At 41.7% G+C, this 60948-nt stretch overlaps 1 protein-coding gene across 2 annotated transcripts; it reads right to left on the bottom strand.

Annotated features, from left to right (window-relative positions):
• Nucleotides 1-289: 289 nt before the first annotated feature.
• CRB1 (crumbs cell polarity complex component 1) lies at nucleotides 290-56976 on the bottom strand. Of its 2 annotated transcripts, XM_075287405.1 has the most exons (13): nucleotides 56681-56976; nucleotides 45106-45639; nucleotides 41480-41675; nucleotides 41253-41392; nucleotides 39225-39374; nucleotides 36762-37676; nucleotides 34664-35211; nucleotides 33130-33295; nucleotides 14698-15598; nucleotides 14231-14275; nucleotides 9425-9553; nucleotides 8015-8141; nucleotides 290-679 (listed from the first exon to the last, which is right to left on the bottom strand). In XM_075287405.1, the coding sequence occupies exons 1-13, from the start codon at nucleotides 56748-56750 to the stop codon at nucleotides 464-466; spliced, it is 4137 nt and encodes a 1378-aa protein (XP_075143506.1). In that variant the 5' UTR covers nucleotides 56751-56976; the 3' UTR covers nucleotides 290-463. The 2 variants fall into 2 exon arrangements, with proteins under 2 accessions (XP_075143506.1, XP_075143507.1); XM_075287406.1 differs by lacking the exon at nucleotides 14231-14275.
• Between the last annotated feature and the right edge of the window lie 3972 nt (nucleotides 56977-60948).

The following is a 60948-nucleotide window of genomic DNA, read 5'->3' as shown; positions in this document are numbered from 1 at the left end:
GAGGCCCCACATTGCAGAAACGTGTTTTTTTTGTTGCAAATTTTGTTGAGGTTTTTTGAGCCAAAGCCAAGAATGGCTACAAAAGGAATGAGAAATACACAGGAATTTCTTATACTTCTCCCTTCAGCTCACTCCACTCCTGGCTTTGACTCAACCACAATCCGCAGCAAAATCTGCAACTACCAAATCTGCGTTTTCACAATGTGGGGCTTCAGCCTAAGATCAGGAGTGGGTTGAGAAGAAGGTAGAAGTAGATCCTTTATATTTCTCATTCCTTTTGTAGCCATTTGTGGCTTTTGCTCAAAAAACCACTGCAAAATCTGCAACAAAAAAGCTGCACAACATGGGGCCTTAACCTAATGATGTTTTATTAAAGCTGTTTTCCATGTGATTGATAACACGACGTGTAGTTGATTCCTGAGATGTATTGGCGTTCTCAAAGCTAGATAGGAAGTACTTAATATTAAATGAGTCTCTCCAGTGGCGGCGGCTGAACAATATTCCACATCTCTACCCGTGATCCTTCTTTCTCCTGCCTGCTTGGACTGTAGGTTCCTTGACTTGACCTCATGCCAGCAATTGCAATGAAGATACAAAGGCCTGCACACACAGCAAAAAACAACGCCAGGACGGCAGAGGCTACAGCGGTAAATACTCCCGGAGGCAGAAAGTCGGAGAGCTGAAAACATATAATGTTATACATCAGTATATATTATACTGGTCACACATAGAAATGGAATGATAATAACTCACATAATACAAAGACTTATGGGGAATTTTATAGCTCGATGGATTGTCCATCCAATCACAGGCCTTAGCGGTAACCCAGGGGTATGTGACATCATCCATGGGCCAGCAGAGGCCAGAAGAAGACCCCAGGGGACAGCTGGTCGCCCAGGAGAGGTGAGTATAGTTGTTTGGTATTTTCACTGACTTACCCTGAGCCTCCACTTATTATACTCTGGAGTCTCAGGAGACCCCAGAGTATAATAATGTTGCACATGGATGGACCATTGAAAATGGATGGACACTATGTTTGCAGCCATTATACTCCAATGTAAAAAGAATGGATTTATCACTTTTGGTTTGTACGAAACAAGTTTCACCTAAAACGAACCGGATGGGAGGGTGTAAAAGTGGAAATATTTGTATAGTTTTTACTAAAAAGATCCGTTAAAAGTATCTGCTGAACAGACCGCAAAAACATGATATGAATGGAATCTCAGTCTGATGCTGGAGCAAAACAGGAGCTTTCTATGACAACCAAAGTACTGTATTCACATCAGTACAGGTAAATACTTCTCTCTCCCTGGAGCAGTTTCTGTAAGAAAGAGTTAAATACATCTTCCTCTGCTTACTTTGTGCGGTGTATGGCAGCTAGTCTTCATCCACCAGCTTAGTGAGAAAAGCAAACTACAGATATAGCATGCAGAGGAGGAAACTGCTACAAACTGCAGACTATAAGGCCTATTATGACCATAGAGGTGTTACCCCTCATGTACACACACATAAGGCTGGGTTCACACCAGCGCTTCAATTCCGTTTGAGGTTTCCATCCCGAACCTATTTAAAAACTGCGATGAGAAAAGCGATGCAATGCAATGTCTTTCTCTCCAAATTTTCACCCTAGTCTGTGGGTACCAGAATCAACGTCAGTACAAAAAACTGCCTGCCTGAGGATTAAAATGGCCATGAATAATCCAGCTAAGGGAAATTCCTTAATTCCCCTCTTTATTACAAAAAAAAAAAATCCTCATTGTACCCTATGCCATCCCACATAGAAGACTGTCCTCCCAACAGTTGGGAATTTGATCTTTATATGTAGCAGTTTATGCTGCATATAAAAATCACATCTCTGACTGTCTTCTTAAAGGGGTTGTCCCATCACAAGGATCCTATCTATACTGCTAGTTTATGTGGATTTAAGACTTTTCCTAAATGCATTGCTTTATCAAAACTGCTTTGTTTGACCGCTATTTTAATTTATTTACTTCATTGTTTACACTCCGTTTCTATGGCCCTTGGGATAATCTGCTCATTTGTCAAGTGATGTAGCTGCCTGCTCTCAGAGAGGGGGGAAGGAGGGACTGGGAGCAGCTCTGACTGTTTGTGTCTGATAAGTAGCGGAGCTTCTCAGATAGGGGAGGTGAGAGCTCCAGGATTTCTGAGCTCTTATCAGTCGGTTTAATTGAATTTGGCTGATAAGGGCTGAGCTAGGGAGTCTGTTACCAGCCCGTTCCAGCTCTGCTACATCAGCTTCACACTGTGGTAATTCATTTACAACCAATCACGTGCAAGTGAAACCCCGCCCACCTATGTGCTGAGAGAAGCAGGAAGTGAAGAGAGCACAACAGCCTGCAGGTTAGTGAACAAGTGCCATGGGAATACACCTTTAACTTGTGATTTGATTATAGCTATAGCTACAGTCTTGGTATGTGACACCAGAACCAATTTCTAGGTGGTATAAAGCCGGAGATACAGCCATTTGAAGTGACCATACCCTTTAGCATATGCTACAGCTCTATATCTGCAATGAGTACTGGTGGACTGGATAGAATCACCCAGGCAATGCTAAGAGTATTGCTATTAGCAATTTTACAGCCTGTTTTCTATTAAAAGGAAGTTACATAGGTTACAAAAGTATATTACAAAAATGTTCACCAAACAACTCCCAACATAATAGCAAAAAAAAACAAGAGTTACACTTTAAGGACAAGGGTCTGACAGGTGAATGTGTGTGTGGCACTGGCTTGTGCTCCCCCTTTTCTCCTGGCTGACAGTGTCCTCTGCAACTGCAGGGATCGCACATGTCTAAGGCTGGCTGTACATTCATTAAACTGGTGGCAGATGGAGGGGGGACTGGACACGAGGAGAGGGACTTAGTACTGGGGAAGTTGGAGTAGAACATTATATTGTGGGGTCATATAATGATAGGGTGACTGTAGGAGCATTATACTATGTGGAGGCACATGGAAAATTTGATGAGAATGGGCGTAGTTAATGTAGAAGTGGGTGGACCTAATTTGCCATGGTGTGCATGGATAATGGGAATTAAATCAAAAAGTTCATTGGACTGCAAGTTTTACCCCTTTAGACATGTTTATTACTAACTCCCAGAATCCCCTCTACTTGTTCCTGTACACATTCTTACTATGCAGCTGTCATTATGTAGTTACCTTGGTTGAAAAGACCAGGACAGGACCAAGTTCTGCCGAAAACCTTCAGTGGCTTTAGAACAATTCACAATTTTCGATCTGTTTTGTTATTTTCTTTTATACCACTAGAGGGCAGCAATGGATACAGATATCTATTTTTTACCCAAAAAGATGACACAGATGCTACTGTGCTTGAGACAGTGGAGCTTAGTTTAGAAGAAACAAGTTAGGAAATTGTATCCTATACAATATAAAATGTTCCTGAACACTCCTACTGTAAAGTGAATAGAGTAAAACAAATTATATGTGGCTTCTCTGTACCCTTCCATTAATCTGATAATCCTTCCTCAGGGAATGTCATCAATAAATGGACTATTAGAGGGGGGGTCCATCACCCAGGATTCCCACTGATAAGCTATTTCAAGGGACCGTGGCGATTGTGTGAGCGTCATTACTAATTCATTATTCATACACACTTTCTGTTTTATAGCGGCCATGTGATTCAGTTTGCACCCTTGTGCTATAAATCTAATACACACAGATGGTGTGCGATGTAAACAGTAAAGAGGTCACAACACTTGCACAAGCGCCTTGATCCCTTTGAACAGCTGATCTGCAAGGGTCCCCAATGATAAACCCCCACTGATGTCTTGTTCATAACTTGTTTTAAGGATTGATGGTTACTAGCAGGGAACTGGAATACCCATTTAACACTTTATGGTGGATCTCAGGTATTTATGGCAATGTCCGCAATCAATGCCAACATTTTGGAGTGGATCGCCAGACCCTGAAATGAGATTTGGGGGCAGCGATCCATTCACATGACAGCCTATTGAAGGCATATGTTGTTTACATGTCAGGCACTGCTTCCATATTCTTGATAATGACAGTTGTGGGTACTATGGCTGTATCCCTTTCAAGCCTATGGGACACCGCTAAAGAACTTATAAAAACCGCACCTCAGAATAGAATATGGATGGGGTAGGGGCCCCTTTTGAAATCTGCATCATTGCCCACAGGACCATAGTTATGCAGGTAAGTTGCAGGAGAGCCCTGATCAGTGGAGGTGCTCTGAGTTGGAACCCACTGATCTGATATTGATCTGTATCCTACAGATAGGTCATCAATATCAAATGCCTAGAAAACCCCTTCAAGCATTTGCACTGAACAATACTGCCCTCCGCAGTGGAATCACATACTGTAAAGCTATGTCTGCAAGTTTGTGTATGCATTTTGTTGCAGTCACTGAGCACTAGTAAAAAAAAAACAAGTGTCCAGGATTCAACAAGTTATCCCTGCAATTTCTTGTATGAGTGAATCTTGCTGCACATTACATATTCTCTAGAACTCATCTCTGCAGATACTGACATATGAATAGATAGAAAAGACGAGGCCATAGAATTATGTGGCCCAAACAGGCAAACTGCCAAAACTTCTGCTTATATAGAGCTGGTCAAAATTATTGATGACAAGTTAACCAGGGACGTTGTTATTTTAGTTGTTACTTGTCTCCATGTTGTCTTTAATAGTTCTAATTGTGTAGGTCTCTTTGCTTGTGCCCTTTTTATGGCATAATGAATGTGTTTGTGTGTGTGTGTATATATATATATATATATATATATATATATATATATATATATTTATGTTTTGATTATATATGTTATGTTTTTCTATATTCTATTCACAATTTTAGTCACCACTATAGTACAAACATATTGGGGATGACCTTGACATCAACGCTGACAGTGACAGGACAGTGATGAGAATAGTGAACAAAGACAATGATAACCAGACTAAGCAACAGAAGGAAGAAAATGAAAATCTACCCTATTAAAGATGTTTTCTCATGAACATAGCCATATTAAAATTTGCAGACTATTAACAGTTAATTTTGCAAGTATAAATTATTAAAAAGTTAGCATTTTTATAGGTTCTCTCTAACCATCTTAGTGATGACGGTCTTTTATTGAATGCCAATAGATACAACCATTAATGCAGGAACTTTCTTTAGCAGAAGTGTCACACACAAGGCCTGTGAGGCAAATCTAGCCCGCCACCTTGTGTTTTGTGGCCCACCGGCAGGACTGCTTCTGCCAAGAGGCCCTGAGGGGTCAGCACTGGAAAGTGTTTGGGGTGCAGACAGTTATTACAAAGCCTGTAATTCTCCCCCCAGTGTCGTGTGTCAACCCCATAATGTTAGGGGTGTCTTTTGGTGCCCCCCCCCCTTTGTTCTCTGAACTGTACAATTATTGTACTTACAGAGCAGTAATATGGTGGACGGTACTTCCTCTTGTCCACTGCCCGTGCGCTTCTTCTGATTTCCTCCCAGCAGTACCATAGACTAGGGGTCGAGGTTCCGGGAGGAAAATACAAGATGCACACAGGCTGTGTGCCATAAGGGGTACATCCACCATATCACTGCTCTGTATATATAACATAATTATACAGTGCTACAGAGCATTGAATGGTATGTGGGGGGGGGATGACTACTACTTGTTGAGGCTGAGGTCTCACGTTGCGGAAACGCAGCTTTTTTTGTCGCAGATTTAACTGGTTTTTGTTGTTTGTTTTTAGTTAAAGCCAAGAGTGGATTGAGCAGAAGGTAAAACTATAAGGGCTCGTTCACACGGGGGCAAAAGGGCGGATTTTGACAGCAGATTTCGCTTCAAAATCCGCCCCTTTACAATGGTGGTCTATGCAGACCGCCAGGCTTCTTTTCTCCGCTAGCGGCGGGCTGCTGCTAGCGGAGAAAAGAAGCGACCTGCCCTATCTTCAGGCGGAAGCCGCACGGGTTGAGCCGCTCGGCTTCCGCCCCGGCAGCACCCTCCTATGTCGGCTCATTCATTTGAGCCGACAGCGGAGGGGAAAGCCGCGACCGCGATGGTCGTGGCAGGCAGGTTTTGACCAGAGACAGACGCGGCTCGCCGCGTCTCTCTCTGTGTCAAAACCCGCGCGGGCAGTTCACGTGTGAACTAGCCCTAACAAGTACCTATATATTTCCCATTTCTTCTATAGCTACTTTTGGCTTTGTCCGCAGCAAAATTTGGAACAAAAAATAGCTCCCTTTCTGCAACGTGGGGCCTCCGCCTAATACAGAAAGTATATTGGAAAATTGTAGAACTTTTCAAACTTTAATAGTGTAATTTGTATGTCAAGAGAGAAACAACTGGGAAACACGGTGGCTCAGTGGTTAGCACTGCAGTGCTGGAGACCTGGGTTTGAATCCTGCCAGGAACATCGGCAAGGAGTTTGTATGTTCTCCCCGTGTTTGCATGGATTTCCTCCTATTCTACAAAAGACATACTGATAGGGAAAAATGTACATTGTGATCCCTATATGGAGCTCACAATCTACATAAAAAAGAGAGAAAGAAATGAAGATCTAGATCTGTCTGCTCAAAAGCTGGAATTGATGATGTGATATGATGACAATGAAAAGAGATCAGAAAACACTGACAGGAAACAATGAGGATAGATTTTAATATACAGAGAATAAATAACAGAGAGACCACAATGACAATACAAACACATAGTACAAAAAGTGATGAAAATACAATGAAATGCACACAGAAGATTTGGTAATGAAACACATCACGCTACGAAATATTAGTTTATGCTATTTACCTTTATCTTTTTACCTTTTCTAGATTTCTGATATTTGGCATAGTGGCTAGCTTTGTATCTCACTGGTAAGATAGTTGGTAAGATCTTACTCCAAAAAAATTGAGACGCCTTAGATATTAGGCTGGCACTGTACATAAAAGATCAACCTCTACATCAGTGTAAAAAACTATGACATATAACAAACTGTATAACATCGAATTACTTTAACCCCTTCCTAATAAAGCTGTTTCTTATTGGGTTATTTAACAAGTCATGTTTAATTTGGTTACAGTCCATTAATTGGTGACTCTTACCCTTCATTCACATCTGCACTTGGTATTCCGTTTGGGGAGTCGGCATGGGAACCCCCCCAAATGGCATACCAAACGCAACTGCAAGCGGCATGCAGTAAAAGCACACGGACACCATAGACTATAATGGGGTCCATGTGCTTGCTGCACGCTGCCCGAACGAATCATGCGGACAGTTAAGTAGATAGTGAACTACTTTCCTGTTCGCATGATCCCTGTGGAGATCTGGCGGCAAGCACATGGACCCCATTATAGTCTATGAGGTCCATGTACTGTCACTGGTACAGCGCTTGCAATTGCGTTTGTTATTCCGGTCGGGGGTCTCCATGCAGACTCCCCCGGACGGAATACAAATGCAGATGTGAACCAACCCTTAATGGATTCTATAGCACAAGTACTTTCAGGTTCTGAGTGGTTCTGGCCCTCTACACCGCCAAAATCTGACAGCTGCAGCAGTTGATCAGTGAGGGTGCCGGGTGTGTAACCCGCACTGATATAGTATAGATGATTTATGCTAGGGATCCATCCTCAATAACAAGACTTGGACAACCCCTTTAAAGCAAAATGCCCCTTGTACTTTTACACAACAAACTAACATTATTTGGGAATATCAATTAGATATCCTAGAAACATCTGACCAGTTGGCGTTAGGTTGCTGGGGCTCCTGTTAATCCCAAGGACAGGGGCACCCATCAGAAAAGTAGATGGGCTTATGTGATAGAATTGTGCGACCCTCAGTTAACCATTTCTGGTCTCTGGTAGGTAGTATATAACATATTACAGTTCAGATCATGACTGCTTTGTGATTTGCAGTAGGTTAGTCGTCATAATCCTGCTCCCCCCACTCCACTGCTGGCTCATCCTCCATGCGCAGGATCAGGTAGGACAATAACTGGAAAAGATTTTGCCACAATAGCATAGACACATAGAATGACAGATCGCTTACATCAATCTCGCATATATCTCCAGCAAAGTTCAAATCACAAATACAATGGAAGCGATTGGGCAGGTTCTGGCAGATGCCCCCATTCAGACAGGGGTTTGATTCACATTCGTCAATGTCAATTTCACACCTGAAATGACAAAAATTGAAGTTATGGTTTTGTCACATCGAAGACTCCAAAGGAGTCCAAAGTTCTGTACACTACAAGTTACTATTCTACATGGTACCATAAAGTAATGGGTTATGTACCTGATCAGCTATCATGTTAAATCATAAATAATATTGTTGGGTGGGTGCCCAAAGTGGAGTATATAATACCGTGTGGAGGTGTCTACTGTGGAGCACATAATACTGTTTGAGAGCCACTGTGGAGCACATAATACTGTCTGGGGGACACTATGGAGCATATAATACTGTCTGGGGGACACTGTGGAGTACATTGTTCTGTGTGGGGGCCATTGTGGAGCACATTGTACTATTTGGGGGCACTGTGAAGTGCATTGTACTGTGTGAGGGACACTGTGGAGCATATGATACTGTGAGGGGGGCACTTTAGATCGCAATGTACTCTGTGGGGGCCACGGTGTAGCATATAATACTGCATGGGGGCCACTGTGGGGCAGATTGTACTGTATGGGGGCCCTTTCACTATTTGTCACACAGTATCTGTTTTATAACAGACGTGATATTAGTACAGGCTGTAATAACATTGCATGATCAGTATAAAATAGATCATGTGTGAACATTAATTGTTCCAAAGTACCATATGGAAACTATCACCTTTCAGTACAAATTTGTTTGCTCTGTAAAACCCCATTCGCAATTGTGGATCCACACAGTATTAAGGCTAAATTGCGGTGTTGGTACTTTGTGATAATTTAGTGGGTTGCAGTTTGGGCACTCGGTTTCTAAAAGGTTTGCCATCACTGCCTTGGGCACATTATTTATTTGGAAAGTAAATGGCAGTAAAGCACCACCACAGCTATATACAGAATGACTCCTCACAATCCAGCCTGCTCTGAACACTGAGTATTTGCTGAAATGGAAATAACCCTTTGGGTCCATTCACATGGACGAAAATGGTGAGGAATTTGGTGTGGAATTTCAGCGCTGAAAAAAAAGCCTCCCATTGCTATTGTATAAACATTGCTAGCAGAAAAAGGAACTCATTGAAATCAATGGGAGGCTTTTTTTTTCAGCACTGAAATTCCACACCAAATTCCTCACCATTTTCCTCCATGTGAATGGACCTTTGAGTAAATATTTGGGGTGTTTCCCACTCAGGATTTAGTGATCCACCACCAGGATAGCTCTCATCAGAGGCAGACCACAGGTTAGTGGGGAAAACAAATCTATTACAAAGAAATTCTAACCAAACATTTGCACAGAATGAGTGTCTATAGTGTATCTTACCTCTCCCCCACAAATCCAGGTTGGCAAGAGCAGCCCAGCACCCCATTCTCCTCAGTGCAGTTACTGTGGTTGTAGCAGGTTAGGTTTTTCTTTTCATTTCCACAGAATATAGAAGGCATTATATTAAATCTGAAATAATCAGAAAGAGACAGTTTCCAGTATGGAGGAAGTAATACAACACTTAGACCACAAGTTCTCATAGAATATACTGTATATACCGATCACAGATGTGAGTGACAAATATACGGCACAGGGCATGAGTCTTTGGCATAACTTTATTTTTTTATTTTTATTTTTTTAAATTTTTTTTAAGTTTTAGGCACACTAAATCAAAATAAAGCATACAACATATGAGCCATGTCTCATAACAATATGTACAAACATTTACTGCACAATAAAATGACAAACAAGTAGAACTACACAATGTAACGATGATCCCAAGTTGTAAGGGTGAACCTCTAGCTGAAATCCCACTAAAGAACAAAAACATGAAGGATCTCAAGTTGTAAGAGGAGATAGGGAAGAAAGGGACGGGTCTTATTGGCATAATTTTAAGTCAACCTCTAACTTCATGTTATGTCACTTTTGACTCTGAACAGACTGTAGAATGCAGTAGGTGCAGCCAAATGACCATCTAGAACTATATGGCACTGGTACCTGCAGCTACAATGTTGACACTTGTGAGCTATAGAGCAATTGAGAAATCAAATGCTTCTCATAAACTGTCTATAACTATAACTGGACTTTGATGGAATTGTTAAATAAGACCTTTCTCGTCCTTGGGGCACATTCGGTTTAATACAAGGTAGAAAGCCGACAGTGCGGGGAATTCAGCGCACTATTGGCTTTCCTGTTCTGTGCCCCCGGTGAAGAGCTATCGGTGTCGGTACTGAAGCTCCTCAGTGTCAGAGGGGCGCATCTAACAGTCTGTCAGGAACGCTCCTCCTCAAGGTGGCGTCTATTGTACTGTACTGTGAGAGGGGGTGTTGCTTACTGCCCAGCCATGACGATAAGCGGTAACACTTCCCTCCCCTCCTAATAGTACTTGTCCATAGACAAGTACTAGGGAGACGTTCCTCACCACTCATGGTTGGGTGGTAAGGAACGCCCCCTCTGACAGTACAGCGCAATAGATGCTACCTTGAGGAGGGTCGACTGTTAGAAACGCCCTTCTGACACTGAAGAGCTGCGGTAACGGCACCGATAGCTTCAATAGCTCTTCAACGGGAGCACAGAACGGGAAAGCCGATAGTGTGCTGAATTCAGCGCACTGTTGGCTTTCTGGCGGTATAATACACCGCATGTGCCCCAGGTGGTGAAAGGTCCTCTTTAACACACTAAGAGATAGACTATAACAGTAAGCTACGTTCACACGGAGATTTTTGGTCAGGAAACTGACTCAAATTCCTCCTCCTAAAAACGCCTCACCATAGGACTATAGTCCGTTTCCTGACCAAATTCCTGACCAAAAAACTCCATGGGAACGCAGCCTAAAAGGATTTCATCTAAAAGATTGAGCCTTGCCAAATGAGTACCTATAATATTTATATATAATGAACTTTGTCCCATAGTAAATAGTCAAGGTTCTTATTGGTCATAAGATGTCACCAAATTGTGTGTATAAGGGAAGAACATTATATTCTAAGGGAAGGCTTCATCTGATTTACATAGTTCTCTGTCTATACCACCATATGTTTTATGGACATGCTTAAATGGGTATTCCCATCAGCTATACTGCTAGCTTATGTAAATTCAAGAGTTTTCCTAAAAACATTGTTTTAAAATGCTGCTTTGTTTGCCTGCTGTGTTAGATTATTCCTCCCATTGTTTACACTGCATTCCCTAGGTGGACAACCTGTATCTGATTAGACAAGGTGGAGGGATGTGTCACTGCCCTCTGAGGGACTGAATGCTCTCACTGTTATGTAAAGCTCTGCAGTTAGAACAATTAGGGCGGCTTATTGCAGTTTTCGGAAAAAGGCTTCAGAACTGTGTCTGTCATTGGTCTATGTAAACACAAGAATAACACTGAGTCCGTTCTCTGTAGAAGCATGGTAAGTATTCTATAAAAACCTGCTTAATGTAATATTAGATTTTTAGTAATGATAATAAATAATCTCTCATAGCTCTATATCTATTGTGATACTTCATGGTGTCTTGTTCATCAAACAGTCTCTGTTGGCCAGAGTTCCAGATTGTTTATCAGCTGTAGCCTCCTTGTTCTCCTCCCGCTTTCTCAAACTCAACATGGAGAAAAAGGAGTTCATCATGTTCACCCCATCCCTACAGCACCTCTACCTGACCCATCTATCAAAGTTAACAGAACCACACTTACCCCTGTCCCACGGGCCCAATGCCTTGGGATAACCCTGGACTCCGACCTATCCTTCAAGTCGCATGTTCATGCCCTCAACACTTCCTGCCGCCTCCAACTCAAGAACATCCATCGAATACGCTCCTTCCTCACCCCAGAAACTACTAAGACACTAGTCCATGCCCTCATAATCTCCCGCTTAGATTACTGCAACACCCTTCTCCATGGACTCCCAGCTAACACCCTCGCCCCCCTCCAGTCCACCTTAAACTGCGCTGCTCGCTTAATACACCTCACCCCCCGATCTTCATCGGCTGCTCCCCTCTGCCAATCCCTTCACTGGCTATCCATTGCCCAACGTATTGAGTTCAAGCTACTAACATTAACATACAAAGCCATCCACAACCTGGCCCCTCCATATATCTCCGACCTAAACTCACACTACCTGCCCACACTTAACCTCAGATCCTCCAATGACCTCCTACTCCGCTCTTCTCTCATCCGCTCCTCACACAACCGTCTCCAAGATTTCTCCCGTGCATCCCCCATACTCTGGAACTCCTTACCACGACACATAAGACTGACCCCCACAATCACAGGCTTCAAGAAGGCCCTGAAGACTCACCTATTCAGGAAGGCCTACAACCTCCAATAACACTACTGTCACCATACTGCAATCTGAACAGTCTCTCCCCTCACCTTCTGTCTCTACCCCTCTCCCTCATAGACTGTAAGCCCTTGCAGGCAGGGCCCTCTATCCCACTGTGCCAGTCGGTCATTGTTAGAATTATATCTGTTTGTATATTTTATGTACTGTATGTAAACCCCTAAATGTAAAGCACCATGGAATTAATGGTGCTATATAAATAAACAATAATAATAATGAAAAGCCACCTCCCCCAGCTTGCTGTAAAATACAGGAAGTGAGAAGAAAAGACAGCAGGCATACCTGCTGAGATTGGGAGATGGGAAAACCCTTTTAAGGAGGTTGCACAGGATTACAACCGATATGTCTTCCTCCTGAAACAGCGGCACACCTGTCCATAAATTATTGGTAAATTGGTTGATACTGCAGCTCGGTTTCCATGAACAGATTGTAGCCGCAATACTGTAGATAGATTTAGCACTGTTTCTGGAAGAAAGTAGTTATGTTTCTCTAACTGTGGACAAGGCAGGGGCGTAACTACCGGGGTAGCAGTGGAAGCTGATATATATATTTTTTTTAAATAGGCCGTTACCTGCTGGAGTAACCCCAGTAGGTAATGGGTCCTATTTACTTACCGATCCCCATTCCTGCTCATGGCCGCCTGGCAAGCGGAGGTGGCTGTGAGCAGGATCGGGGATCGGTAAGTGAGGCCACGGTCCTGCGAAGCCAACAAACACTGCTATCATTATACTCTGGGGTCTCTAGAGACCCTTGAGTATAATGATAGAAGGGCCAAGTGAGGTAACATAAAAAAAACACTGTTACTTACCTCTCCTGTGCTCCCACAGGTTCTGGGCCTGTTTGGTCACGTCACAGACATCATGTGGCCCAGACCAGCGTCATTATGCGTTGCGACGCCGGCCTGGTTCAGGTAACATCTGGTCCAACATTGAAGATTGCTGAAATCAGAGGGGAGTGTACCGGAGCCAGGGGGAGGTAAATAACATTGTTTTTTTTATGTTTGTATCCTCCTGTGTGTCTCCGATCATTATACTCTGTGGTCTGAAAGGCCCCCAGAGTATAATAATTGTTAATGGGTGGTCCACGATGGGACATAATACTGTGTGCAGAGGCCACTATGGGGCATAATACTGTGTGCAGGGGCCACTATGGGGCATAATACTGTGTGCAGGAATATTGGTTTGTGCAGAAAGGGAGAGAGTCAGGGGGCTGGGAGGCCCCATGTCAAATGTTCGTCTTGGGGCCGCACCATTCCTAGTTACGCCACTGGGACAAGGGGTTGTCCATCCACGTTAAAGCTAAGACTAAACTGTGGTCTTGGCTCTGGGTTGCAATTCAATAATGGTACAACTTCACTAATGTTACGCCTTCACATCGCTGGTGTGCTGGGACCATGACTTTGAGTCTTGTTACCCTAACCAAAAGTTTTTTCAATGTGTTTGAAATAGAAATTGATGAACTTTTGTAACATACTTGACTTACAAATGCTGCCATGTTGTCCATATTTCAGTGCCAGTGCAATGGTTTAGTAAGTACCACTACTGCATTTGTCCTGACACAGGGAGGGAACCCTTCCCCCTTGATGTGTTGGCTTCATTACATTATCTTAAGGACAGGCCATAAAATCCATAATGGGGACAACTCCTTTAAGGTTAATCAGTTTCCATTTGAAACAAGCTTCTTAAGGGGATGGGTAACCTCTTTAAGCTCTGGGTATAAAAAGTAAATTGAAAGCTTAGAAATGCAGAGCGTTGCAGCTATGAGGCAGGGTTTATGAAGGAAGCACAGGGACATATAGACACCATTTAGAAATGATGATACATACACTCTTACCAAACTCAGAGATGATTTTTCAGATGGTAAAGACAAACTGTGAAGGACATAAAAATGAAGGTGCATTTATGTTAATACACTTAGATGGACAGACTCCACATTCTGTGACACGACACATGACAGTATGACCACAACATAGCACGACATAGAAAGGTATGACCACAACATACCACAACACATAACAGTATGACCACAACATAGCACGACATATAAAGGTATGAACACAGCATACCACGACAAATAACAGTATGACCACAACATAGCACGACATATAAAGGTATGAACACAGCATACCACGACAAATAACAGTATGACCACAACATAGCACGACACACAACAGTATGACTACAACATACTACGACACACAACAGTATGAACACAACATACCACGACACATATCAGTATGACCACAACATACCGTCTCTGAATACAAGAACATAGGCTTGGTAAAGTTCTCACCTGCAGTGCTGCCCGGTGACATTAGCTGGACAGAGACAGAAATATCCCTCTGATCCCACGATGCAGGTGGAGCCTTTAGCGCACAGACGACTATGGCAGCTAATGAAGTCACAGTTGGGTCCGGTGTAACCAGTCTCACACTCACATTTGTAACCATCAGCTTGAATAGTACAATTGCCATGTGCACAAGGGTTAGGCAGGCACTCTGTGGTTTTATTCTCACAGACATCTCCAGTTCTTCCTTTAGGACAAGTGCACACTGGATGGGTGAATACGTCATGACAGCTGCCGCCAAACAAACATGGGTTAGAGGCACAGGGATCAGACACAAGGCATCTGATGTCGACAATCTCGGGAGAAGTTTTCACAAACTGCTCTACTTGTGGTTTAACCATGAAATAATCCGTATCTGTAAAGTATGGTAAGTGTATTCCTTCAATGAGAACTGTGCCAAGACATCCAGTAAAGTTCTTCTTTGTTCCATCAACATCTATACCCAGGTAAATATCTGTGCCGTCCTTGAGAAAGTTCAGGTTTCCTGTTGCAAGTGAACTGATAGTTTTGTCTGACTTTCCATCTAGTTCCATCTGCCACGTGGAAGACTGGGATCCTGGTACTGTCATTGATAAGGTGACAATGTGCCATTGGCTGTCACTCACTGCTTCCTTGCTTGATAGACTCACTGCACTGAGGTCATTCCCACTTTGCAGGTAAAAATGTAGAGATTTGTTCTGTATGTTAATCCTAATGATTTCGGGTTCTCGTTGGGCATGTAGGAGCACAGATTCAGAGTCTATGGTGCGGAAGCCAATGGTTAGGTTGGTGAGGTCCCTCATTATCTTTCCATTACTCCTAAAACTGATGACTTGTCCATTACCACTGAATAGAGCATTGGACATACCTGTTATACCAATGAAAATAAAAGCTGGGAATTATCAGATCCATGATGTCCAGGAGTTATAGGACAAGAAAAATTAGAGTTGGTTCAGCCAGGGCTCTTTGTATATACAGATGTAGAAGAGGTAACCCAAACTTCTGACATTGGTTACATTTCTGCAGCATGGTAAATTGTCATAGAAGACAACAAAAACCAATGAAAAGTAATTCAAAAATATTTTGACATTGACTTTTCATTGTTTTTTTTGTCTTCTGTGATAAGATATCGCAAAGTAGCGATTTATCCAATTGCAGAAGTTTGGGTTAATTCAGTCACATCTGTATATGATGTCTTTTATGTATATTATGCATCAGCTTCATGAGACCATAAGTAGTAGTGGCAGCACGTAGTGCAATGTAGTAGTGGTAACAAGTAGTGCAATGTAGTAGTGGTATCACGTAGTCCCATGTAGTAGTGGTAGCAAATAGTGCAATGTAGTAGTGGTAACAAGTAGTGCAATGTAGTAGTGGAAGCAAGTAGTTCAATGTAGTAGTGGTAGCAAGTAGTCCCATGTAGTAGTGGTAACAAGTAGTGCAATGTAGTAGTGGTAGCAAGTAGTCCCATGTAGTAGTGGTAACAAGTAGTCCCATGTAGTAGTGGTAACAAGTAGTGCAATGTAGTAGTGGTAGCAAGTAGTCCCATGTAGTAGTGGTAACAAGTAGTGCAATGTAGTAGTGGTAACAAGTAGTCCCATGTACTAGTGGTAGCAATTAGTGCAATGTAGTAGTGGTAACAAGTAGTGCAATGTAGTAGTGGTAACAAGTAGTCCCATGTAGTAGTGGCAGCAAGTAGTGCAATGTAGTAGTGGTAGCAAGTAGTCCCATGTAGTAGTGGTAGCACATAATCCCATGTAGTAGTGGTAACAAGTAGTGCAATGTGGTAGTGGAAGCACGTACTGCAATGTAGTAGTGGTAGCAAGTAGTCCCATGTAGTAGTGGTAACAAGTAGTGCAATGTAGTAGTGGTAACAAGTAGTGCAATGTAGTAGTGGTAACAAGTAGTGCAATGTAGTAGTGGTAACAAGTAGTGCAATGTAGTAGTGGTAACAAGTAGTGCAATGTAGTAGTGGTAACAAGTAGTGCAATGTAGTAGTGGTAACAAGTAGTCCCATGTAGTAGTGGTAACAAGTAGTCCCATGTAGTAGTGGTAGCAAATAGTGCAATGTAGTAGTGGTAACAAGTAGTGCAATGTAGTAGTGGCAGCAAGTAGTGCAATGTAGTAGTGGTAGCAAGTAGTCCCATGTAGTAGTGGTAACAAGTAGTGCAATGTAGTAGTGGTAACAAGTAGTGCAATGCAGTAGTGGTAACAAGTAGTCCCATGTAGTAGTGGTAGCACGTAGTGCAATGTAGTAGTGGTAGCACGTAATCCCATGTAGTAGTGGTAACAAGTAGTGCAATGTAGTAGTGGTAACAAGTAGTGCAATGTAGTAGTGGTAACAAGTAGTCCCATGTAGTAGTGGTAGCAAGTAGTCCCATGTAGTAGTGGCAGCAAGTAGTGCAATGTAGTAGTGGTAGCAAGTAGTCCCATGTAGTAGTGGTAACAAGTAGTGCAATGTAGTAGGGGTAGCAAGTAGTTCAATGTAGTAGTGGTAGCAAGTAGTCCCATGTAGTAGTGGTAACAAGTAGTGCAATGTAGTAGTGGTAGCAAGTAGTCCCATGTAGTAGTGGTAACAAGTAGTCCCATGTAGTAGTGGTAACAAGTAGTGCAATGTAGTAGTGGTAGCAAGTAGTCCCATGTAGTAGTGGTAGCAAATAGTGCAATGTAGTAGTGGTAACAAGTAGTGCAATGTAGTAGTGGTAACAAGTAGTGCAATGTAGTAGTGGTAACAAGTAGTCCCTTGTAGTAGTGGTAGCAAGTAGTCCCATGTAGTAGTGGCAGCAAGTAGTGCAATGTAGTAGTGGTAGCAAGTAGTCCCATGTAGTAGTGGTAGCACATAATCCCATGTAGTAGTGGTAACAAGTAGTGCAATGTGGTAGTGGAAGCACGTACTGCAATGTAGTAGTGGTAGCAAGTAGTCCCATGTAGTAGTGGTAACAAGTAGTGCAATGTAGTAGTGGTAACAAGTAGTGCAATGTAGTAGTGGTAACAAGTAGTCCCATGTAGTAGTGGTAGCACGTAGTGCAATGTAGTAGTGGTAGCACATAATCCCATGTAGTAGTGGTAACAAGTAGTGCAATGTAGTAGTGGTAACAAGTAGTGCAATGTAGTAGTGGTAACAAGTAGTGCAATGTAGTAGTGGTAACAAGTAGTGCAATGTAGTAGTGGTAACAAGTAGTCCCATGTAGTAGTGGTAACAAGTAGTCCCATGTAGTAGTGGTAGCAAATAGTGCAATGTAGTAGTGGTAACAAGTAGTGCAATGTAGTAGTGGTAACAAGTAGTCCCATGTAGTAGTGGTAGCAAGTAGTCCCATGTAGTAGTGGCAGCAAGTAGTGCAATGTAGTAGTGGTAGCAAGTAGTCCCATGTAGTAGTGGTAACAAGTAGTGCAATGTAGTAGTGGTAACAAGTAGTCCCATGTAGTAGTGGTAGCACGTAGTGCAATGTAGTAGTGGTAGCACGTAATCCCATGTAGTAGTGGTAACAAGTAGTGCAATGTAGTAGTGGTAACAAGTAGTGCAATGTAGTAGTGGTAACAAGTAGTCCCATGTAGTAGTGGTAGCAAGTAGTCCCATGTAGTAGTGGCAGCAAGTAGTGCAATGTAGTAGTGGTAGCAAGTAGTCCCATGTAGTAGTGGTAACAAGTAGTGCAATGTAGTAGTGGTAGCAAGTAGTTTAATGTAGTAGTGGTAGCACATAATTCCATGTAGTAGTGGTAACAAGTAGTGCAATGTGGTAGTGGAAGCACGTACTGCAATGTAGTAGTGGTAGCAAGTAGTCCCATGTAGTAGTGGTAACAAGTAGTGCAATGTAGTAGTGGTAACAAGTAGTGCAATGCAGTAGTGGTAACAAGTAGTCCCATGTAGTAGTGGTAGCACGTAGTGCAATGTAGTAGTGGTAGCACGTAATCCCATGTAGTAGTGGTAGCAAGTAGTGCAATGAAGTAGTGGTAACAAGTAGTGCAATGAAGTAGTGGTAACAAGTAGTGCAATGTAGTAGTAGTAACAAGTAGTGCAATGTAGTAGTGGTAACAAGTAGTCCCATGTAGTAGTGGTAACAAGTAGTCCCATGTAGTAGTGGTAGCAAGTAGTTCAATGTAGTAGTGGTAACAAGTAGTGCAATGTAGTAGTGGTAACAAGTAGTCCCATGTAGTAGTGGTAACAAGTAGTGCAATGTAGTAGTGGTAACAAGTAGTGCAATTTAGTAGTGGTAACAAGTAGTGCAATGTAGTAGTGGTAGCACGTAGTGCAATGTAGTAGTGGTAGCACGTAATCCCATGTAGTAGTGGTAGCAAGTAGTGCAATGAAGTAGTGGTAACAAGTAATGCAATGAAGTAGTGGTAACAAGTAGTGCAATGTAGTAGTAGTAACAAGTAGTGCAATGTAGTAGTGGTAACAAGTAGTCCCATGTAGTAGTGGTAGCAAGTAGTTCAATGTAGTAGTGGTAACAAGTAGTCCCATGTAGTAGTGGTAACAAGTAGTCCCATGTAGTAGTGGTAACAAGTAGTGCAATGTAGTAGTGGTAACAAGTAGTGCAATGTAGTAGTGGTAGCAAGTAGTTCAATGTAGTAGTGGTAACAAGTAGTCCCATGTAGTAGTGGTAGCAAGTAGTTCAATGTAGTAGTGGTAACAAGTAGTCCCATGTAGTAGTGGTAACAAGTAGTCCCATGTAGTAGTGGTAACAAGTAGTCCCATGTAGTAGTGGTAGCAAATAGTGCAATGTAGTAGTGGTAACAAGTAGTGCAATGTAGTAGTGGTAACAAGTAGTCCCATGTAGTAGTGATAGCAAGTAGTCCCATGTAGTAGTGGCAGCAAGTAGTGCAATGTAGTAGTGGTAGCAAGTAGTCCCATGTAGTAGTGGTAACAAGTAGTGCAATGTAGTAGTGGTAACAAGTAGTGCAATGCAGTAGTGGTAACAAGTAGTCCCATGTAGTAGTGGTAGCACGTAGTGCAATGTAGTAGTGGTAGCACGTAATCCCATGTAGTAGTGGTAACAAGTAGTGCAATGTAGTAGTGGTAACAAGTAGTGCAATGTAGTAGTGGTAACAAGTAGTCCCATGTAGTAGTGGTAGCAAGTAGTCCCATGTAGTAGTGGCAGCAAGTAGTGCAATGTAGTAGTGGTAGCAAGTAGTCCCATGTAGTAGTGGTAACAAGTAGTGCAATGTAGTAGGGGTAGCAAGTAGTTCAATGTAGTAGTGGTAGCAAGTAGTCCCATGTAGTAGTGGTAACAAGTAGTGCAATGTAGTAGTGGTAGCAAGTAGTCCCATGTAGTAGTGGTAACAAGTAGTCCCATGTAGTAGTGGTAACAAGTAGTGCAATGTAGTAGTGGTAGCAAGTAGTCCCATGTAGTAGTGGTAGCAAATAGTGCAATGTAGTAGTGGTAACAAGTAGTGCAATGTAGTAGTGGTAACAAGTAGTGCAATGTAGTAGTGGTAACAAGTAGTCCCATGTAGTAGTGGTAGCAAGTAGTCCCATGTAGTAGTGGCAGCAAGTAGTGCAATGTAGTAGTGGTAGCAAGTAGTCCCATGTAGTAGTGGTAGCACATAATCCCATGTAGTAGTGGTAACAAGTAGTGCAATGTGGTAGTGGAAGCACGTACTGCAATGTAGTAGTGGTAGCAAGTAGTCCCATGTAGTAGTGGTAGCAAGTAGTCCCATGTAGTAGTGGTAACAAGTAGTGCAATGTAGTAGTGGTAACAAGTAGTCCCATGTAGTAGTGGTAGCACGTAGTGCAATGTAGTAGTGGTAGCACGTAATCCCATGTAGTAGTGGTAACAAGTAGTGCAATGTAGTAGTGGTAGCACGTAATCCCATGTAGTAGTGGTAACAAGTAGTGCAATGTAGTAGTGGTAACAAGTAGTGCAATGTAGTAGTGGTAACAAGTAGTCCCATGTAGTAGTGGTAACAAGTAGTCCCATGTAGTAGTGGTAGCAAATAGTGCAATGTAGTAGCGGTAACAAGTAGTGCAATGTAGTAGTGGTAACAAGTAGTCCCATGTAGTAGTGGTAGCAAGTAGTGCAATGTAGTAGTGGTAGCAAGTAGTCCCATGTAGTAGTGGTAACAAGTAGTGCAATGTAGTAGTGGTAACAAGTAGTGCAATGCAGTAGTGGTAACAAGTAGTCCCATGTAGTAGTGGTAGCACGTAGTGCAATGTAGTAGTGGTAGCACGTAATCCCATGTAGTAGTGGTAACAAGTAGTGCAATGTAGTAGTGGTAACAAGTAGTGCAATGTAGTAGTGGTAACAAGTAGTCCCATGTAGTAGTGGTAGCAAGTAGTCCCATGTAGTAGTGGCAGCAAGTAGTGCAATGTAGTAGTGGTAGCAAGTAGTCCCATGTAGTAGTGGTAGCACATAATCCCATGTAGTAGTGGTAACAAGTAGTGCAATGTGGTAGTGGAAGCACGTACTGCAATGTAGTAGTGGTAGCAAGTAGTCCCATGTAGTAGTGGTAACAAGTAGTGCAATGTAGTAGTGGTAACAAGTAGTGCAATGTAGTAGTGGTAACAAGTAGTCCCATGTAGTAGTGGTAGCACGTAGTGCAATGTAGTAGTGGTAACAAGTAGTCCCATGTAGTAGTGGTAGCAAGTAGTCCCATGTAGTAGTGGCAGCAAGTAGTGCAATGTAGTAGTGGTAGCAAGTAGTCCCATGTAGTAGTGGTAACAAGTAGTGCAATGTAGTAGGGGTAGCAAGTAGTTCAATGTAGTAGTGGTAGCAAGTAGTCCCATGTAGTAGTGGTAACAAGTAGTGCAATGTAGTAGTGGTAGCAAGTAGTCCCATGTAGTAGTGGTAACAAGTAGTCCCATGTAGTAGTGGTAACAAGTAGTGCAATGTAGTAGTGGTAGCAAGTAGTCCCATGTAGTAGTGGTAGCAAATAGTGCAATGTAGTAGTGGTAACAAGTAGTGCAATGTAGTAGTGGTAACAAGTAGTGCAATGTAGTAGTGGTAACAAGTAGTCCCATGTAGTAGTGGTAGCAAGTAGTCCCATGTAGTAGTGGCAGCAAGTAGTGCAATGTAGTAGTGGTAGCAAGTAGTCCCATGTAGTAGTGGTAGCACATAATCCCATGTAGTAGTGGTAACAAGTAGTGCAATGTGGTAGTGGAAGCACGTACTGCAATGTAGTAGTGGTAGCAAGTAGTCCCATGTAGTAGTGGTAGCAAGTAGTCCCATGTAGTAGTGGTAACAAGTAGTGCAATGTAGTAGTGGTAACAAGTAGTCCCATGTAGTAGTGGTAGCACGTAGTGCAATGTAGTAGTGGTAGCACGTAATCCCATGTAGTAGTGGTAACAAGTAGTGCAATGTAGTAGTGGTAGCACGTAATCCCATGTAGTAGTGGTAACAAGTAGTGCAATGTAGTAGTGGTAACAAGTAGTGCAATGTAGTAGTGGTAACAAGTAGTCCCATGTAGTAGTGGTAACAAGTAGTCCCATGTAGTAGTGGTAGCAAATAGTGCAATGTAGTAGCGGTAACAAGTAGTGCAATGTAGTAGTGGTAACAAGTAGTCCCATGTAGTAGTGGTAGCAAGTAGTGCAATGTAGTAGTGGTAGCAAGTAGTCCCATGTAGTAGTGGTAACAAGTAGTGCAATGTAGTAGTGGTAACAAGTAGTGCAATGCAGTAGTGGTAACAAGTAGTCCCATGTAGTAGTGGTAGCACGTAGTGCAATGTAGTAGTGGTAGCACGTAATCCCATGTAGTAGTGGTAACAAGTAGTGCAATGTAGTAGTGGTAACAAGTAGTGCAATGTAGTAGTGGTAACAAGTAGTCCCATGTAGTAGTGGTAGCAAGTAGTCCCATGTAGTAGTGGCAGCAAGTAGTGCAATGTAGTAGTGGTAGCAAGTAGTCCCATGTAGTAGTGGTAGCACATAATCCCATGTAGTAGTGGTAACAAGTAGTGCAATGTGGTAGTGGAAGCACGTACTGCAATGTAGTAGTGGTAGCAAGTAGTCCCATGTAGTAGTGGTAACAAGTAGTGCAATGTAGTAGTGGTAACAAGTAGTGCAATGTAGTAGTGGTAACAAGTAGTCCCATGTAGTAGTGGTAGCACGTAGTGCAATGTAGTAGTGGTAGCACGTAATCCCATGTAGTAGTGGTAACAAGTAGTGCAATGTAGTAGTGGTAACAAGTAGTGCAATGTAGTAGTGGTAACAAGTAGTGCAATGTAGTAGTGGTAACAAGTAGTGCAATGTAGTAGTGGTAACAAGTAGTCCCATGTAGTAGTGGTAACAAGTAGTCCCATGTAGTAGTGGTAGCAAATAGTGCAATGTAGTAGTGGTAACAAGTAGTGCAATGTAGTAGTGGTAACAAGTAGTCCCATGTAGTAGTGGTAGCAAGTAGTCCCATGTAGTAGTGGCAGCAAGTAGTGCAATGTAGTAGTGGTAGCAAGTAGTCCCATGTAGTAGTGGTAACAAGTAGTGCAATGTAGTAGTGGTAACAAGTAGTGCAATGCAGTAGTGGTAACAAGTAGTCCCATGTAGTAGTGGTAGCACGTAGTGCAATGTAGTAGTGGTAGCACGTAATCCCATGTAGTAGTGGTAACAAGTAGTGCAATGTAGTAGTGGTAACAAGTAGTGCAATGTAGTAGTGGTAACAAGTAGTCCCATGTAGTAGTGGTAGCAAGTAGTCCCATGTAGTAGTGGCAGCAAGTAGTGCAATGTAGTAGTGGTAGCAAGTAGTCCCATGTAGTAGTGGTAACAAGTAGTGCAATGTAGTAGTGGTAGCAAGTAGTTTAATGTAGTAGTGGTAGCACATAATTCCATGTAGTAGTGGTAACAAGTAGTGCAATGTGGTAGTGGAAGCACGTACTGCAATGTAGTAGTGGTAGCAAGTAGTCCCATGTAGTAGTGGTAACAAGTAGTGCAATGTAGTAGTGGTAACAAGTAGTGCAATGCAGTAGTGGTAACAAGTAGTCCCATGTAGTAGTGGTAGCACGTAGTGCAATGTAGTAGTGGTAGCACGTAATCCCATGTAGTAGTGGTAGCAAGTAGTGCAATGAAGTAGTGGTAACAAGTAGTGCAATGAAGTAGTGGTAACAAGTAGTGCAATGTAGTAGTAGTAACAAGTAGTGCAATGTAGTAGTGGTAACAAGTAGTCCCATGTAGTAGTGGTAGCAAGTAGTTCAATGTAGTAGTGGTAACAAGTAGTGCAATGTAGTAGTGGTAACAAGTAGTCCCATGTAGTAGTGGTAACAAGTAGTGCAATGTAGTAGTGGTAACAAGTAGTGCAATGTAGTAGTGGTAACAAGTAGTGCAATGTAGTAGTGGTAGCACGTAGTGCAATGTAGTAGTGGTAGCACGTAATCCCATGTAGTAGTGGTAGCAAGTAGTGCAATGAAGTAGTGGTAACAAGTAGTGCAATGAAGTAGTGGTAACAAGTAGTGCAATGTAGTAGTAGTAACAAGTAGTGCAATGTAGTAGTGGTAACAAGTAGTCCCATGTAGTAGTGGTAGCAAGTAGTTCAATGTAGTAGTGGTAACAAGTAGTCCCATGTAGTAGTGGTAACAAGGAGTCCCATGTAGTAGTGGTAACAAGTAGTGCAATGTAGTAGTGGTAACAAGTAGTGCAATGTAGTAGTGGTAGCAAGTAGTTCAATGTAGTAGTGGTAACAAGTAGTCCCATGTAGTAGTGGTAGCAAGTAGTTCAATGTAGTAGTGGTAACAAGTAGTCCCATGTAGTAGTGGTAGCAAGTAGTCCCATGTAGTAGTGGTAACAAGTAGTGCAATGTAGTAGTGGTAGCAAGTAGTCCCATGTAGTAGTGGTAACAAGTAGTCCCATGTAGTAGTGGTAACAAGTAGTGCAATGTAGTAGTGGTAGCAAGTAGTCCCATGTAGTAGTGGTAGCAAATAGTGCAATGTAGTAGTGGTAACAAGTAGTGCAATGTAGTAGTGGTAACAAGTAGTGCAATGTAGTAGTGGTAACAAGTAGTCCCATGTAGTAGTGGTAGCAAGTAGTCCCATGTAGTAGTGGCAGCAAGTAGTGCAATGTAGTAGTGGTAGCAAGTAGTCCCATGTAGTAGTGGTAGCACATAATCCCATGTAGTAGTGGTAACAAGTAGTGCAATGTGGTAGTGGAAGCACGTACTGCAATGTAGTAGTGGTAGCAAGTAGTCCCATGTAGTAGTGGTAGCAAGTAGTCCCATGTAGTAGTGGTAACAAGTAGTGCAATGTAGTAGTGGTAACAAGTAGTCCCATGTAGTAGTGGTAGCACGTAGTGCAATGTAGTAGTGGTAGCACGTAATCCCATGTAGTAGTGGTAACAAGTAGTGCAATGTAGTAGTGGTAGCACGTAATCCCATGTAGTAGTGGTAACAAGTAGTGCAATGTAGTAGTGGTAACAAGTAGTGCAATGTAGTAGTGGTAACAAGTAGTCCCATGTAGTAGTGGTAACAAGTAGTCCCATGTAGTAGTGGTAGCAAATAGTGCAATGTAGTAGCGGTAACAAGTAGTGCAATGTAGTAGTGGTAACAAGTAGTCCCATGTAGTAGTGGTAGCAAGTAGTGCAATGTAGTAGTGGTAGCAAGTAGTCCCATGTAGTAGTGGTAACAAGTAGTGCAATGTAGTAGTGGTAACAAGTAGTGCAATGCAGTAGTGGTAACAAGTAGTCCCATGTAGTAGTGGTAGCACGTAGTGCAATGTAGTAGTGGTAGCACGTAATCCCATGTAGTAGTGGTAACAAGTAGTGCAATGTAGTAGTGGTAACAAGTAGTGCAATGTAGTAGTGGTAACAAGTAGTCCCATGTAGTAGTGGTAGCAAGTAGTCCCATGTAGTAGTGGCAGCAAGTAGTGCAATGTAGTAGTGGTAGCAAGTAGTCCCATGTAGTAGTGGTAGCACATAATCCCATGTAGTAGTGGTAACAAGTAGTGCAATGTGGTAGTGGAAGCACGTACTGCAATGTAGTAGTGGTAGCAAGTAGTCCCATGTAGTAGTGGTAACAAGTAGTGCAATGTAGTAGTGGTAACAAGTAGTGCAATGTAGTAGTGGTAACAAGTAGTCCCATGTAGTAGTGGTAGCACGTAGTGCAATGTAGTAGTGGTAGCACGTAATCCCATGTAGTAGTGGTAACAAGTAGTGCAATGTAGTAGTGGTAACAAGTAGTGCAATGTAGTAGTGGTAACAAGTAGTGCAATGTAGTAGTGGTAACAAGTAGTGCAATGTAGTAGTGGTAACAAGTAGTCCCATGTAGTAGTGGTAACAAGTAGTCCCATGTAGTAGTGGTAGCAAATAGTGCAATGTAGTAGTGGTAACAAGTAGTGCAATGTAGTAGTGGTAACAAGTAGTCCCATGTAGTAGTGGTAGCAAGTAGTCCCATGTAGTAGTGGCAGCAAGTAGTGCAATGTAGTAGTGGTAGCAAGTAGTCCCATGTAGTAGTGGTAACAAGTAGTGCAATGTAGTAGTGGTAACAAGTAGTGCAATGCAGTAGTGGTAACAAGTAGTCCCATGTAGTAGTGGTAGCACGTAGTGCAATGTAGTAGTGGTAGCACGTAATCCCATGTAGTAGTGGTAACAAGTAGTGCAATGTAGTAGTGGTAACAAGTAGTGCAATGTAGTAGTGGTAACAAGTAGTCCCATGTAGTAGTGGTAGCAAGTAGTCCCATGTAGTAGTGGCAGCAAGTAGTGCAATGTAGTAGTGGTAGCAAGTAGTCCCATGTAGTAGTGGTAACAAGTAGTGCAATGTAGTAGTGGTAGCAAGTAGTTTAATGTAGTAGTGGTAGCACATAATTCCATGTAGTAGTGGTAACAAGTAGTGCAATGTGGTAGTGGAAGCACGTACTGCAATGTAGTAGTGGTAGCAAGTAGTCCCATGTAGTAGTGGTAACAAGTAGTGCAATGTAGTAGTGGTAACAAGTAGTGCAATGCAGTAGTGGTAACAAGTAGTCCCATGTAGTAGTGGTAGCACGTAGTGCAATGTAGTAGTGGTAGCACGTAATCCCATGTAGTAGTGGTAGCAAGTAGTGCAATGAAGTAGTGGTAACAAGTAGTGCAATGAAGTAGTGGTAACAAGTAGTGCAATGTAGTAGTAGTAACAAGTAGTGCAATGTAGTAGTGGTAACAAGTAGTCCCATGTAGTAGTGGTAGCAAGTAGTTCAATGTAGTAGTGGTAACAAGTAGTGCAATGTAGTAGTGGTAACAAGTAGTCCCATGTAGTAGTGGTAACAAGTAGTGCAATGTAGTAGTGGTAACAAGTAGTGCAATGTAGTAGTGGTAACAAGTAGTGCAATGTAGTAGTGGTAGCACGTAGTGCAATGTAGTAGTGGTAGCACGTAATCCCATGTAGTAGTGGTAGCAAGTAGTGCAATGAAGTAGTGGTAACAAGTAGTGCAATGAAGTAGTGGTAACAAGTAGTGCAATGTAGTAGTAGTAACAAGTAGTGCAATGTAGTAGTGGTAACAAGTAGTCCCATGTAGTAGTGGTAGCAAGTAGTTCAATGTAGTAGTGGTAACAAGTAGTCCCATGTAGTAGTGGTAACAAGGAGTCCCATGTAGTAGTGGTAACAAGTAGTGCAATGTAGTAGTGGTAACAAGTAGTGCAATGTAGTAGTGGTAGCAAGTAGTTCAATGTAGTAGTGGTAACAAGTAGTCCCATGTAGTAGTGGTAGCAAGTAGTTCAATGTAGTAGTGGTAACAAGTAGTCCCATGTAGTAGTGGTAACAAGTAGTCCCATGTAGTAGTGGTAACAAGTAGTCCCATGTAGTAGTGGTAGCAAATAGTGCAATGTAGTAGTGGTAACAAGTAGTGCAATGTAGTAGTGGTCACAAGTAGTCCCATGTAGTAGTGATAGCAAGTAGTCCCATGTAGTAGTGGCAGCAAGTAGTGCAATGTAGTAGTGGTAGCAAGTAGTCCCATGTAGTAGTGGTAACAAGTAGTGCAATGTAGTAGTGGTAACAAGTAGTGCAATGCAGTAGTGGTAACAAGTAGTCCCATGTAGTAGTGGTAGCACGTAGTGCAATGTAGTAGTGGTAGCACGTAATCCCATGTAGTAGTGGTAACAAGTAGTGCAATGTAGTAGTGGTAACAAGTAGTGCAATGTAGTAGTGGTAACAAGTAGTCCCATGTAGTAGTGGTAGCAAGTAGTCCCATGTAGTAGTGGCAGCAAGTAGTGCAATGTAGTAGTGGTAGCAAGTAGTCCCATGTAGTAGTGGTAACAAGTAGTGCAATGTAGTAGGGGTAGCAAGTAGTTCAATGTAGTAGTGGTAGCAAGTAGTCCCATGTAGTAGTGGTAACAAGTAGTGCAATGTAGTAGTGGTAGCAAGTAGTCCCATGTAGTAGTGGTAACAAGTAGTCCCATGTAGTAGTGGTAACAAGTAGTGCAATGTAGTAGTGGTAGCAAGTAGTCCCATGTAGTAGTGGTAGCAAATAGTGCAATGTAGTAGTGGTAACAAGTAGTGCAATGTAGTAGTGGTAACAAGTAGTGCAATGTAGTAGTGGTAACAAGTAGTCCCATGTAGTAGTGGTAGCAAGTAGTCCCATGTAGTAGTGGCAGCAAGTAGTGCAATGTAGTAGTGGTAGCAAGTAGTCCCATGTAGTAGTGGTAGCACATAATCCCATGTAGTAGTGGTAACAAGTAGTGCAATGTGGTAGTGGAAGCACGTACTGCAATGTAGTAGTGGTAGCAAGTAGTCCCATGTAGTAGTGGTAACAAGTAGTGCAATGTAGTAGTGGTAACAAGTAGTGCAATGTAGTAGTGGTAACAAGTAGTCCCATGTAGTAGTGGTAGCACGTAGTGCAATGTAGTAGTGGTAGCACGTAATCCCATGTAGTAGTGGTAACAAGTAGTGCAATGTAGTAGTGGCAACAAGTAGTGCAATATAGTAGTGGTAACAAGTAGTGCAATGTAGTAGTGGTAACAAGTAGTGCAATGTAGTAGTGGTAACAAGTAGTCCCATGTAGTAGTGGTAACAAGTAGTCCCATGTAGTAGTGGTAGCAAATAGTGCAATGTAGTAGTGGTAACAAGTAGTGCAATGTAGTAGTGGTAACAAGTAGTCCCATGTAGTAGTGGTAGCAAGTAGTGCAATGTAGTAGTGGTAGCAAGTAGTCCCATGTAGTAGTGGTAACAAGTAGTGCAATGTAGTAGTGGTAACAAGTAGTGCAATGCAGTAGTGGTAACAAGTAGTCCCATGTAGTAGTGGTAGCACGTAGTGCAATGTAGTAGTGGTAGCACGTAATCCCATGTAGTAGTGGTAACAAGTAGTGCAATGTAGTAGTGGTAACAAGTAGTGCAATGTAGTAGTGGTAACAAGTAGTCCCATGTAGTAGTGGTAGCAAGTAGTCCCATGTAGTAGTGGCAGCAAGTAGTGCAATGTAGTAGTGGTAGCAAGTAGTCCCATGTAGTAGTGGTAACAAGTAGTGCAATGTAGTAGTGGTAGCAAGTAGTCCCATGTAGTAGTGGTAGCACATAATTCCATGTAGTAGTGGTAACAAGTAGTGCAATGTGGTAGTGGAAGCACGTACTGCAATGTAGTAGTGGTAGCAAGTAGTCCCATGTAGTAGTGGTAACAAGTAGTGCAATGTAGTAGTGGTAACAAGTCGTGCAATGCAGTAGTGGTAACAAGTAGTCCCATGTAGTAGTGGTAGCACGTAGTGCAATGTAGTAGTGGTAGCACGTAATCCCATGTAGTAGTGGTAGCAAGTAGTGCAATGAAGTAGTGGTAACAAGTAGTGCAATGAAGTAGTGGTAACAAGTAGTGCAATGTAGTAGTAGTAACAAGTAGTGCAATGTAGTAGTGGTAACAAGTAGTCCCATGTAGTAGTGGTAGCAAGTAGTTCAATGTAGTAGTGGTAACAAGTAGTGCAATGTAGTAGTGGTAACAAGTAGTCCCATGTAGTAGTGGTAACAAGTAGTGCAATGTAGTAGTGGTAACAAGTAGTGCAATGTAGTAGTGGTAACAAGTAGTGCAATGTAGTAGTGGTAGCACGTAGTGCAATGTAGTAGTGGTAGCACGTAATCCCATGTAGTAGTGGTAGCAAGTAGTGCAATGAAGTAGTGGTAACAAGTAGTGCAATGAAGTAGTGGTAACAAGTAGTGCAATGTAGTAGTAGTAACAAGTAGTGCAATGTAGTAGTGGTAACAAGTAGTCCCATGTAGTAGTGGTAGCAAGTAGTTCAATGTAGTAGTGGTAACAAGTAGTCCCATGTAGTAGTGGTAACAAGTAGTCCCATGTAGTAGTGGTAACGAGTAGTCCCATGTAGTAGTGGTAACAAGTAGTCCCATGTAGTAGTGGTAACAAGTAGTGCAATGTAGTAGTGGTAACAAGTAGTGCAATGTAGTAGTGGTAGCAAGTAGTTCAATGTAGTAGTGGTAACAAGTAGTTCAATGTAGTAGTGGTAACAAGTAGTCCCATGTAGTAGTGGTAATAAGTAGTCCCATGTAGTAGTGGTAACAAGTAGTCCCATGTAGTAGTGGTAACAAGTAGTCCCATGTAGTAGTGGTAACAAGTAGTCCCATGTAGTAGTGGTAGCACGTAGTGCAATGTAGTAGTGGTAGCAAGTAGTCCCATGTAGTAGTGGTAACAAGTAGTCCCATGTAGTAGTGGTAGCACGTAGTGCAATGTAGTAGTGGTAGCACGTAATCCCATGTAGTAGTGGTAACAAGTAGTGCAATGTAGTAGTGGTAACAAGTAGTGCAATGTAGTAGTGGTAACAAGTTGTCCCATGTAGTAGTGGTAGCAAGTAGTCCCATGTAGTAGTGGCAGCAAGTAGTGCAATGTAGTAGTGGTAGCAAGTAGTCCCATGTAGTAGTGGTAACAAGTAGTGCAATGTAGTAGGGGTAGCAAGTAGTTCAATGTAGTAGTGGTAGCAAGTAGTCCCATGTAGTAGTGGTAACAAGTAGTGCAATGTAGTAGTGGTAGCAAGTAGTCCCATGTAGTAGTGGTAACAAGTAGTCCCATGTAGTAGTGGTAACAAGTAGTGCAATGTAGTAGTGGTAGCAAGTAGTCCCATGTAGTAGTGGTAGCAAATAGTGCAATGTAGTAGTGGTAACAAGTAGTGCAATGTAGTAGTGGTAACAAGTAGTGCAATGTAGTAGTGGTAACAAGTAGTCCCATGTAGTAGTGGTAGCAAGTAGTCCCATGTAGTAGTGGCAGCAAGTAGTGCAATGTAGTAGTGGTAGCAAGTAGTCCCATGTAGTAGTGGTAGCACATAATCCCATGTAGTAGTGGTAACAAGTAGTGCAATGTGGTAGTGGAAGCACGTACTGCAATGTAGTAGTGGTAGCAAGTAGTCCCATGTAGTAGTGGTAACAAGTAGTGCAATGTAGTAGTGGTAACAAGTAGTGCAATGTAGTAGTGGTAACAAGTAGTCCCATGTAGTAGTGGTAGCACGTAGTGCAATGTAGTAGTGGTAGCACGTAATCCCATGTAGTAGTGGTAACAAGTAGTGCAATGTAGTAGTGGTAACAAGTAGTGCAATGTAGTAGTGGTAACAAGTAGTGCAATGTAGTAGTGGTAACAAGTAGTGCAATGTAGTAGTGGTAACAAGTAGTCCCATGTAGTAGTGGTAACAAGTAGTCCCATGTAGTAGTGGTAGCAAATAGTGCAATGTAGTAGTGGTAACAAGTAGTGCAATGTAGTAGTGGTAACAAGTAGTCCCATGTAGTAGTGGTAGCAAGTAGTGCAATGTAGTAGTGGTAGCAAGTAGTCCCATGTAGTAGTGGTAACAAGTAGTGCAATGTAGTAGTGGTAACAAGTAGTGCAATGCAGTAGTGGTAACAAGTAGTCCCATGTAGTAGTGGTAGCAGGTAGTGCAATGTAGTAGTGGTAGCACGTAATCCCATGTAGTAGTGGTAACAAGTAGTGCAATGTAGTAGTGGTAACAAGTAGTGCAATGTAGTAGTGGTAACAAGTAGTCCCATGTAGTAGTGGTAGCAAGTAGTCCCATGTAGTAGTGGCAGCAAGTAGTGCAATGTAGTAGTGGTAGCAAGTAGTCCCATGTAGTAGTGGTAACAAGTAGTGCAATGTAGTAGTGGTAGCAAGTAGTTTAATGTAGTAGTGGTAGCACATAATTCCATGTAGTAGTGGTAACAAGTAGTGCAATGTGGTAGTGGAAGCACGTACTGCAATGTAGTAGTGGTAGCAAGTAGTCCCATGTAGTAGTGGTAACAATTAGTGCAATGTAGTAGTGGTAACAAGTAGTGCAATGCAGTAGTGGTAACAAGTAGTCCCATGTAGTATTGGTAGCACGTAGTGCAATGTAGTAGTGGTAGCACGTAATCCCATGTAGTAGTGGTAGCAAGTAGTGCAATGAAGTAGTGGTAACAAGTAGTGCAATGAAGTAGTGGTAACAAGTAGTGCAATGTAGTAGTAGTAACAAGTAGTGCAATGTAGTAGTGGTAACAAGTAGTCCCATGTAGTAGTGGTAACAAGTAGTGCAATGTAGTAGTGGTAACAAGTAGTCCCATGTAGTAGTGGTAACAAGTAGTGCAATGTAGTAGTGGTAACAAGTAGTGCAATGTAGTAGTGGTAACAAGTAGTGCAATGTAGTAGTGGTAGCACGTAGTGCAATGTAGTAGTGGTAGCACGTAATCCCATGTAGTAGTGGTAGCAAGTAGTGCAATGAAGTAGTGGTAACAAGTAGTGCAATGAAGTAGTGGTAGCACGTAATCCCATGTAGTAGTGGTAGCAAGTAGTGCAATGAAGTAGTGGTAACAAGTAGTGCAATGTAGTAGTGGTAACAAGTAGTGCAATGTAGTAGTAGTAACAAGTAGTGCAATGTAGTAGTGGTAACAAGTAGTCCCATGTAGTAGTGGTAGCAAGTAGTTCAATGTAGTAGTGGTAACAAGTAGTCCCATGTAGTAGTGGTAACAAGTAGTCCCATGTAGTAGTGGTAACAAGTAGTCCCATGTAGTAGTGGTAACAAGTAGTCCCATGTAGTAGTGGTAACAAGTAGTGCAATGTAGTAGTGGTAACAAGTAGTGCAATGTAGTAGTGGTAGCAAGTAGTTCAATGTAGTAGTGGTAACAAGTAGTTCAATGTAGTAGTGGTAACAAGTAGTCCCATGTAGTAGTGGTAACAAGTAGTCCCATGTAGTAGTGGTAACAAGTAGTGCAATGTAGTAGTGGTAACAAGTAGTGCAATGTAGTAGTGGTAGCAAGTAGTTCAATGTAGTAGTGGTAACAAGTAGTTCAATGTAGTAGTGGTAACAAGTAGTCCCATGTAGTAGTGGTAATAAGTAGTCCCATGTAGTAGTGGTAACAAGTAGTCCCATGTAGTAGTGGTAACAAGTAGTCCCATGTAGTAGTGGTAACAAGTAGTGCAATGTAGTAGTGGTAACAAGTAGTGCAATGTAGTAGAGTAGTGGTAGCACGTAGTCCCATGGCAGCTACAAGGTTAAAAATTATAACCCTCTCACCCTGTTTTCTGACTCTGGGATAACTGACTGTACCTCTGTAAGGACATGTTTCCTAATCCTTGTACTTACATTCATATCCTCCAGGCACAGGCTGGCACACAGACCCAGGAGGACATTGAGTGAGCTGGCACCAGTTTAGGTCTTCGCATGTTTTTTCTGAGGCATTGAATGAAGAACATGAGCAATTATTGCCATCTGTACCATCACAAGAGCTTCCATTCTGGCAAAGGCTGGGCTAAGGCGACAAGAGATAAGTTGTTAAGTATTCATGTCATGAATCACACATTACAGATGAGCACATTCTCTTCTATACTGATTCTCCAAAAGGCCGTGCTACAAATCTCTAGTCCTCATTTAAACTCCAAGGTCTTTCCCGGGACCTTCAGATGTAGCAGCTGCTGAACAAACGTTCACATACTACTGAGGTGCGGCAATTGCCATTACAAGTTGTGCTTCCCGAATAGTGTTGTCATGCTCCCTTACTACTATAGAGTAGCATGCTGGTGATGTTGGTGGCTGCTCCCTCTCTTAATACTGATGACCTATTCATAGAATACATTTGGATTGATGTTAGAGAATGGGGTTGTCCATTTTCAACAAGTAGTTTATATTGTTTTTTATCATGAAAAGTTGAACAATTTTCCAATATACAGGACTTTCTGTATCAATTCCTTGTGGTTTTCTAGATCTCTGCTTGCTGTCATCACTCCTGGTAGATAAAAATCAGTCCAATGTCATGTGCTATAAAGTCCATGGTCATGTGATATACACGAAGGTGCACGGCTCATAGTCACAGCACAGTAATCAGACATCTACCTAGTAATGAGCCGTGCACCTGTATATCCATCACATGACCATGGACTGTACATCACATGACCATAGACTGTATATCACATGACCATAGACTGTATATCACATGACCATGGACTGTATATCACATGACCATAGACTGTATATCACATGACCATGGACTGTATATCACATGACCATAGACTATATATCACATGACCATAGACTGTATATCACATGACCATGGACTGTATATCACATGACCATAGACTATATTTCACATGACCATGGACTGTATATCACATGACCATGGACTGTATATCACATGACCATAGACTGTAAATCACATGACCATGGACTGATTTTTATCCACTAGAAGTAAACAATAGATGACAACAAGCCGAGGTCTAGAAAACAGCGAGGAATTGATATAAAAAGTATATTGAGAAAGTGTACAACTTTTCAGTATACAAACAATAACATGTATTTGTGGGAACTGGACAACCCCTTTAACCTCTACATGATATTTTGCCTCTATTATTCCAGCTAGAAAGTATGAATACATTGACAACTGGGTGTTTCCTGTTGGAGGAGGTGTGATCCCCATACAGTCTGATATTTTTGTATTGGTGTTGCTAATGTCAGACTTTATAAGGACAAATCCATTTAACAATAGAGAGTTTTACATTTATTCCTAAATACCATACTCAGGCGGAACAACAAAGTATTTAGAATATTAAGAATTTTTTTCAAGTATTTTGCTCAATAAACATATCATGCAACCCAGTTTTGTCAGACACAATCTGACTCTTACCTTACATCCTATGTCACTTAAGCATCCTCTAGTTACATTGATCAAAGTTGGATTTCCCGAATTATTTGAGTCGGAGGTACTGAAAAACTCAAGGGCTGTGCCATCAATCCTCAGATCTTGAATGCAGCCATTAAAATACTCCCCTCTTTTGATGGTCTCCAATTGATTGTCCATTCCTCCAACATATAGAAAACCTATATACTGTCCTCTTCTAATGTCCATAGATATTAAATCCAGTGGTAGCGATGAAGTAAATAGATACAGTTTATTTTGTGTCCACTTCATAGTAACCAGATGAAATTCACCATCGTTGATGCCATGTTGTCCCTGGGCCATGATGCCATTTCCAGCTCTTGCTGTCAGTTTACCAGACTCCAGTGATACTATAACATTGTAGTCAGTAGAGTTCCCTATAGCAAACAGGACGCCAGCATCACGTTTTGTTCTGACAAATGCAGATATAGTCGTGTCATTATCGTGTTCCATCTTTATTCGGAAAACAGCATAAGAGGATACATTTCTATAACCAAATCCGGCAGCTTCATATTCTAGCAGGGGCAAAGTAATAATTGATATCAGGGTTAAAACAAAGGAAAACTGAGATGTACAGAACTAGTAAAAACACAAAAATAAAACCATACTGGAGAGAGTAGGTAACTGGGAATGTCTCCTGTGTCAGATCATTTTACATTTTTAATAACTTTTTTCTTTTTAGCAAAAACATGAAAGTCGAGATTCCATATTATCTACTTCGATGTCACATCATCATTACCCAGTTAGGATTAGAGAAGGGGCTTTGCTTCTTTCTATTATTCTTAGTTAGATGGGTGTGAGGTACAATGGTATTTACACCATTTCCTTACGATTTTCTTGCATGTAATACATCTATTGTGCTGCTGTAGATTATTTCCCAATAGCCCACTTTAGAGATGGATAGTTGGGATTAAGTCCTATAGAGCTGCAGCAAGATGGATCACATATTACAGTATTTTGATGTGACCCACGAGATAGTAAATGGGTTTTAATTTTTTTTTTAGCTGTTTTAGTTGCTGTCTTCTATACGCTGATAAAGATGTTTAATTCTATTTGGGAAGGAGGATTACATTTTTTGGATTATTTATATGTACCTCTTTCTCCATGGGGTTATATCTTGAAAATATTGTTTCGGACCTTGTAGATCTAACTTTTAGTATATCCCTGCCCCCACAAGCAAAACAATTTGCTTTATCCAAGCAAAGTTAAGTCCACCTTTTTTTCTTTCTCATTTGAGATTGGGTGCTGGATCTGACACATGACAGACACAACAGCAGCTATTGGGGTATCTGGTTGGAAATATTTTATTACGAGGGTGTACTTAGTTTGAAAATGTTGAGAAACACAGTCCTAAAAAGACCCCAGATCATCTCTGCAGTTTAAGTTAAGAGGCTGCATTCTCCCTTTAAATGGGGCTAAATATGTCAGCCATGGTTACAGGGGAAATCAGCCCCCCCACACACTAAAAAAAGTAATATTATGTAATGTTAAAATGCCACCAAACCTCAACTAGGATCTTATGTGAGGCACAATGTCAAATAAATAGCAAAACATTACAACAAGTTCTACCCCTGACAACATACTACAATGTGTCAACTGCAAAAAAATTACCGTAATGTAGAAGAAAAACTATTTTAGGCTGAAGCCCCACGTTACAGAAACGCAGCATTTTTTGTTGAAGATCTGGCAACGTTTTTTTGAGCTACTCCTGATTTTGGCTTAAAAAAACGCAGCAAAATCTAACAACAAAAAAATATAATTTCCACAATGTTGGACCTTAGCCTTAAAACGTTTTTAATAGCATTTTGTGCTATTAATATAATGGGAAACATGTGAAAAACACAATACTTTTCTCTCCATTTCTTGCTTATAAGAAAAAAACACGCACAAATAAAAATAACCTAAAAATGTGTCACTGAAAAAAGTCGAAAAAATTACTTGAATAACCCAAATGAGAAAAAATTATATTGAATGTCAATTACAGTAAGTTATATTTTGAGGGTGAACATACACCTAGATATTAATATTTCATCCTATGGGTAGCCTCATCCATTGCTCTAGTTACCTGTGGAGCAGTTGTCTCCTCTATAAGGCCGATGGCAGTCGCAGTAATAGCTCAGCCATAAGTTAATACATTCGCCCCTGTTTCCACATGGTTGACCCTCACAATGGTCGCGTCTCTTGCAGCCAACGTCAATGTTAGCTAATTTGCCATCTTCCTCTGTAATAATTTTGGCGCCAACCATAATATCCCGCATGCAGCCAACAAACTGCTTCTGGATTGTAGCTGCTCCAGTAATATTGGTTCCTGGTGATCTTCCACCTCCAAGTAATATTTCCTGGAACTCCATATTTGATGCATTTCCTAGGTGAGACCGGTTCGCACACGTAATTCCACAAGATGGATCAAGCAACTTTAAATGAACGTCTTCTTGAAAGATTATTTCGACCGTATGCCAAAGATCATCGCTGACATTGTGAGGTAAATGTAAAAGAGTAAGCAACTGGCCATTATAGTGTAAAGATAAGAACAAGAAGCCATTTTGAAGATCTAGTCTCAAGGCTGATGTGTGCTGTCCCAGAAGTAATATGGCAGCCGATGTCTGTACAGTGCGGAAGGTGAACACTACATTGAAAGGTTCGCCTCTTTGAGGCTCTAATGTGAGGGGAAGAATAGTCCTACCATTAAATGAGAGTGTAGTCTGTGTCTCGCAATAAGGGCCTGAAAACCCTGCCGCGCACACGCAGGTATGGTAGTGTTTATTGTCATTTAAATAAGGTATACAGGAGCCACCATTTTGGCATACGTTCTCCTCACAGCCAGTAAGAATGTACACGCAGTCTGGACCTCCATAATAATGTCCATTTAAGATGTATGTAGGACAGTGACAGATGTAACTACCAAGAAGATTCTCACAAGTGCCTCCATTTTGACAAGGAGCTGACTCGCACTCATTGATGTCTTGCTCACAGTGGACACCTAACATGAAGAGACAAAAATAAGTCATCTGTATTCTAGATTATCATTTGATAAGAGTAAAATCAGAGATAGTAACATACAAGATGAGAAGACGTCATAATTCTACAGAGCGTAGACAGGTTATTATCTGTCTAAGGCCTGGTCACATCTGGGTTTGGTATTCCTCTTGGGGACTCCCCTGAACATAATACCGAAAAAAGCGGTGTGCAATGAAAGCACACGGACCCCATAGACTATAATGGGGTCCATGTGTTTTCCTTGTGGTGTCATGTGGAGAGAAAAGTACTTCAAGAACTACTTTCCTCTCCGCATGATTCCTGCGGAAAAAACACGGAACCCATTATAGTCTATGGGGTCCGTGTGCTTTCATTGCTCACCACTTTTTAATGCATTCAGTATTCCATTCAGGGGGGGGGGGGGTCCCTAAGAGGACTCCCCGAACAGAATACTGAACGCAGATGTGAACCAGGCCTTAGTCAAAATGAAGAACTGATAAGCAGATGCTCCAGATGAAGGAGACCTTACCCAAATGTATGAGGAGTGAAGGGACACACATCCATATTACTGAATTGAGCATCCTCAGAGCTGTCCCTTGTACTGATCATTAGCGGTGTCTGTGTGCATCTTGATGCCTGGATTCCGTCACTGGATTACCCTTCTGCACAGACGGTTTTTCCAATCTCTTAAAACCAGCTTAGTCTAATTCTTCTTATTAGCGTTTATGCAAGAAGTCGGGTGAGAAAACTCTATGGGGACCTACTGCTTAGCGCCCAGGCCAATAAAGTCTATCTAAGGTTGTGAACTAGAGTCTAGGGAATAGTAAGGATGAGGAAACTAGAAATCTAACAATTCTGGGTTATAAATATTTGTAACAAGTTTCTCTAATGGCAATAGAATTACCGTATTAAAGCTTTCCTAGGACCTAAGAATGCAAACTGAGGACACTTCAGCAGTTTTCTAAGCACTTCACAGTGATATTCATTACAATGTGATGGACGATTGTCAGTAGAGAGCAGCAAAGACATATTCCTTGTCATATTAACCAAAAAAGGCTTTTAGGTCTCATCATCTTAACAATAAATAACCTGAACAGAGAGACGACAAGACCAAGACAAAACAATTTCCAAAACATAGCAAGAACGATGCACATATACATTGAAAGCTCCCACTAAAAACAATGTTATGGAGATCTTACAAAGTTATTATGATCTTGGCAACATATTGCCAAGATGGGCAGTAAGTCCCATACCAAAAAATGGGACTTATGGGAGCAACAGAACAGTCCTGCTACACGATTCCTATAAGTGCCATAGAGTTTCCTTAGGGGTCAAGACTTGGTAGCAGTCATTGCTATCATTTCTCAAATAGGTCTTAGGGGCCCCTTCACACGGAGTAAGCGCTCGGCTTTACGCGCGCTCCCATTGAAGTCAATGGGAAGTGTTTAGAAGCGCTCACATTTACGGCTCGGAATGAGCCGAGTGCTTACGCCGTGTGAAGGGGCCCTAAATATGTCTCATTTAATACTGAAACTTGCCATTTGGTACATACCAGTGAACCCAATACCACATTTACAGATGTAACCTTTAGATTCCTCTTCTGCGTTGCCTTCAGCTCTCAGCTCAATGCATTCTGCACCATACATACAAGGCTGGCTTTTGCAGATAGGAATCTGGATCTCACATTGAGGACCTGTGTAGCCTGTAATGATAGAAATGCTTTTCAAGATTTCATAAAGGATATGCATAGGGTTTTAGGGCTTAACCAGAGGCGTAGCTAGCAAAGGGGCAGGGGACAGCAACAGCTCTGGGCCCACTGACTTTGTGGGGCCCACTATAAAGCCATTGCAAACACACAGATATTTCATCTGCACTGGTTTCTCCAGGACACCCATATAGTTGAAATACATGGTAAAGCAGGAAGAACAGCCTCCTGTTCTATCATTTTGTAACCTGGAAGCCCTAGGACTGTAGTAGCTTGTGGCCTCCAGGTGCTCTGGTAATCTCCCATGTCTGCTACCAACCCCTTTAAGGGGATATGCAGGGGTACTACAGTCCCTGACAAAATGACTCATATGAAAGCTGAAACCCCCCAAATGTTTTTTTTTTAAGAAAATAAATTGGCTTCACTGCTGAAATATTGATCATTTAATGAACACAGAAAGGTCAGATTTTGGCAAGACAAAAGTTTTGTCGCTCACATAAAGTAATGTGGAAATCAAACCAATAATTCAGTTCAAATACAAAGATATGTTTCATAACATTAGTGAATGAAGTTTTGGTGCTATTAGAGCCAGATTTAATATTTTGTGTGACTCCCATGAGCTTGAAGGACGGCATCCATGTCTTTAAACAATGATTCATACAATTTATTGATGAAGTCATCAGGAATAGCAGAGAATGCCGTCTTACAGCCTCCCAGAGTTCATCAAGATTCTTTGGTTTTGTCTGCCAAGCGTCCTCTTTCATCCTACCCCAAACCTGCTCAATGATGTTCATGTCTGGTGCCTGGGCTGGCCAGTCCTGGAGCACCTTCATCTTCTTTGAGGAACTTTAATGTAGAGATGGATGTATGAGATGGAGCACCATCCTGCGGCAAAATTTGACCCCTTTTATGATTGGGAATGTAAGAGGAAGCGAATACTTGTTGATATTTTAGGCTATTGATATTGCCTTCCACCTTGCAAATGTTTTGCATACCCCCTTACTGAATGTAACTCAAGACCATGGTCTTACACCCAGAAAACAGTTACGTTTGGTGGTGGAATCTTGGATCCATATGGGCTCCAATAGGTCTCCTGCAGTATTTGAGGCGGCTGTGGTGTAATTCAACTGAAGATTCATCTGAGAAATCCACCTTCTGCCACTTTCCCATCCGTTTAGCAGGCTGTGGGCCTTTACTTGCCTTTTGTTCAATGATGGCTTCTGGGCACTGATTCTACCATGGAGGACATTTCGAGACAGAATCCTACAAACTGTTCTAGTTGACACAGGGACTTGCAGTGACCAGGCCTGTTGGAGCTCGGCTGCAGTGGAGGAGGCCTATATGATTTTCTAACCAACAAACGTTCCTCCTGAGCAGTTGTCTTGCGGGGTCTGCCGGACCTGGGCTTGCCAAAAACTTCTCCAGTCTGTTCAAATCTTTTTTTTAATTCTTTGTACTTGATGCTGAGACACATTAAAGGTGCAGCCACCTCTGCAGTGGATATGGTCTTCAGCCTCTTGATAATCAAGGCTTTGGTCGCAGGGTTGATTTTTGGTATGTTGTCAGAGGTGAAGTTGCAGTTGAAGTGACGGTCTGGGGTGCTGGAGTTCTTTTTATACACCCACTAATTAACCGATCAATTAGTGAGCACCGGCGAGGCTGTACACTAGGATTGGGGGCATCATATGACAAGGCGACAAAACTTTTGTCTTGCCAAAATCTGACCTTTCTGTGTTCATTAAATGATCAATATTTAGGATAAGCGATGTAACTTTTGTCAGGGACTGTATTAATTAGAGAGGTGTACAATTATTATTTCTGGAAAATGCACAATATACTGTGTTATTCTACAGATGCCTCAAAATAAAGAGGTACCTGGCCCACAAAGACACTGGAAACTCGTAGAATGCTCTAAGCAGGTGGCATTGTTGTGACACGGCTGTGATGAGCACAAAGGTGCGGGACTCTGACAGTTCAGACCGATGAACCCTGATGTCCTGCAGTCACAGATATACCTGTAAAACATCATAAGAGTGGAACTAAGCAACACTCTGATGGCATAAATTATATAGAAAGGCTCCATAGTGGGAACCTGTACTCACCCATCAATCTTATCCACACAGTGTCCACCATTAAGGCATGGAGAACTAGCACACTCATTAATGTTGACATCACAGCGGTCCCCATAGAATCCTGCAGCACATTCACAAGAGAAGGAGCCCAAATTGTTGAGGCACGTGGCACCATTCAGACAAGGCTCTGTTCTGCAAGCATTATACTCCAGCTCACAGTTTTTCCCTAGAAGAAAAATTACTGCATAGTGTTTATTAACATCTTAAATGGGTTTTCCAGGGAATAAAAGGATTTCTAACACAGTTAAATATGGTTGTCCTAAAACACAGAAAATGCTTTAAGAAGCCAATTACTGGGCACAGACCACACAAATGAGTGAAGCGGAGAGTAGTGGAAACCTGGGCACTGGGACCTCGTGTTATTGTTGATGGGATGATAGTCATAGACAAGCAGATTTCCTTATTGTGCTCAGATTTCTCTTTTTCTGTATTTGGGATCTACTTGGATTTGCAGTCCAGTGTTCCTGGATCTCACATACCCTTTAAGCAGTATGGATCGGGCCTATTACTGAACAGCAATTTCACCATTAAATACCCCAGAAATTGGTGCAAATTATATCATAAATCTACACCTGTTCACAATAGGCATTGATTTTCATTTCTAGAACCGTTACAGCCAAAAATGTACCAAATGTATTAATGGATTTGACTCAGTGTACTCCAGTGCACTTCAATAAAAATTACAGAGAAACCTAATAATATAATAATAATAATAATAATAATAATAATAATAATTAATAATATTTCACTCAACAGTTTTAATAAATTTCCTCCATAGTATTTATTAAAGTCTCAAAGGGTACCTGAGGGGTTTTTTTGGGAAGGAGGGTGTATGACCAGCCACAATAGTAATGTATAGAATCTTCCATTAAATAGTGAAAAAAAAGAAGCTTTAAAAAAAAAAAATAATAAAAATAAAATAAAATAAATAAAGTAAATAAAAGTTGTAAATCCCTCCTTTCCCTAGAATACATATAGAAGTAGAAAATTACTGTGAAACACAAACACATTAGGTATCCCTGTGTCTGACAGTGCCCGGTCTACTGAATATAGGGGATCTGCAGTGCTCCTGTGACGTCAGGAAGGGGTTAATAGGAGCACTGCAGATACCCTATATTCAGCCAGGCTGAATTTCAAGTGGGGGGAAAAATGTTGGTATATACATATATGCAACAGATATAGACTTATTGTATTATACTGTGTTGGAGGAACTTACAGCTTCCGGACACTAGATGGCGATGTTATTATTGTTATGTGCTGAATACATGTAATGATATGCTATGGAGACTTGTCTATATCTCACACTATCTAGGGTTAGTCCTTTCCAGTGTATTCCTCCATATTGCTATATAGACATGCTGTATGTTACCTCATGTTCTGATAAGTAAACTGAAGATTAACCCAAATAATCTACTCTGAAGCTTTCTTCTGCGACTGCACTCTGCAACAAAAAAAACCTCAGTCCTCAAGCTCAGGGAAGGGGCAGACAGACAAGCAAAACACCCCCTCCCCTTCCCCAGCACCCAGCAACTACTGCAGCCAAAAACTCCAACCATTTTAATTTTTGAAATTTTCCAGTAGCTGCTGCATCCCCCCCCTCCCCCCCCACCTCGGCTTATACTCGAGTCAATATGTTTTCCCAGTTTTTTGTGGTAAAATAATGGGCCTCGGCTTATATTCAGGTCGGCTTATACTCGAGTATATACGGTAGGTCGCCGCATCAATCCTGATTGAAGAGATCTAAGGAGTCTTGGAGTTTTGCTATTTGTCATCATTTTTTTTCACCAAGCCATTAAAAGGTATCAACTACTGCAGACTCTTTTTATCTACTACTGTATTCCCCACATTGATTGTCCCCCCTGAGTTTGTGAATTACATTTTAGAGGCGGTGTTCACAGGCGAAAATTAAAAAGTGGAGGTTGCCAGACCTCTCTGAAAAACCTACGGTGCCAGTCATAGATAACAGTGACATCTGAGTTGCAAAAAGCATAGCAGGGTTTACAGAAAGGCTCACTGTATTTTAATGGTTCTAATAACTTGTTACAATTAGGACACTTCTGATGTTGTATCTCCATAACCATGCACCGCGTTGTGATAAAATTTGATATAGACAGGTTGTAGATTTTTTTTCTGGAGCATGTGAAAGAGATATCTTAAAGTATCATTTACTTTGTTGGTACTACAATACAAAGAAGATTTCCACTTGCAGAAACCAGACAGAAAATCTGTATAGCCTCCACCTAAGTACCCTAAAGTTATCAATGCAGAGGCAGAACTACTAGGGTAGCAGCGGAAGCAGCCACCACAGGGCCTGGGACATCAGGGGGCCTGGCGGCAGTGTCTACTGCTGCGTTTTTTTTTTTTGTTTTTTTTTAATAGTCCATTACCTGTTGGAGTAACCTACTTACCGATCCTGGCTCCTGCTCACAGCTGCCGGCGCTTCTCCTTTTGCATAGGCTGTGAGCGGGAGCCGGGATCGGTAAGTGAGGTCGCGGGCCCAAAACCCCCACAAACATTATCATTATACTCGGGAGGGTCTTTTCAGATGATCAATGATTGGAGACACTGCTACCTATCTCTCCTATGCTCCAGCAGGCTTCGGGCCTACTTGGTGACGTCACAGGCACCACGTGGCCCAGGCCAGCATCATTATGCGACGCAACGCCGGCCTGAGTTAGGTGACGTGTGGTCCATCATTGAAGATGGCTGAAATCACAGAGGAGTGTGCTGGAACCCAGGGAGAGGTAGGTAACAGTGTTTTTTATGTTTGTATCCTCCCCTGGGTATCCGATTTTTATACTTTGAGAGCTAAAAAAGACCCCAGAGTATAATAATTGTACATGGGTTGTGTGCAGGGGCCACCATGGGGCATTATACTGTATGCAGGGGCCACCATGGGGCATTATACTGTATGCAGGGGCCACCATAGGGCATCATACTGTGTGTAGGGGACACTATTGGGCATCATACTGTGAGCAGGGGCCACTATTGGGCATCATACTGTGGGAAGGGGCCACTATGGGGCATCATACTGCATGCAGGAATGTGGAGGGGGAGGATCAGTCTGGGTCTTGGGGGGGTCCATGTCAAAAGTTTGCCACGGACCCTGCCATTCCTAGTCACACCACTGTGTCTATGGTATAACGATTGGAAGCAGGCCCATAAAGCTGATCCATGCAGGCGCCCCCTATAGGCCATAAATAAGTCTATAGATAGGATAGGCCACCAAATTGTGTTCTATACCAGATTTATCATGAGGGGAATATTAAAATTCAGTTTTGCGGGAGTCTATGTTGGTGCAATTTGTACCAAATTTATCAAATGTCACACGATGTTAGATAAATTTGGCATATCTAAAATCCTAACAATTCTGCCCTGAGATGTTACTCCACTTTCTATGCCATTCACTTTTTTGCTAAACTCTATTTTCAATTTAATTTCATTAATAAAAAAATTGTTAAAAACTCATTTTCTTCCTTTGTAGACATATAAATAAAAAGAGCAGGTCCTAATAGATGCCCATCATGCCTGAATTTTTTTGGCAAGTGAACACCCTGTTCCAGACTGGTTAGCTAGTGAAGTATTAGAAAGGTTACCTGTATACTCGGGTAGGCAGACACAGCTGTAACGTCCAATCTGGTTCAGACAAGTGCCTCCATGTTGGCAAGGCTGAGAGATACATTCATTGACCTCAATGTCACATAAAGCACCTTGAAACCCAGGAACACAGTAACATGCTTGTCCATTTCCTCTTTCCCTACACACAGCTCCATTTTGGCATGGATTCCAAAGGCACTCATCTTCTGGAGTCTCACAAAACGTCCCCTTGTAGCCTACAGCACAAAAGCATGTGGGCCCTCTGTCAGTAACATAGCACTGTCCTCCATGTCTACACAGATTTCGAGAGCATCTTTTCATGGGTATTTCACAGTTTCTTCCTTTGAATCCTGCAGGACAGCGGCACTCGTAGGTCTCTGTATCAAGGGTAACCTGACATGTGGCATTTCGTGGGCAAGGATTTGAGAGACATGGATCAGATAAGCTCCCACAGCCTAATGCAAGTGAGCATGGTAATTCTTCCTTGCATGGAGGAGAAGAACAATGTGTTGTGTTTCTGGAGCAAATCGTACCTGGAAAACACAAGACCTGTTAAATATGATACTGCAAAAATTCACAATTTAACATATACATATCATTGCAGATGGATAGCCAAAAGTTCATGGAGCAGAGAGCAAGTCCATCAGATATGAAGAATGTCGCCCATAGTGGTAAAGCCCCGGAAACAGAAAGGTGAGACCAAAGGGTAAAAACTGTGTAATCTATAGGAAATCACATAGGTTCTGTGAAGAATTTTGCAGGAAGGCTCCATAAGAGTGACTTATCAACTGCCTTTGCTAATGTATGTGCAACAATCGGTCCATTGGGCTGGGGTTAGAGTGATGTCTAAGTCCCATTCCCAGGCCGTTCATAGAGTCCAGTCTGAGGGCAGGGAATGTTGAATTCCAGACATTGTATATAAAAGAAAAGGAACCTCTATCTGCCGCCCTATAGGGAAGGAAAATGTTTGTTTTTGTACCGTGTTAGCCAGTGGGTAGGAAATATAAAAATTAAAAACTTGAGAGTCTTTAGTAGGTGATACCTTTTTTAATGGCTAACTCATAATGATGACAGATTACAACGTTTTGAAGCTCTCGGCTTCTTCTTCAGGTATATCTAAAATATCTGATTGAACATCTCCAACGAAATTTTGATCTGGATAATTACATAGACTGTTTCAGACACATGGTCAAATCAACTATACTGGATAAAAACAAAAGACTGCCGACTAACATCAGTACCCAGGAAAGAACGGCCATACAATCCCTGAGGAATAACAAAGATATCATCATTAAACCACCGGACAAAGGTGGTGCCATAGTCATGATGAACACTTCAGACTACATACAGGAAGCACACAGACAACTGACTGACACACACTACTACTCCAAATTGGATTCAGACGCTACAGAGGAGTACTTCAAAAAACTGAAAAAGGTGATCTCCGGCCTATCTAATGGAGCAGAAAGTCTAAGCAGCCTCATACCGGCAAGTCCAAGGACGGGGACCTTTTATATGCTTCCAAAACTGCACAAATCTGGGAACCCAGGGAAACCGATCATTTCATGTGTGGGCACCCTCACTGAACTCTGGTAACTCGGGTACCCTCCACTCTGGATGGGTGGAGAGTACCCTTAAACCCTTAGTGAAGGATATAGCCAGCTACCTTCAGGACACCACAGACCTATTAAATAAACTATCCACTATAGGTCCCCTTCCAGATGGAACCATCCTGGCCACCATCGATGTAGAATCCTTGTACTCCAACATCCCACACCAGGACGGTGTAAATGCCTGACAGTTTTTCATGGAAAAGCGAGGTATGAATGCTGAATTGGTAGTGAAACTGACAAAATTCATACTCACCCACCATTATTTTTCTTTTGGTGACTGCATCTATCTACAGTAGACTGGCACTGCAATGAGGAGTAAAATGGCATCACAGTACGCTAATCTCTCTATGGCCAAGCTTGAGAGTGACTTAATATCCACCTGCACCATTAGGCCTTGGGCCTACTATCGCTTCATTGACGATATCCTAATCATTTGGACTGGGTCGGAACAACAGCTGAAAACCTTCCATGAACAATTCAACCAGTTCCATCCCACCATCAACCTGACGCTCAATTACTCCTTCACGGAAATAAACTTCCTGGACACAGTCATCAAGATACAGGACAAAATTGAAACATCACTGTATCGGAAACCATTTGACCGCCCAACCTACCTAAGATGGGATAGCTTTCATCCTAAACACATAAAGAACTCAATTGTATACAGCCAGGCCATCAGATACCATCGATATGTTCAGACCCTGCAGATAGAGACAAACACCTTGGGGGCCTCAAAACCACATTCTTGGCAGGGTTACCATCCAAGAAGTATTGAAAACCAAATCACCAGGGCCACCAGAATACCAAGATCAGAGTTATTAAAATACAATACCAAACATGAAAACAATCGGGTGACCCGGTCATCACATATAACCCACACCTGTAGATGCTGAGAGGAATCACATGCAAACTACATCCACTACTGCAAAAAGACGACCGTCTAAAATCCATATTTCCAGACCCCCCTCTCGTGTGCTATAGACAGACACCAAACCTCAGGAATATGGTTGTTAGCAGCTCACTGTCACCTCCAACTAACACAGGAACGTTCCTGTGTGGACAGAAAAGGTGCAAAACCTGCCCTCACATACTGACCACTGACAGGATAGAGACACCTAACTCTAACAGGGAATATAAAATCCCAGGTACGTTCACCTGTAACACACCTAATGTAGTGTATTTAATAATGTGCACCAAATGTTCCACTGATAATCTGTATGTTGGAGAGACTGGTCAGAAGCTCAGAATGAGAATGAACGCACATCGCCATACAATTAGAGAACAAAGAATGGACCTTCCCGTGTCAAAACATTTCAGCAATGAAGATCATAATATCACCAATGACATGAAAATTTTGGTTTTAAGAGGGAATTTTAAATCCAGAAAGAACAGACGGATTTATGAGTACAAGCTGATGACCTTATTTAACACTCCGGAGAATGGGATGAACCTCTCACATGGGTTCATGGCATCCTACAGAAATCACTGAACTGAGACAGCCATAAAAGACATTCTGTGAACTGATAAGGACTTGGGAACTGATGAATTGTTTAGTTGTATAACCAATAACCTTCTTCCCCTCTTCCCCCCTCCCTCCTAGAATTCTAACCCTATGTGTCCCTCGGTACATAGATATGCATCCTTCAGAAATTGTTTTTAGATAAACCTGAAGAAGAAGCCGAGAGCTTCGAAATGTTGTAATCTGTCATCATTATGAGTTAGCCATTAAAAAAGGTATCAACTACTGAAGACTCAAGTTTTTTTAAAATTTTTATACGCCCTATAGGGACACCTACTTTCAAAACCAGTCGGAGTGATCACAGAGTGATGTAGGGTTAGTCAACTTAAAAAGTGGAAGACCTAATTAGTTCTGAAGACTTCTAAGGGCGGGGTGGAGACTACGTGTGAATGATGGTGGACGTTGGTGGAAAACTGCTGGTCACAGCGGAAGTCATTGTTAGTTGATGGTTCATTGTAAGAGACCGTCAGTATTTGTCAGGTCCTATGTTTGTCCATTTTCACAGACCCCTCCAGAAACGTATGAGGATCTGTGAAAATGCGTGCCTTTAGGTGCAAGATGGCCATGATGGCTGTTTTGCACCTCGGCCGTCGGAATGTAGTCTTAGAATCGCACATGAAGTTTGAAACACATTGTAATTCTAATAATATAATTTAGAGGGGTATTCCCGAGTATTCCCATCTCCAGGATTATATTTATACTTGTAACTATCTGTACAAAAACAGATAATGTCTGCTCTTCTGCGCTTCTGCAGGTGTTACATGTATCCTTTATGTAGAGTAAACTCGGCCTTTTCCAGCATCAAGGCTGTAACATTGTCAGTGACTTCAGCATTCAATTAGTTGCTATAGGAACATGTTGATACCCATCAAAAACCTTTCCATGGTAACTGAAGACACAAAGAAAGAACATCAGTGGGTTTTATCTTTTGGTACCAATCCTGCGTCTCTTTCACCTAAACACCCAAAGAGAACAAAGCCTGTAAGATTATATATTAAAAGCAATCATGACATGTAAAGGAGAGAGAAGAAGGATGTATTGGCCCCTGAAGGGGATCGCAGTAAGATCAAGTGTAGATCATACAATACAATGGTCAATTATCAGCATAATAGAGCCTGCGCCTTGCAATAATAACAGCCGCACGACACGGTAAAATCAGCGCTATCTTACAACGCTACAGCGTGTGCCGTGACATGGAAGGCGAGTGCAAGGATTAATGTCCGGCATCCTGCGGATCTGCTCCGCTCAGCAGGTGCTGACAACATTTTAAGACATGAAAACAGAACTTGAACTGACGTGGCAGAAAATCTATCTGCTCAAGCAGAAGATAAGAAGCAGAACAAATGAGAAGAAATTAGAGTAAATACAGTCATTAATTTGAAGCATTAACCATAAATTTAGCAAATATTCAGCTTCTGGAATCAGGTGCTCAGACGGAGAAACCTTCCAGAACCAAACATAAGAAACTAACACTGAAAGCTATCATATCTGGAATGGGACAACTTCCATCCTTAGCATCCCCTAAAGGTGTTGTCTCAGGGGCATTAACCAGGGGGCCCCATACAATCTATAATAGAGCGCCACTATACTAGGACCATCTTTTTAAAAATTGTAATACTACTATGAACCTCTTAAGTAGCAAGTTCAGCACTATTAATTTGGTCTCCTTTTCACATAGGGATAACAATACTGGGATATGTAGCACAATACAGCAATAATGCACACACTGATGGCGCAATACAGGAATAATACACACAGTGATATCCCAGTACCAGGATTATGCACATATGGATGTCACAGTATTAGAAAAAAATGCAAACCGTGATGTCACAGTACAGGGATAATACACACAGTGATGTCACAGTACAGGGATAATGCACACAGTGATGTCACAGTACAGGGATAATGCACACAGTGATGTCACAGTACAGAGATAATGCACACAGTGATGTCACAGTATTAGAAAAAAATGCACAGTGATGTCACAGTACAGGGATAATGTACATAGTGAGGTCACAGTACAAGGATAAGGCACACAGTGATGTGACAGTACAGGGATAATGCACACAAGTAATTATAATGATGTCACATGCCCCGGTAATGTAATGGAGGTGCAGTCAGTTTTCCACTTCCCCTTTCATTATCCATAGTTATCACCAATTGCACCCTAGGTCTTAGTGGAGATGCCCCCTTAGTTGTTGGGCCCCACAACAGCTGCTATGTCTGCTACCATGGAAGTTACGTTAATGCATGGCTTTATTCACTAAGGATTAGACTGGCTTATGGTGTTAAACACAAAATACCGCGACCAAGTCAAAAATTAGCCCAAGACAGACAACACAAGACAATTTGCAAGAGTTGGCATACCCAAAGCTGTCACAGCCAGAGGCATACATAATTTGATTCTCCTGGGACCCAATGCAAATCTGTAATAGGGCCATGTTAAGGTTTGGACTAGCCCACAGGTAAGCAAATCAATCCCCCTGTGGACCACCGAACCTAAGGGGTTCCTGACCAGGGCTAGGCCTACACTCTACACTCACTGTCCAACCTACAGAGTTTTTCTTTCAGATTCTTTGTACCAGAGTTGATCGAACGGCATTTTTTGAACTAACTTACCGATCAACTGATGGTGTACAGATATATACATACAACGAGTTATCATTACAAGGATACTATACCTGATGTGGACCACGTGATCTGTTTTGTACTATAATATTTTTATAATATTTTTGATGTTGTCTAAATAATGGCTGTGTCTATTATATATGTGCATTATCATAAGGTTGCCGTTGCAACTTTGTAATTGTCATATTATGTATGTAAATATTTCTCCAGCACTTTGCTTTTGTTAGCATTGTTTTTAATCCTTTAAATGCGTGTATGTGGTTTATAATTAGATTTCAGTCAATACAACTGTAACAAGTGCCAGTTGGATAGGTATTTAAACCCTGTGCTCAGTTAGATGACTATGACTAAGAGAGTCATACTCTCGAAACGCGTCAGTCAGGCTTAGTGCTGGTTTTATTATCTTGTTCTATACCATCTTTGTCTGTGGAATGTTTTTTTAATATGGCTATGTGCCATCCAATAAAGTAAAAGAAAACTTTTTAAAGACACGCTGGACCTTCAATTTTTTTATCTTCATTGCTGCAACCTACAGATAGGCAGTATATAGCACCTTAGTCTACCTTTGCATCCATTTAATTAACCAGATACAGTATATGATTTAAAGGGGTTGTCCACTTTTTGACCAATATTGAGAGAATACTGTTATTGTTTGTTTAATAACAAGTTGTACAATTTTCCAATATACATTCTGTATCAATTCCTTATGGTTTTTTTGTTTTTTTTTAGATCTCTGCTTGCTTTCATTCATTCTGCTTACACACCGGAGTTCAAAACCAGTCCATGATCATGTGATAGACAGTCCATGATCATGTGATGAACACATAGGTGCACAGCTCATTATAGTCACAGCACGGTAAGGCTGGTTTCACACCAGTGCTTGAATTCTATTCGGGGATTCTGTCTCTGAATCCGCTTAAAAAAATGTGGAAAGAAAAGTCCTGCAAGTCTCTCCACATTTTTTGGGTAGAAACCGTCCAGAAACCTGGGAAACCCCATTATAGTCTGTGTTTCTGCAAGTAACAGCTTTGTAAGTGGACTGGGTTTCTCTTTTTTGGGTTCCCAAGTATACTCAAAGAACAGAAACCCGAGTACAAGTGTGAACTTAGAGTCATCAGACACCTGCCTGGTAACAAGCTGGGCATCTGTGTGTTCATCACATGACCGTGGACTGTACGTCACATGACTATGGACTGATTTGTATCCACTGGGAGGAAACAGAATGAATAAAAGCAAGCAGAGATCTATAAAACAGTGAGGAATTGATACAGAAAGTGGCCAATGCCTTTTAACAAACTACCCAGTGGACTACTGTATAGAGACTGAGATGACATCTAGGCAGGGAGCCAGGCAGACTATGTTCTCTCTAGTGTGTACCAATCACGGTTACAGGGGATACAACAGCAATTGGGCCCAGAGGGCTACAGGACCCGTGGGCAAGTTTAAGAAAGTAATCCACCAGACACTCATAGTGTATATCAGAACCAAAACTTTACAGAACTTGATTGTATAAATGCAAAAAGGATTAGCATCACTCCCGATCGGCTTATACAGGGTGCCACAGCATAACCAAGGCATCATGCAACAGCCAGCATGGAATATGCCAATAAAACTGTGCCATGCCGACAGTAAAGCATCCTGAGACCATTTATGTCTGGAGTTGATTTTCATCCAAAGGACTGGACTCACTTACAATTTTGCCTAAGAATACAGGCATGAATACAGAATGATATCTATACATCCTCCAAATGCAACTTCTCCTAACAATCCAGGAGCAATGTGCTGGTGAACAATGTTATTTCCAGTATTTTCTCCCATTGACAACTTGTGGTCAGTCCTTGAAAAAAGGGTGGGCAAAAAAACCAGAGGTTGCGACAAACTCCAAGCATTGGTAGGACAAGAATGGGTTGTCATCCGTCAGGGTAGGGCCCAGGCGCTCCACATAGAACATTGTCAGATACTTGTCTCCAGTTTTATGCAACGTGTATGAGACATGTACTGTATGATCGACAAGGGTAAAAATGAACAGACTGTAGAGCAGACCTTAAAACCTCATCTCTAATACAGTATTATAATGTAAAGACTTAATGAGGAACAAAACCAGGCAAATCTCTACAAAATGGAACGGCAATAAAATGGATTTACATGTGAAAGCAGTGAAGGATTACACTGTATACTCTGCTATTGCTCCTTCCTCCATAGCACTAATGCAATCCTAACTGTATTATATACAGTGCACTGCTAGGGTGCAATTCCTTTCATCAATATAGAATTTGTCTATAGTATATGAATATATTTTGTTGCAATATCTGATCTGGTAAAGCCATGTGCATCGATTTAGGTTTTACCAGTCATACAACGTAAAATGTTTGTAGCTTAAGTGATGGTGACAGACGGTGACCTAGATTATATCAGCCCTTTTAGAGTTTCTTTGTCCTGGTCTTAACTCTATGATTGCCTGGGTACAATTCAATAAGGTTCATGTCTCTTTTAATACAATCAGATGGCTGTGAGACTGAGGCACACGGAGTGAAATACAGTGCGTGAGATCTTTCCTTTTCCATCATTTGGCAACATTTTTGTAAATGACTGAAAGACCGGAATACGTTCATGTTATAAAAATGTTCACAGCAAAAAAAAAAAAAAATGTTAATGTTAATTTCATATGAGATCATAGATGTAAAATGATTGGTCGGGATCTCACAACAATACACAGTAAGGTTATGAATATTGTGGAATATTAGTAATATATAAAGTGATTAAAAATGGACTTCGCCATGTCTGGGGTCCCAGTAAAATTAATGGATTTGGGGTTATGCCCTTCCAAACACAGTTCCATTGTTCTCATTGATGAGAGTCCCATCGATCTACAATTCCTCCCCTATCCTATCCTAGCTCCAACCACTTTAAGGATCAATATATTAAGAAATGAACCAGCACAGAAAGTTAGAGCTAAAATAAGTCAATTCTAAAAGTTGGTAAAGCTCTCTATGTTGATACCTTATTGATAAGTGACATTGTATATCCCTGCCCAGGAGTCTGTCATTGTGTGTATATACAATACAGAAGATCCTGTGTAGTCACATAAGGTCCTATGATATGTTCACCAGATCCATGTCAATATTTGTAAGACATGAATCATAGCAGAACAAAACTTCTTTCTTGATTCAAGTAGTAGAAGACCCCCCCGCCCCATTTGAGTTATCAGTTAGCCATCGCAGGAAGTTGCTTCAAAGAGTGTCTCTCTCAGTAGAGGACCCATCACGTCCGTGTATAAAATGGACAACTCATTGATTTCAATGTGCGAAGTGTAAAACTTTAATTTCCCATGTAGTAGCACTGCAGGGAAACAATACTTTCTTCTGGATTGTACAGCTGACTGGTAGGAATCTCAATAGTAGGGCAAACTATATTTAGGAGACCCTTCTATCAAAAGCCAACAACCCTGCCATACATATACAGTAGTATTTGAGTTCGCTACTACTTTTTGTGTGTCTAGCATAAGCCTTCTACTAGGCCATTAAATTATTGAAGGCGATCACCTAAAATTTGTAATATCATTCAACACAAATATCAGATCTTCCATTTTTGTATAGCTCATTCACTTAATTGGAGAGTGGCCTGAACTAAATGCATTCACTAAAAAAATGAGAATTCTAGATGTTGGTCCCAAAGCAACATTGTCTGTATGAAATATCATAAAGGTTAGTTTTGGGAACATCTTGATAGCTTTCTTTAACGCTTAAGTGCTATGGTATGGTAGTGGTGTCTATGGTATGGTATACTATGGTATGGTAGTGGTGTCTATGGTATAGTATACTATGGTATGGTATGGTAGTGGTCTCTATGGTATAGTATACTATGGTATGGTAGTGGTGTCTATGGTATGGTATACTATGGTATGGTAGTGGTGTCTATGGTATGGTATACTATGGTATGGTAGTGGTGTCTATGGTATAGTATACTATGGTATGGTAGTGGTCTCTATGGTATAGTATACTATGGTATGGTATGGTAGTGGTCTCTATGATATAGTATACTATGGTATGGTAGTGGTGTCTATGGTATGGTATACTATGGTATGGTAGTGGTGTCTATGGTATGATATACTATGGTATGGTAGTGGTCTCTATGATATAGTATACTATGGTATGGTAGTGGTGTCTATGGTATGGTATACTATGGTATGGTAGTGGTGTCTATGGTATGGTATACTATGGTATGGTAGTGGTGTCTATGGTATGGTATACTATGGTATGGTAGTGGTGTCTATGGTATAGTATACTATGGTATGGTAGTGGTCTCTATGGTATAGTATACTATGGTATGGTATACTATGGTATGGTATGGTAGTGGTCTCTATGGTATAGTATACTATGGTATGGTAGTGGTGTCTATGGTATGGTATACTATGGTATGGTAGTGGTGTCTATGGTATGGTATACTATGGTATGGTAGTGGTGTCTATGGTATAGTATACTATGGTATGGTATGGTAGTGGTCTCTATGGTATAGTATACTATGGTATGGTAGTGGTGTCTATGGTATGGTATACTATGGTATGGTAGTGGTGTCTATGGTATGGTATACTATGGTATGGTAGTGGTGTCTATGGTATAGTATACTATGGTATGGTAGTGGTCTCTATGGTATAGTATACTATGGTATGGTATGGTAGTGGTCTCTATGATATAGTATACTATGGTATGGTAGTGGTGTCTATGGTATGGTATACTATGGTATGGTAGTGGTGTCTATGGTATGGTATACTATGGTATGGTAGTGGTGTCTATGGTATGGTATACTATGGTATGGTAGTGGTGTCTATGGTATGGTATACTATGGTATGGTAGTGGTGTCTATGGTATAGTATACTATGGTATGGTATGGTAGTGGTCTCTATGGTATAGTATACTATGGTATGGTATACTATGGTATGGTAGTGGTCTCTATGGTATAGTATACTATGGTATGGTAGTGGTGTCTATGTTATGGTATACTATGGTATGGTAGTGGTGTCTATGGTATGGTATACTATGGTATGGTAGTGGTGTCTATGGTATAGTATACTATGGTATGGTATGGTAGTGGTGTCTATGGTATAGTATACTATGGTATGGTAGTGGTGTCTATGGTATGGTATACTATGGTATGGTAGTGGTGTCTATCATACACCACTACCATAGACATATTATGATAGAAACCATGATAGTACTTAAATTTGCATGAACATTTGCTACTTTTTTTGCCTTGTATTCTCCATGTATCTCCTCCATGATCTTCCAATGAAGAACCATTCACAAATAATGAAGCATGTAGTGATATGAGGGGTAGTTTTAGGTATACAAAGTTCTTCCAATTCTTTACCTCCGATATTGAGCAGAGTATCCGTCAGTATCTGGAGATGTCTTTACAACTGTTCTCAAACTTCCAGGCACATAGTACACGTGTCTAATAGTTATTGAATTTCATTGAGTGGTAGTATAAAATACTTTCTAGTAATATACATATATCAATCCATGCTGAGAATATTACACATGAATAGACTGTCACTAGAGAATTATTCACGCATAAGACAAGTTGTCTTGAGAAGTCCTTCTATATCTAATGAGGCATAAAGATGTTATCTGTAGTTCTCATTATTATACCGAAATATAAAATAATGATGAAGACAAACAGCAGGTTAGAGAAAAGTATAAAAGAAGTGTAAAATCCCTGCCAATACCCTACAGATACGGTCATCTGAGTTCATATACTGCCATAACAGAAAAATCAATTGTTGTTGGAGCCTAATAAGGAATCAATATAACTCACATATGACTTGGAGATACATCAGTACAGCTAAAAAGAGACTGTGAGTCCATGACATCCGTGGCTGTTCCATCCTCCAGCTCTGCTCTATGCTTGTGTCCACATCACTCCATTTAGAGGCAGGATGCTCAGTACCATGCCTCGTCCATATACACAAAGCATCAGGTCTTCATCATGTACACAAGAGCACAGACAAAGTCTGCTCTCATTGACAGACCAGCCAGGATGCTGAACAAGTGGCATGGGTGATGGCGAAAACCTGGTGCAGACAACTGCAGATGCTTGGAGTGGATGGAGGGGAGGGAACGGCTCAGCCTGCACAGACTATGGGTAACTAGTATAATGCTGGCTTATCTGCTTAGTAGACGGCTCTTAGCCTATACTGAAACATTGTAAACTGTCTATTATACCACTGTATACGTTATTAAAATGGTGTTTCTGGCAGGAAAAAAACCAATATAAATCTAGGAGTTAGCAGTGGATATTTCCCAAGGTGTATGAAATCTCTGCTGTATACCCAGAAAAAACAATGAAATTGCATGAAATCATACATATATTATATGTTTTCTTTAGCTTCATAGATTTTTTGGGTAAATATTCATTTCAGACTATGCCTTTGTCTTTGTACTACAGATATTTGCTAATATTTGCAGATATTGTACAATACTTGAAGAAACAAACATCGCTAATATACTGAGACAGACTGTACAAGAATAGAAAGACGGGTTTTATGTGAATAAGAGTAAATCACTGTATGAGTTATGCAACTTTCTAATGTACTTTGTCATTCCCCTATTTTTAAGATCTTTGCTTGCGGTCATTGAATTGTTGCACGCTTGTCTACAGTCAGCAGCAGAAAACTACCTAAGGGTTTATTCGGACCCTACAAACACCATTGGGTTGGTTTTTAATACATTAACATCTGAGTTATGTTATGGGTGGAAGCCTCTCAAAATAGGTATACAGAATGCAAGTTAGAGTGTCTAATAGAGTCATCAAGCATGTATGGACCACCAAACCCCAAATAATGATGCAAGAGTCCACAGTCACATTTTAGGATTCCTATCACGTCAGTATGCAACACAGAATCAGACTAAGGGTCGGTTCACACTAGCTTATGAGTTCCATCCGGAAGGAGTCCGCATGAAGACCCCCCCCCCCCCGGACGGAATACAAGCACAACTGCAAGTGATGTGCAGTTAAAGCGCACGGACTCCATAGACTATAATGGGGTCAGTGTGCTTGATGTGCACTGCCTGCACAAGTCATTCATTATAGTCTGTGGGGTTCGTGTGCTTTAACTTTACAGCGCTTGTATTCCGTCCGGGGAGGGGGGTCATGCAGACTCCTTCCAGACAGAAACATAAGCTAGTGTGAACCGGGCATAAGACTAAGACTAATAAAGCAGCTCTGGTGCTGTACACAAGTTGCTCCAACCCACACACATAACTATTTTTTAATCTCCTGGTGACCTATATATTTTCTAGTTTAAGATGGCTCCATTATTCTTAGTCTGCGGCACGACACCTCTCAAGCTCGGTCCCTTGTTCCCAGTCACCAACATGACAAATCATTCATTCATGAATCCCTAGCTGGAAATCACTACAAATGTTGGTCCTATATGTTTTTGGTTTTTCACAGGTGGGATACATTTATTGCACAAGTTTGGGACATAAGCTGCAATAGCACAACACTACCACTGCAGAGTCTACATAGTGTACACTGCTTTTGGCTCTGTACACTGTCTAGACAACAGCTGATCATTTGGAGTAGCAATTATTGGATCTCCCCAATCTCAAATTAATGAACTGTTCTAGGAATAGGTTATTAGTTTTGGGTCTTGGATAACCTCCCTGTAACTATATCTCAACCAGACCATATGAGAGGGTACAACAGTCACGTCACAGTTAGCAGTCACGTCATTTTATTCAATGCAACTATAGCAAAACTATGCTTCAACTATTCTATGCCTCCAAATGGTTTTCTAGTTATGGCTTTTGCTACGAATTAAACAGTGGCTTCATTTTCAGGTACTTGTTTAAAGGGGTTGTCCAGGATACGAAAGGGAGTCTGGGTAGGCTGAACAAACCCCAAAGCAAAATATACTCACCTGTCCCCTGTTCTCTGGTGTCTCCCACAGCGATCCAATCCTGCTGCTCCCAAGGTCTTGTTCCGGCGGAAGTCTTCGCTACCTGTGAGCTCTGAGGCCAAAATAAAGGACTCAGGATATCACAGTGATGTCCCGATTCTTTCCCTTAGGATGCTGATTGATCTCAGTGGTCACGTGAGGCGAGGACTTCGCTGGATGAAGCACCAGGGTGCCCTTGGACCAGACAGTGGTGGGAGACAGCGGAGAACTGGGGACAGGTGAGTATGTTTTTTTGTTTTTTTTAAATTTATTATTATTCATCCTCCCAGGCCTCCTTGCGGAAGACATGTAGATGTAGATTTCAGTGCCTGGTGGATCCGACCGTTAATATCTGGAGAGTTTTATAGAATTATCTGCCCCAGTTTTAGAGTTTTCTTTTTGCATCTTCAATGCCAATGCGTAGACTTAAAAAAAATAAATTAAGCTGCCTTGGGTATTGTGGGTGGTGGCGGGAGAATTGGGACATACCAGATTAACATGTTAACGCTATTAAATATATCCCCTGCTTTGTCTGGCAATGAATGGATTAATATATTACTCGGCAGTGTAACCATAGAGATGTCCCTCTTTCTCTTCTGCCACTTGAATTTTGAATTATCTCAAGGTCTTATCTCAAATGGTCTTCAGCTTCTTCTAAGATGCACTACAGCCGCCCATCCTTCTTGCTATTTGCATGATTAGACAAGCTATGGAAATGAAAATGGAATCAGAATATTTGTCCTTACGCTTCTGTGTATATCACATCTTATTAATATCTAAAAAGGTGACGGAAAAGGCTCCATTTGGTGAAAATGTACAGTATTACAGAGCAAGATTGTAACACAACGTATTATTTTACATGTAATCTGTGAATATTTATCAGCTCTTGCCTCAAAAAAAATTGTACCTAAACTTAAAGGGCTTGAAGACATAAAAGTAGCTGCAAGTCATGTGATAAAATAAGAAACCCAACATTTCCCACCTGTTAAAGGTTCCCCTGATCTGATCCAGTTACGAATCTCTGGTGTTTCCCATTGGTTGCCATTACTTTTACTGTAATAATTATGTGCCACACATAAATGTTCGGCAGCCGATCACTGGGCTATTAGGACGGGCACGGCCTCCGCTGTGCTGCGCAGAGGCACCCGACCCGGTCTGTGTCCAGTGTTGGGATGGCTGCTGGTTCCGGCGCAAGGTAGGTGCAAGGCTTCTGCTGGAGTTTGCGGAGGTTCCAGTTTTCCCCTGGCAACGGAGCCAGCACTTCCGGGGTCAGGGGGATCAGCGGCAGGCCTGAGGCCTGGTTATTAGTTTTACTGCGGCATCAGCTCCCTAACTATAATTTCCCTGCCTGACTCCTGTCCCTGCTATTCCTGAACAATCTGCATGTGTATGACCCGGCTTGCTTTTCAGACCTCTCCTCCCTGATCCTGATTTGGCACCTTCCTGACCTCCTGTGTATGACCTTTGGCTTCCATCTGACCTCCCTTTTGGATCCTGATTTGGCTACATCATTGACCTACTATGTATGACCCGGCTTCCCTGACTACGCTTCTGCCTCTGCCTTCTGCTACCACGTGACCTCCAGTTATCGACCCGGCTTGCTTGACCATGGTGTTGTTCCTCGGATATCCTGGATTACACCCCTGCTCATCTGCGACTCCATTCCTTCCTGCTCTCTTGGACTTCACTCTAAGGTTAGTTTCTGGGTTCTTCTGGGTCCTCCTTCTTGAGGTTCGCTGGGTGCGCGTCGCTCTCTGGGCAGTTGCGGATCTGGGCCTCGGACTTTTACCAAGTCCAACTCCACCATCAGGAGCTCTGGTGAAGAACTCCGGGACCTGGTTCTGCTCTGGTTGGGAGAGTGAGTCACACCCAGGACTGTTTTTGCCTCAGCGCTTGGGGATTCTAGTTGCATAGGAATTCCTGAGTTATTTGTTGCATCAGGTTCCTAACATGGGCTCAGTAGTCACATATACAAGCTATAATTACTGCCAAGGTCAGAGATTTGCTGCAATAGTTACATGGATGTGCAGCACATTATTACTCAAGGAAACAGACCAGTAGGCAGCAGCGCAGCACCAATGCTATAGAGTTAGAGAATTTAAAGGGATTCTATCATTGGGAAAAGTTATTTTTAACTAAGCAT

Source organism: Leptodactylus fuscus, chromosome 9, assembly GCF_031893055.1.
Source record: "Leptodactylus fuscus isolate aLepFus1 chromosome 9, aLepFus1.hap2, whole genome shotgun sequence".
Lineage (NCBI taxonomy): Eukaryota > Metazoa > Chordata > Amphibia > Anura > Leptodactylidae > Leptodactylus > Leptodactylus fuscus.
This window is presented reverse-complemented; position numbering and strand designations above follow the sequence as displayed.

What these genes read in the sequence shown, in the direction of transcription:
- CRB1 (XM_075287405.1), bottom strand. Translation starts at nt 56,750, where the DNA reads ATGGAACAGCCACGGATGTCATGGACTCACAGTCTCTTTTTAGCTGTA. An exon ending in GATGTATCTCCAAGTCATAT is followed by an intron (nt 45,640 to 56,680) that starts GTGAGTTATATT and finishes TGTGTTTTCCAG; the next exon opens with GTACGATTTGCTCCAGAAAC. An exon ending in CTGCCTACCCGAGTATACAG is followed by an intron (nt 41,676 to 45,105) that starts GTAACCTTTCTA and finishes TTTTTCTTCTAG; the next exon opens with GGAAAAACTGTGAGCTGGAG.